This window comes from Nansenia antarctica (genome assembly GCF_963989245.1).
Source record: "Nansenia antarctica genome assembly, chromosome: 4".
Lineage (NCBI taxonomy): Eukaryota > Metazoa > Chordata > Actinopteri > Argentiniformes > Microstomatidae > Nansenia > Nansenia antarctica.
In genome coordinates this window covers 15,183,661-15,255,749 of record NC_137689.1, presented here as the reverse complement: position 1 = coordinate 15,255,749, position 72,089 = coordinate 15,183,661, and the positions used below count along the sequence as shown (strand labels likewise).

Here is a 72,089-nt window from a genome sequence, read left to right as displayed (position 1 = left end):
AGATGTAACACAGGTACAGATGATGCAACCTCAGCCATGGTGCACTTCATATCTAAGCACTTAGAGGACCCTACCTCCTATGTCCAACTCCTATTTGTTGATTTCAGTTCTGCTTTTAACACGATACAGCCGCACCTTTTAATTGAGAAGTTAAATGGGCTTAATGTCCCCCCCCTCATTATAAAATGGTATCACTCCTTTTTAACTAACCGCACACAGCGGGTCAGTGTTAACGGCACTCTTTCGGAACCCAGAACCATAAGCACTGGTGCTCCACAGGGTATAATCAGTTCCCCTGTGCTCTTTACGTTATACACAAACGAGTGCAGAAGCACCTACCCTAGCAATCGCATCATAAAATTCTCGGATGACACTGCCATCCTTGCTTTAATTAAAAAGGACAGTGACTTAATTGACTATTATTCTGAAATCCAGAGGTTTGTTAAATGGTGTGATGTTAACTGCCTGGTTTTAAATGTTAAGAAGACTGAGGAGATGGTGTTCGACCCCAGAGGTGTTGGGGACCACAGGCCTGTGGTCATCCACAAACAATCCATCTCTCAGGTCGCCTCTTACAAGTATCTTGGGGTTTTCATTGACAACTCACTCACCTGGAGCACTCATGTAGACAGCCTTTGTAGCAGATTACAACAACGACTACACTTCCTACGCCGTCTTAGAGTTCATGGTGTTGACCAAAAATGTATGCTACTCTTCTACCAGTCTGTCTTAGAGAGTCTCATCAGATACGGCATTACATCTTGGTTTGGTAACCTATCTGTACAACTAAGGTCCAAACTGGTCCGACTGATACAGACTGCATGGAAGATCATAGGGGTGAAAGACCACTCATCCCTGCAGTCTATTTTCGAACAGGCTACTCTCAGACAGGCTAATAGAATTCTCATGAATCCCTCCCATGTCCTACATGCAGAGTATGAACTGCTGCCCTCTGGGAGGAGGTTCAGAGTCCCCCGCGCTAGACTAAATAGATTTAAAAATGATTTTATTCCTGTTTCTGTTAAACTTTTAAACTGCACCAGATGAATGTGAACATATCTTGCTCGTTTTATTTCCACTCTTGTTTTAATCAAGGCTGCCTTCTGTTTGTGTGTTATTATTCTGTATTGCTCTTTGTTGGCTGCTGTGGGTGCAAGCCCAATACAAATTTCCCAGTGATGGGACAATAAAGTGACTTTTGACTTTTGACTTTTGACTTTGAGCACCTAACCCTAACCGTAGTTTTCCCACATGTACCGTCTTCCCACATGTACCGTAACAGAGAAGCGGAGAGCATTCACATGCAGGGAGGGCTGTCGGCACAACGGTCCGTCGGCATATTGATGCGGCACCGGCCTATGGATGGCATTGTACAGTATATACTGGATAGTTTTGTTCATAAATCCCCCACCCCAGTTTACAAATGCAAATGTTATGGGTACACTGTGGGAGAAAAGTGGAGTTGAGAAGTGCAACTCTCAAATATTGGAGGTAACTGGTAGGGATTCCCGATCCCACTTTTTCACTACCGATACGATACCGATACTGATACCTGGGCTTCAGGTATCTGCGATACCAATATCAATCCGATATTTGTATTTCTTTTTTTACTCCTGACTAATACCAAATACTTCCCCAGTATATAGTCCACAACAACAGTTGCCTATTAAAAACTGCCAGCCTTTATTCAAGCAACAATAACAGTACTCTGCAGTACTCAGTGACCAACTGGTTTAACATTACAATTATTTAAACAGCAGCATTCAGCATTGTAGAAAAAAGAAAAGTTACGGTCTGACTTCTAGTTTTAGTGACTGCCTTCAGGTTTTCATTCTATGTATTTTTTCTTACAAATGGAAAATCAATTATAGGACCCTTTTTTAGTGTGTGTAGAATAGCCTAGTGACGCCCGCAGGTGAGACCATAAACCAGTCGCAGAATCGAAGGGGTCGACAAGTGAAGCTTCTTGTCAACAATATCTGGTTTTCGGTTTTTTTCATAACAGGTTTAAAGTACCCACTCGATAATATACAACAGTTTAACGATCACTAAATACTTATAATTTGTGGATTGGATTCACTGTTCTTGTTTGCCGTAGGCTGCCGGTAAGTGATAATGACTTGTAAACATACTTTCGTTTTAGGACGTGTTCAAAAGCAAGGACTGTGTGCTCATCTAATTATGTGTAGTTATGTGTTTTTAGCATGTCAATGTTCTCTCAGCATGTTGTGATGTTATAACAATCGCACAGATATCGATACTGTAGTGAGGCGGCTGTGTCGCAGGAGGTAGAGCTGGCATCTAATGATTGCAAGGTTGGCAGATCGGCGGTTCAAGCCCCAGCTGGCCACATGTCGAAGAGTCCTTGGGCAAGACACTTAACCCCAAATTGCTCCCAATGAGCGGGATGGCGCCTTGCATGGTAGCTTGTCGCCATTGGTGTGTGAATGTGTGTGTGAATGGGTGAATGAGAGGCCATTGTAAAGCGCTTTGGAATAAGGCACTATATAAGTCAGTCCATTTACCATTATTTACCATTTACCACAGTAGGTGTACTGTCGTCACCTGCAATAGGCCTATCCGACACAATAAACATTCTATCCATAACTTCAATGCACATGGAAACAGCCTTTCCTACTGCAATACCCTATTCTTACCATGAAAATGTTTAAACAATGACACTCTTATGGCTTTAGTACTTATACCATAGATAGCTGGATTAAGAATGGGAGGGAATATCAAAAAGTAAAGAGACAAAAACACACGAGTTCTGTAAGTTAAATGGCTTGTGTTGAATCGGCTTTGCAATACTTCAAAAAGGCACCCTATAGAGTAGTTGATAACTGCAAACAAGTGTGGAGTGCAAGTTTGCAGTGCTTTGATCTTGGATTCTTTTGAAGATAATGCACAGATTCTTAAGATATGTACATATGAATAAAGGATCATTACGATCTGTGGAAAAGTATATACAACCACAGAGAGTAATCCCACGATGCTCACAATAGACGTACCTGTACAGGAGACCTTCACAAGTGAGTAATTTATGCAGTATAATTTGTCTATATCGTTTTCACAGAATCGCAGTTGAAGAGGGAGAATGAAAAACATGAGAAATGCCACCAATGGATAAAGCCAGGTGAATGCAATGAGTTTATAAACCTTTGACAGTGACATCATCATGTGATACTGCAGTGGATAGCATATGGCAACATACCTATCATAACTCATCACTGCTAAAACTGTGAATTCAACAATAGCATATGTGTGTAAACAATAGATCTGTGTTTGACATAAAGCTAGAGACACGTCATGAGTGTGGGAGGATAAATTACTCAGTAGTGCTGGCAGTAGAGCAGTGCTCCCATAGAGGCCATTTGCTGCCAAATTACACACAAGGAAATACATTGGCTCATGTAATGTTTTCTCAGTGTAGATCACTCCAATGAGAATGACATTTTCAGCAACAATGACAATGTACAAAATAAGGAAAATGCTGAAGTACATGTACTTAAGATGTTCCATTCCGTAGTATGCAGACAATATGATGGATGTCACTGCTGATGAATTTTCCATAGCCGGGGCGTATTTCTTCAGATACTGTAAGAGAACAATACAATTAATGGGTGTAAGTCCCCTAGCATTTGGTTTACCCTCTATCAGAAATGTATCACCACAAACCTAGAGATTTGTAGTTTGTTTTGTAATTGCCATGCTGGGTGACGACAAAACATAAATGTCCTTACAGATTAAATAAATGTCAGTACTTACACTATAGGTCTAATATGTAAAGTATGCCATTTATTATTTGATTGATACCACTTCTACCATGCAGCATGATATTATGGACACACATTGTAATTAGAAAATGCCTTTACCTTTGTGTGATGTCTCCTCATCGATGACATGACCTGGACTGCAGGGTTTATGAACTCTTTATCTCTGATCTCCTCTGAAATGAAGTCATGTGGTCTTCATGACACTCCAATGATGTGGCATTATTTTAATCTCTTGAGGGCACTCACGTCAGTGAAATGACTGTCAGTTCTATGTCATGTTTCACAGTCTCTGTCTGGGGACCAATTACATGTATATAGATCAGTGGTCACACATATCTTAAATTTTAGAACCTTTCAACCTGTTTTAATACTTCCCTGGACACAAACAAAATTCCTCCCATATGGAAATCGGCGTTTGTTCTTCCCCTGCTGAAAGGGGGTGATCCTACTGTCCTAAACAACTACCGGCCAAGTTGTCTGTCCTGGCTAAGGTTCTGGAACACCTCGTGAATGAACAACTGAAGGAGTATTTATCTATTAATAATATTTTATCAGTCTCAATCAGGTTTTAGAAAAAAAACACAGCACTGCAACAGCAGCTTTAAAAGCCTTTTCATTGACTTATCTAAGGCTTTTGATACTGTGGATCATGCAATACTGATGCAAAGACTTACAGTACCAGTGCAGGATTGTCAGAACAAACTGTTTATTGGTTTAAACATTACATCTCAGGCAGATCTCAGTGTGTGCAGGCAGAAGGTGTCACTTCCAGCTCCCTTGGTATATCCAAGGGTGTGCCACAGAGATCGGTCCTGGGACCATTACTTTTCATTATATATATCAACAGTCTCGCTCAGAATGTCTGAAATGCTAATTTCCATTTTTATGCTGATGACACTGTGATATACTGCTATGCGTCCACACCAAATCAGGCTCTGTGTCAGCTACAACTTGCTTTTAATACTGTACGACAAACCCTGTGTGATCTAAAACTTGTTTTGAATGCTGACAAAACCAAACTTATGATGTTTTCGAATGCTACATCCAAGCCTCTGAACCTCCCTTCTATCACCACTGTTCAGGGCTCCAAGATTGAATCTGTCTCACATTACAAGTACCTAGGATTTAGAATTGATGATTCTCTCTCTTAAGTAGCGCAACCCTGGCAAAACCCAGTTTTCTCACGTTCTATGACCAGTGGGTGGACACCCTAGTCACAGAATGAAATGCATTTGTGATGTCTAATTCACATTTGTCAAACTTGTCTTTTCACATGTCTAAATAAACCGTTTGAAAACCCCACATTGAACCATGAGTTAGTTTTTCACTGTCTCACATGCCCAGACATGTCACCTAATGTGTTAACAACGCAGCTGGCAATAGCCGTCATCATCTCAATTCTATTACACTCATGTTAAGTGTAAAATAGGCCGGTCATGAGGCTAAAGCTAGCTATCTAAAACTGGCTAGCTTTCTTTCTTTTTTTTTTTTTACTGTTTTTATTTGGGGTTTTCAATTTTATATAGAGGGCACAAACAAAACAATACAACGACAAGGACAATATTAAACATACACAGCAAGAACCCCAGAGCTGAATGAAACCCCCACAGAACCCAGACAGGACCACTGGAACTGTGAAGGCTCTGTGGAAGCCCATCCAAGCCCATCCAACTCCACCCCCCCCCCCCCCCCCCCCCCGCTGCACATACAGTAAACAGTCACAGTACATACACTAGGGGTTTAGAGAAAATAATAATAAATAATAATAATAAATTAAAAAACATTTAAAAAACATGTCGCTCAGATATATTTGTAATAGAATTGAGGTATGGACGTAGATATCATTACATTGCATTACATTATTGTCATCTAGCATAGGCCTTCATCCAAAGCGACCCACACAAAACCCCACCAAACAAGTACCCTGGAGTCAGATAATGCTTACATTTACCAAGCAAGAATCCTTAGGGGAAACCTTGCAGTAAGGAAGATGACAGGGCAGGTCCAATATATTTTAAGTAGGGGTCCCAAGTTTGGTAGAAACTGTCCGTCTTGGAGTGTAACATGCAAGTGATATATTCATTGGAAATGCAGTCCATTATGATATTATGCCAAGATTTTTTGGAGGGGGAGCTTCCTTTATCCAGTATAGCAGAATGTTTTTCCTTGCGGAAAATGTTAAGAGGTTGAACAACCTTTGGTGTTTGGCATTCGAGATCTGGCGATCCGGAGTGCCAAGGATGAGACACCTAGGGTCCAATCCCACTGAGACATTGAACATAATTGAGAGTTCATTAACAACGTTAGTCCAGTAGCTTTGGATTTTTGGACAAGACCAGAAATAATTAAAGATATTACCAACATTGGATTTACATTTGCAGCAGAGTGGTGAGGAGTTGCTGTCCATTTTATTTTTAAGTGCAGGTGTTACATGAATACGGTGTAAGATTTTATATTGTGTGGACTTAGTACGATTACAGAGAGATCTTTTTGGCGTAGGTACAAACTTCTTTCCACTCCGCCTCATTAAAAGTGACCCCTAGATCTTTTCCCCAAGCCAGTTTAATGGCCTAGCTAAAACTGGGAGCGTACCTATGTTCCCTGGGTGCTATGTTCCCCAGTACCTTAGCTCCCTCCCGAAAAAGGGTCCTATGTTCCCCGCTCCGAAAAAGGGTCCTATGTTCCCCGCTCCCGAAAAAGGGTTCGATCGGGCAGGGCAGTCTCACCAGCAGCGAGTGGAGGTGCCCATATAGTTGTTCTATATGGATGATTGGTGACATTATTCTCTCGTCTGACTTCGGAAGCTAAGCAGGGTTGGGCCAGGTTAGTACTTGGATAGGAGACCACCTGGGAATCCCCGGAGCCGTAAGCTTTTACCCAGTAGAGAGACTGGGGTAGTGGTGGTCTAGTGGATAGTGAGTTGGAGTTGTGATCGGAAGGCTGTGAGTTCAAATCCCGCCTGAAGCCACACCACTACTAGTGTGCCCTTGGGTAAGGCACTTAGCCCTCAGTTACTCCAGGGGGAATGTCCCTGTAATTCGTAATTGTAAGTCGCTTTGGATAAAAGCGTCTGCTAAATGGCAAAATTATAAAATTATTTATTTATTATTATTATTATAAATTAGACACACAACGGCCGGGGGAGAGGTGCGCCTGTTGCGGGCAGAGACACCTACTACCTGGGGGGGGGGAGTGCGCGCTTCGGTGCGAACTTAGCCTCACTTCCCGGGATGCTATCGCTGACAGCGTCTAAACATGTAAACATCATAAGTGGTCAGGAATGTAACCAACGACTGTCGTCATTATTACAATCCAGTATACAAGTCAGTCTGTCTTGAAACCCCTCTACAGCCACACATGTCAGTAGAACTTATGAATACGGTGAACTTATGAATACTTATGGTAACATGATTCATTTGTTAATAAAATAAAATAAAAATACGTGTTATGATTACTGATATGATGCATTTTTGTGTGCCTATCAAATATTGCAATACTCATTGTTTAATCTTAAACATACTTTAAACTGACCACTCTCAGGCAAGATGCTTTCCTCTGTAACTGGACCTGGGACAGATTTAGAGACCACGGGTAACTATGTATGGGTTAGCAATGGTCAGCAGAGTAAAACAGCATGGACACAGAATAGAGCCATGTATGGGAACCAATGTCAGTATTGTAAGTAACGATGAACAGATGTAAAGCTCTCTCTATGGGAACAAGTATATAAGGTGTAACTTCCATCAGTACTTTGCTCGGCATCCCCTATAACGCAGCCATGCTTGAAGCTTGGGACCTAACAGAGCATGCTGCCTTGGAAACATCTGTACAAGAGAATGTAACCCAGATCTGCCTAATACAATGATTACGATTCAACCTTCTCTCTGAGGGATCAATGTTATTTCCGGCCACCTGACTAAGAAGGAGGATCTCCATATAGGCTAACAGTTATCAAATTAATCATGAGCGTTAACGCGTTAACATTGACAGCCCTACTTTCAACACTTTAAGTTAAACCTATCCAACATAACATCTGCTTATAGACAACAATACTCAATACGATAAAAGTGTTTTGTTTTGCGGATCACCTTTTAATGTGATAATGTCACAATGTGACCTGCATCAAACTTATTAGAGTTTTAAAAAATCAATACAAAATGCCACAAGCCTAAAAAACAGTTTACAAGTGAGATAATAGCTACTGTGTAATGTCATTTTCTTTTACATTTCCAAATGGTGGAATCAATCTGAACAGAAACAACATTGATGGGATGCAAATTGAGATATAGAAATATAGAGCCAAAAGAAGAAAGAATTGTTATTTTTCCCAATACGTAGGCCTATGGGGGGCCCACCCGCTGTGCCGACGGACCACGATGCCGACGGACCACGATGCCGACCGTTTATTAGCGGATTTTTGCGAGAGCTGACAAGACGGTACATGTGGGAAAACTAGGGTTAGGGTTAGGTGCTAGGGTGCTACGGTTAAGGTTAGGGTTGGGGTTAGGGATAGGGATAGGATTAGGGTTAGGGTTAGACATGCCAGCATGTACCAAGTCGACGTAGCACCTAACCCTAACCGTAGTTTTCCCACATGTACCGTCTTCCCACATGTACCGTAACAGAGAAGCGGAGAGCATTCACATGCAGGGAGGGCTGTCGGCACAACGGTCCGTCGGCATATTGATGCGGCACCGGCCTATGGATGGCATTGTACAGTATATACTGGATAGTTTTGTTCATAAATCCCCCACCCCAGTTTACAAATGCAAATGTTATGGGTACACTGTGGGAGAAAAGTGGAGTTGAGAAGTGCAACTCTCAAATATTGGAGGTAACTGGTAGGGATTCCCGATCCCACTTTTTCACTACCGATACGTTACCGATACTGATACCTGGGCTTCAGGTATCTGCGATACCAATATCAATCCGATATTTGTATTTCTTTTTTTACTCCTGACTAATACCAAATACTTCCCCAGTATATAGTCCACAACAACAGTTGCCTATTAAAAACTGCGAGCCTTTATTCAAGCAACAATAACAGTACTCTGCAGTACTCAGTGACCAACTGGTTTAACATTAAAACTATTTAAACAGCAGCATTCAGCATTGTAGAAAAAAGAAAAGTTACGGTCTGACTTCTAGTTTTAGTGCCTTCAGGTTTTCATTCTATGTATTTTTTCTTACAAATGGAAAATCAATTATAGGACCCTTTTTTAGTGTGTGTAGAATAGCCTAGTGACGCCCGCAGGTGAGACCATAAACCAGTCGCAGAATCGAAGGGGTCGACAAGTGAAGCTTCTTGTCAACAATATCTGGTTTTCGGTTTTTTTCATAACAGTTTTAAAGTACCCACTCGATAATATACAACAGTTTAACGATCACTAAATACTTATAATTTGTGGATTGGATTCACTGTTCTTGTTTGCCGTAGGCTGCCGGTAAGTGATAATGACTTGTAAACATACTTTCGTTTTAGGACGTGTTCAAAAGCAAGGACTGTGTGCTCATCTAATTATGTGTAGTTATGTGTTTTTAGCATGTCAATGTTCTCTCAGCATGTTGTGATGTTATAACAATCGCACAGATATCGATACTGTAGTGAGGCGGCTGTGTCGCAGGAGGTAGAGCTGGCATCTAATGATTGCAAGGTTGGCAGATCGGCGGTTCAAGCCCCAGCTGGCCACATGTCGAATGTGTGTGTGAATGGGTGAATGAGAGGCCATTGTAAAGCGTTTTGGAATAAGGCGCTATATAAGTCAGTCCATTTACCATTATTTACCATTTACCACAGTAGGTGTACTGTCGTCACCTGCAATAGGCCTATCCGACACAATAAACATTCTATCCATAACTTCAATGCACATGGAAACAGCCTTTCCTACTGCAATACCCTATTCTTACCATGAAAATGTTTAAACAATGACACTCTTATGGCTTTAATACTTATACCATAGATAGCTGGATTAAGAATGGGAGGGAATATCAAAAAGTAAAGGGACAAAAACACATGAGTGCTGTAAGGTAAATGGCTTGTGTTGAATCGGCTTTGCAATACTTCAAAAAGGCACCCTATAGAGTAGTTGATAACTGCAAACAAGTGTGGAGTGCAAGTTTGCAGTGCTTTGATCTTGGATTCTTTTGAAGATAATGCACAGATTCTTAAGATATGTACATATGAATAAAGGATCATTCCGATCTGTGGAAAAGTATATACAACCGCAGAGAGTAATCCCACGATGCTCACAATAGACGTACCTGTACAGGAGAGGTTCACAAGTGAGTAATTCATGCAGTATAATTTGTCTATATCGTTTTCACAGAATCGCAGTTGAAGAGGGAGAATGAAAAACAGGAGAAATGCCACCAATGGATAAAGCCAGGTGAATGCAATGAGTTTATAAACCTTTGTCAGTGGCATCATCATGTGATACTGCAGTGGATAGCATATGGCAACATACCTATCATAACTCATCACTGCTAAAATTGTGAATTCAACAATAGCATATGTGTGTAAACAATAGATCTGTGTTTGACATAAAGCTAGAGACACGTCATGAGTATGGGAGGATAAATTACTCAGTAGTGCTGGCAGTAGAGCAGTGCTCCCATAGAGGCCATTTGCTGCCAAATTACACACAAGGAAATACATTGGCTCATGTAATGTTTTCTCAGTGTAGATCACTCCAATGAGAATTACATTTTCAGCAACAATGACAATGTACAAAATAAGGAAAATGCTGAAGTACATGTACTTAAGATGTTCCATTCCGTAGTATGCAGACAATATGATGGATGTCACTGCTGATGAATTTTCCATAGCCGGGGCGTATTTCTTCAGATACTGTAAGAGAACAATACAATGAATGGGTGTAAGTCCCCTAGCATTTGGTTTACCCTCTATCAGAAATGTATCACCACAAACCTAGAGATTTGTAGTTTGTTTTGTAATTGCCATGCTGGGTGACGACAAAACATAAATGTCCTTACAGATTAAATAAATGTCCGTACTTACACTATAGGTCTAATATGTAAAGTATGCCATTTATTATTTGATTGATACCACTTCTACCATGCAGCATGATATTATGGACACACATTGTAATTAGAAAATGCCTTTACCTTTGTGTGATGTCTCCCCATCGATGACATGACCTGGACTGCAGGGTTTATGAACTCTTTATCGCTGATCTCCTCTGAAATGAAGTCATGTGGTCTTCATGACACTCCAATGATGTGGCATTATTTTAATCTCTTGAGGGCACTCACGTCAGTGAAATGACTGTCAGTTCTATGTCATGTTTCACAGTCTCTGTCTGGGGACCAATTACATGTATATAGATCAGTGGTCACACATATCTTACATTTTAGAACCTTCCAACCTGTTTTAATACTTCCCTGGACACAAACAAAATTCCTCCCATATGGAAATCGGCGTTTGTTCTTCCCCTGCAGAAAGGGGGTGATCCTACTGTCCTAAACAACTACCGGCCAAGTTGTCTGTCCTGGCTAAGGTTCTGGAACACCTCGTGAATGAACAACTGAAGGAGTATTTATCTATTAATAATATTTTATCAGTCTCAATCAGGTTTTAGAAAAAAACACAGCACTGCAACAGCAGCTTTAAAAGCCTTTTCATTGACTTATCTAAGGCTTTTGATACTGTGGATCATGCAATACTGATGCAAAGACTTACAGTACCAGTGCAGGATTGTCAGAACAAACTGTTTATTGGTTTAAACATTACATCTCAGGCAGATCTCAGTGTGTGCAGGCAGAAGGTGTCACTTCCAGCTCCCTTGGTATATCCAAGGGTGTGCCACAGGGATCGGTCCTGGGACCATTACTTTTCATTATATATATCAACAGTCTCGCTCAGAATGTCTGAAATGCTCATTTCCATTTTTATGCTGATGACACTGTGATATACTGCTATGTGTCCACACCAAATCAGGCTCTGTGTCAGCTACAACTTACTTTTAATACTGTACGACAAACCCTGTGTGATCTAAAACTTGTTTTGAATGCTGACAAAACCAAACTTATGATGTTTTCGAATGCTACATCCAAGCCTCTGAACCTCCCTTCTATCACCACTGTTCAGGGCTCCAAGATTGAATCTGTCTCACATTACAAGTACCTAGGATTTAGAATTGATGATTCTCTCTCTTAAGTAGCGCAACCCTGGCAAAACCCAGTTTTCTCACGTTCTATGACCAGTGGGTGGACACCCTAGTCACAGAATGAAATGCATTTGTGATGTCTAATTCACATTTGTCAAACTTGTCTTTTCACATGTCTAAATAAACCGGTTGAAAACCCCACATTGAACCATGAGTTCGTTTTTCACTGTCTCACATGCCCAGACATGTCACCTAATGTGTTAACAACGCAGCTGGCAATAGCCGTCATCATCTCAATTCTATTACACTCATGTTAAGTGTAAAATAGGCCGGTCCTGAGGCTAAAGCTAGCTATCTAAAACTGGCTAGCTTTTTTGGGGGGGGGGGGAAACTGTTTTTATTTGGGGTTTTCAATTTTATATAGAGGGCACAAACAAAACAATACAACGACAAGGACAATATTAAACATACACAGCAAGAACCCCAGAGCTGAATGAAACCCCCACAGAACCCAGACAGGACCCCCCCCCCCCCCCCCCCCGCTGCACATACAGTAAACAGTCACAGTACATACACTAGGGGTTTAGAGAAAATAATAATAAATAATAATAATACATTTAAAAAAAATTAAAAAACATGTCGCTCAGATATATTTATAATAGAATTGAGGTATGGACGTAGATATCATTACATTGCATTACATTATTGTCATCTAGCATAGGCCTTCATCCAAAGCGACCCACACAAAACCCCACCAAACAAGTACCCTGGAGTCAGATAATGCTTACATTTACCAAGCAAGAATCCTTAGGGGAAACCTTGCAGTAAGGAAGATGACAGGGCAGGTCCAATATATTTTAAGTAGGGGTCCCAAGTTTGGTAGAAACTGTCCGTCTTGGAGTGTAACATGCAAGTGATATATTCATTGGAAATGCAGTCCATTATGATATTATGCCAAGATTTTTTGGAGGGGGAGCTTCCTTTATCCAGTATAGCAGAATGTTTTTCCTTGCGGAAAATGTTAAGAGGTTGAACAACCTTTGGTGTTTGGCATTCGAGATCTGGCGATCCGGAGTGCCAAGGATGAGACACCTAGGGTCCAATCCCACCGAGACATTGAACATAATTGAGAGTTCATTAACAACGTTAGTCCAGTAGCTTTGGATTTTTGGACAAGACCAGAAATAATGAAAGATATTACCAACATTGGATTTACATTTGCAGCAGAGTGGTGAGGAGTTGCTGTCCATTGTATTTTTAAGTGCAGGTGTTACATGAATACGGTGTAAGATTTTATATTTATATTGTATCCCTTCTAGTACGATTACAGAGAGATCTTTTTGGCGTAGGTCCAAACTTCTTTCCACTCCGCCTCATTAAAAGTGACCCCTAGATCTTTTTCCCAAGCCAGTTTAATGGCCTAGCTAAAACTGGGAGCGTACCTATGTTCCCTGGGTGCTATGTTCCCCAGTACCTTAGCTCCCTCCCGAAAAAGGGTCCTATGTTCCCCGCTCCGAAAAAGGGTCCTATGTCCACCTGGGAATCCCCGGAGCCGTAAGCTTTTACCCAGTAGAGAGACACACAACGGCCGGGGGAGAGGTGCGCCTGTTGCGGGCAGAGACACCTGCTACCTGGGGGGGGGGGGGGGAGGAGTGCGCGCTTCGGTACGAACTTAGCCTCACTTCCCGGGATGCTATCGCTGACAGCGTCTAAACATGTAAACATCATAAGTGGTCAGGAATGTAACCAACGACTGTCGTCATTATTACAATCCAGTATACAAGTCAGCCTGTCTTGAAACCCCTCTACAGCCACACATGTCAGTAGAACTTATGAATACGGTGAACTTATGAATACTTATGGTAACATGATTCATTTGTAAATAAAAAAAAATATATATACGTGTTATGATTACTGATATGATGCATTTTTGTGTGCCTATCAAATATTGCAATACTCATTGTTTAATCTTAAACATACTTTAAACTGACCACTCTCAGGCAAGATGCTTTCCTCTGTAACTGGACCTGGGACAGATTTAGAGACCACGGGTAACTATGTATGGGTTAGCAATGGTCAGCAGAGTAGAACAGCATGGACACAGAATAGAGCCATGTATGGGAACCAATGTCAGTATTGTAAGTAACGATGAACAGATGTAAAGCTCTCTCTATGGGAACAAGTATATAAGGTGTAACTTCCATCAGTACTTTGCTCGGCATCCCCTATGCCGCAGCCATGCTTGAAGCTTGGGACCTAACAGAGCATGCTGCCTTGGAAACATCTGTACAAGAGAATGTAACCCAGATCTGCCTAATACAATGATTACGATTCAACCTTCTCTCTGAGGGATCAATGTTATTTCCGGCCACCTGACTAAGAAGGAGGATCTCCATATAGGCTAACAGTTATCAAATTAATCATGAGCGTTAACGCGTTAACATTGACAGCCCTACTTTCAACACTTTAAGTTAAACCTATCCAACATAACATCTGCTTATAGACAACAATACTCAATACGATAAAAGTGTTTTGTTTTGCGGATCACCTTTTAATGTGATAATGTTACAATGTGACCTGCATCAAACTTATTAGAGTTTTAAAAAATCAATACAAAATGCCACAAGCCTAAAAAACAGTTTACAAGTGAGATAAATAGCTACTGTGTAATGTCATTTTCTTTTACATTTCCAAATGGTGGAATCAATCTGAACAGAAACAACATTGATGGGATGCAAATTGAGATATAGAAATATAGAGCCAAAAGAAGAAAGAATTGTTATTTTTCCCAATACGTAGGCCTATGGGGGGCCCACCCGCTGTGCCGACGGACCACGATGCCGACGGACCACGATGCCGACAGTTTATTAGCGGATTTTTGCGAGAGCTGACAAGACGGTATATGTGGGAAAACTAGGGTTAGGGTTAGGTGCTAGGGTGCTACGGTTAAGGTTAGGGTTGGGGTTAGGGGTAGGGTTAGGGATAGGGATAGGATTAGGGTTAGGGTTAGACATGCCAGCATGTACCAAGTCGACGTAGCACCTAACCCTAACCGTAGTTTTCCCACATGTACCGTCTTCCCACATGTACCGTAACAGAGAAGCCGAGCATTCACATGCAGGGAGGGCTGTCGGCACAACGGTCCGTCGGCATATTGATGCGGCACCGGCCTATGGATGGCATTGTACAGTATATACTGGATAGTTTTGTTCATAAATCCCCCACCCCAGTTTACAAATGCAAATGTTATGGGTACACTGTGGGAGAAAAGTGGAGTTGAGAAGTGCAACTCTCAAATATTGGAGGTAACTGGTAGGGATTCCCGATCCCACTTTTTCACTACCGATACGATACCGATACTGATACCTGGGCTTCAGGTATCTGCGATACCAATATCAATCCGATATTTGTATTTCTTTTTTTACTCCTGACTAATACCAAATACTTCCCCAGTATATAGTCCACAACAACAGTTGGCTATTAAAAACTGCCAGCCTTTATTCAAGCAACAATAACAGTACTCTGCAGTACTCAGTGACCAACTGGTTTAACATTAAAACTATTTAAACAGCAGCATTCAGCATTGTAGAAAAAAGAAAAGTTACGGTCTGACTTCTAGTTTTAGTGCCTTCAGGTTTTCATTCTATGTATTTTTTCTTACAAATGGAAAATCAATTATAGGACCCTTTTTTAGTGTGTGTAGAATAGCCTAGTGACGCCCGCAGGTGAGACCATAAACCAGTCGCAGAATCGAAGGGGTCGACAAGTGAAGCTTCTTGTCAACAATATCTGGTTTTCGGGTTTTTTCATAACAGTTTTAAAGTACCCACTCGATAATATACAACAGTTTAACGATCACTAAATACTTATAATTTGTGGATTGGATTCACTGTTCTTGTTTGCCGTAGGCTGCCGGTAAGTGATAATGACTTGTAAACATACTTTCGTTTTAGGACGTGTTCAAAAGCAAGGACTGTGTGCTCATCTAATTATGTGTAGTTATGTGTTTTTAGCATGTCAATGTTCTCTCAGCATGTTGTGATGTTATAACAATCGCACAGATATCGATACTGTAGTGAGGCGGCTGTGTCGCAGGAGGTAGAGCTGGCATCTAATGATTGCAAGGTTGGCAGATCGTGGCCACATGTCGAAGAGTCCTTGGGCAAGACACTTAACCCCAAATTGCTCCCAATGAGCGGGATGGCGCCTTGCATGGTAGCTTGTCGCCATTGGTGTGTGAATGTGTGTGTGAATGGGTGAATGAGAGGCCATTGTAAAGCGCTTTGGAATAAGGCACTATATAAGTCAGTCCATTTACCATTATTTACCATTTACCACAGTAGGTGTACTGTCTTCACCTGCAATAGGCCTATCCGACACAATAAACATTCTATCCATAACTTCAATGCACATGGAAACAGCCTTTCCTACTGCAATACCCTATTCTTACCATGAAAATGTTTAAACAATGACACTCTTATGGCTTTAGTACTTATACCATAGATAGCTGGATTAAGAATGGGAGGGAATATCAAAAAGTAAAGAGACAAAAACACACGAGTTCTGTAAGTTAAATGGCTTGTGTTGAATCGGCTTTGCAATACTTCAAAAAGGCACCCTATAGAGTAGTTGATAACTGCAAACAAGTGTGGAGTGCAAGTTTGCAGTGCTTTGATCTTGGATTCTTTTGAAGATAATGCACAGATTCTTAAGATATGTACATATGAATAAAGGATCATTACGATCTGTGGAAAAGTATATACAACCACAGAGAGTAATCCCACGATGCTCACAATAGACGTACCTGTACAGGAGACCTTCACAAGTGAGTAATTTATGCAGTATAATTTGTCTATATCGTTTTCACAGAATCGCAGTTGAAGAGGGAGAATGAAAAACAGGAGAAATGCCACCAATGGATAAAGCCAGGTGAATGCAATGAGTTTATAAACCTTTGTCAGTGGCATCATCATGTGATACTGCAGTGGATAGCATATGGCAACATACCTATCATAACTCATCACTGCTAAAACTGTGAATTCAACAATAGCATATGTGTGTAAACAATAGATCTGTGTTTGACATAAAGCTAGAGACACGTCATGAGTATGGGAGGATAAATTACTCAGTAGTGCTGGCAGTAGAGCAGTGCTCCCATAGAGGCCATTTGCTGCCAAATTACACACAAGGAAATACATTGGCTCATGTAATGTTTTCTCAGTGTAGATCACTCCAATGAGAATGACATTTTCAGCAACAATGACAATGTACAAAATAAGGAAAATGCTGAAGTACATGTACTTAAGATGTTCCATTCCGTAGTATGCAGACAATATGATGGATGTCACTGCTGATGAATTTTCCATAGCCGGGGCGTATTTCTTCAGATACTGTAAGAGAACAATACAATGAATGGGTGTAAGTCCCCTAGCATTTGGTTTACCCTCTATCAGAAATGTATCACCACAAACCTAGAGATTTGTAGTTTGTTTTGTAATTGCCATGCTGGGTGACGACAAAACACAAATGTCCTTACAGATTAAATAAATGTCAGTACTTACACTATAGGTCTAATATGTAAAGTATGCCATTTATTATTTGATTGATACCACTTCTACCATGCAGCATGATATTATGGACACACATTGTAATTAGAAAATGCCTTTACCTTTGTGTGATGTCTCCCCATCGATGACATGACCTGGACTGCAGGGTTTATGAACTCTTTATCGCTGATCTCCTCTGAAATGAAGTCATGTGGTCTTCATGACACTCCAATGATGTGGCATTATTTTAATCTCTTGAGGGCACTCACGTCAGTGAAATGACTGTCAGTTCTATGTCATGTTTCACAGTCTCTGTCTGGGGACCAATTACATGTATATAGATCAGTGGTCACACATATCTTACATTTTAGAACCTTTCAACCTGTTTTAATACTTCCCTGGGCACAAACAAAAATCCTCCCATATGGAAATCGGCGTTTGTTCTTCCCCTGCAGAAAGGGGGTGATCCTACTGTCCTAAACAACTACCGGCCCTTTTCTAAGTTGTCTGTCCTGGCTAAAAGGTTCTGGAACACCTCGTGAATGAACAACTGAAGGAGTATTTATCTATTAATAATATTTTATCAGTCTCAATCAGGTTTTAGAAAAAAACACAGCACTGCAACAGCAGCTTTAAAAGCCTTTTCATTGACTTATCTAAGGCTTTTGATACTGTGGATCATGCAATACTGATGCAAAGACTTACAGTACCAGTGCAGGATTGTCAGAACAAACTGTTTATTGGTTTAAACATTACATCTCAGGCAGATCTCAGTGTGTGCAGGCAGAAGGTGTCACTTCCAGCTCCCTTGGTATATCCAAGGGTGTGCCACAGGGATCGGTCCTGGGACCATTACTTTTCATTATATATATCAACAGTCTCGCTCAGAATGTCTGAAATGCTAATTTCCATTTTTATGCTGATGACACTGTGATATACTGCTATGCGTCCACACCAAATCAGGCTCTGTGTCAGCTACAACTTGCTTTTAATACTGTACGACAAACCCTGTGTGATCTAAAACTTGTTTTGAATGCTGACAAAACCAAACTTATGATGTTTTCGAATGCTACATCCAAGCCTCTGAACCTCCCTTCTATCACCACTGTTCAGGGCTCCAAGATTGAATCTGTCTCACATTACAAGTACCTAGGATTTAGAAAAGATGATTCTCTCTCTTAAGTAGCGCAACCCTGGCAAAACCCAGTTTTCTCACGTTCTATGACCAGTGGGTGGACACCCTAGTCACAGAATGAAATGCATTTGTGATGTCTAATTCACATTTGTCAAACTTGTCTTTTCACATGTCTAAATAAACCGGTTGAAAACCCCACATTGAACCATGAGTTCGTTTTTCACTGTCTCACATGCCCAGACATGTCACCTAATGTGTTAACAACGCAGCTGGCAATAGCCGTCATCATCTCAATTCTATTACACTCATGTTAAGTGTAAAATAGGCCGGTCCTGAGGCTAAAGCTAGCTATCTAAAACTGGCTAGCTTTTTTGGGGGGGGGGGGGAAACTGTTTTTATTTGGGGTTTTCAATTTTATATAGAGGGCACAAACAAAACAATACAACGACAAGGACAATATTAAACATACACAGCAAGAACCCCAGAGCTGAATGAAACCCCCACAGAACCCAGACAGGACCACTGGAACTGTGGAAGCCCATCCAAGCCCATCCAACTCCCCCCCCCCCCCCCCCCCCCCCCCCCCGCTGCACATACAGTAAACAGTCACAGTACATACACTAGGGGTTTAGAGAAAATAATAATAAATAATAATAATACATTTAAAAAAATTAAAAAAACATGTCGCTCAGATATATTTATAATAGAATTGAGGTATGGACGTAGATATCATTACATTGCATTACATTATTGTCATCTAGCATAGGCCTTCATCCAAAGCGACCCACACAAAACCCCACCAAACAAGTACCCTGGAGTCAGATAATGCTTACATTTACCAAGCAAGAATCCTTAGGGGAAACCTTGCAGTAAGGAAGATGACAGGGCAGGTCCAATATATTTTAAGTAGGGGTCCCAAGTTTGGTAGAAACTGTCCGTCTTGGAGTGTAACATGCAAGTGATATATTCATTGGAAATGCAGTCCATTATGATATTATGCCAAGATTTTTTGGAGGGGGAGCTTCCTTTATCCAGTATAGCAGAATGTTTTTCCTTGCGGAAAATGTTAAGAGGTTGAACAACCTTTGGTGTTTGGCATTCGAGATCTGGCGATCCGGAGTGCCAAGGATGAGACACCTAGGGTCCAATCCCACCGAGACATTGAACATAATTGAGAGTTCATTAACAACGTTAGTCCAGTAGCTTTGGATTTTTGGACAAGACCAGAAATAATGAAAGATATTACCAACATTGGATTTACATTTGCAGCAGAGTGGTGAGGAGTTGCTGTCCATTGTATTTTTAAGTGCAGGTGTTACATGAATACGGTGTAAGATTTTATATTTGTATTGTATCCCTTCTAGTACGATTACAGAGAGATCTTTTTGGCGTAGGTCCAAACTTCTTTCCACTCCGCCTCATTAAAAGTGACCCCTAGATCTTTTTCCCAAGCCAGTTTAATGGCCTAGCTAAAACTGGGAGCGTACCTATGTTCCCTGGGTGCTATGTTCCCCAGTACCTTAGCTCCCTCCCGAAAAAGGGTCCTATGTTCCCCGCTCCGAAAAAGGGTCCTATGTCCCCCGCTCCCGAAAAAGGGTTCGATCGGGCAGGGCAGTCTCACCAGCAGCGAGTGGAGGTGCCCACGGTTGTTCTATATGGATGATTGGTGACATTATTCTCTCGTCTGACTTCGGAAGCTAAGCAGGGTTGGGCCAGGTTAGTACTTGGATAGGAGACCACCTGGGAATCCCCGGAGCCGTAAGCTTTTACCCAGTAGAGAGACACACAACGGCCGGGGGAGAGGTGCGCCTGTTGCGGGCAGAGACACCTGCTACCTGGGGGGGGGGGGAGGAGTGCGCACTTCGGTACGAACTTAGCCTCACTTCCCGGGATGCTATCGCTGACAGCGTCTAAACATGTAAACATCATAAGTGGTCAGGAATGTAACCAACGACTGTCGTCATTATTACAATACAGTATACAAGTCAGCCTGTCTTGAAACCCCTCTACAGCCACACATGTCAGTAGAACTTATGAATACGGTGAACTTATGAATACTTATGGTAACATGATTCATTTGTTAATATTTTTTTTTTTTTACGTGTTATGATTACTGATATGATGCATTTTTGTGTGCCTATCAAATATTGCAATACTCATTGTTTAATCTTAAACATACTTTAAACTGACCACTCTCAGGCAAGATGCTTTCCTCTGTAACTGGACCTGGGACAGATTTAGAGACCACGGGTAACTATGTATGGGTTAGCAATGGTCAGCAGAGTAGAACAGCATGGACACAGAATAGAGCCATGTATGGGAACCAATGTCAGTATTGTAAGTAACGATGAACAGATGTAAAGCTCTCTCTATGGGAACAAGTATATAAGGTGTAACTTCCATCAGTACTTTGCTCGGCATCCCCTATGCCGCAGCCATGCTTGAAGCTTGGGACCTAACAGAGCATGCTGCCTTGGAAACATCTGTACAAGAGAATGTAACCCAGATCTGCCTAATACAATGATTACGATTCAACCTTCTCTCTGAGGGATCAATGTTATTTCCGGCCACCTGACTAAGAAGGAGGATCTCCATATAGGCTAACAGTTATCAAATTAATCATGAGCGTTAACGCGTTAACATTGACAGCCCTACTTTCAACACTTTAAGTTAAACCTATCCAACATAACATCTGCTTATAGACAACAATACTCAATACGATAAAAGTGTTTTGTTTTGCGGATCACCTTTTAATGTGATAATGTTACAATGTGACCTGCATCAAACTTATTAGAGTTTTAAAAAATCAATACAAAATGCCACAAGCCTAAAAAACAGTTTACAAGTGAGATAATAGCTACTGTGTAATGTCATTTTCTTTTACATTTCCAAATGGTGGAATCAATCTGAACAGAAACAACATTGATGGGATGCAAATTGAGATATAGAAATATAGAGCCAAAAGAAGAAAGAATTGTTATTTTTCCCAATACGTAGGCCTATGGGGGGCCCACCCGCTGTGCCGACGGACCACGATGCCGACGGACCACGATGCCGACAGTTTATTAGCGGATTTTTGCGAGAGCTGACAAGACGGTACATGTGGGAAAACTAGGGTTAGGGTTAGGTGCTAGGGTGCTACGGTTAAGGTTAGGGTTGGGGTTAGGGGTAGGGTTAGGGATAGGATTAGGGTTAGGGTTAGACATGCCAGCATGTACCAAGTCGACGTAGCACCTAACCCTAACCGTAGTTTTCCCACATGTACCGTCTTCCCACATGTACCGTAACAGAGAAGCCGAGCATTCACATGCAGGGAGGGCTGTCGGCACAACCGTCCGTCGGCATATTGATGCGGCACCGGCCTATGGATGGCATTGTACAGTATATACTGGATAGTTTTGTTCATAAATCCCCCACCCCAGTTTACAAATGCAAATGTTATGGGTACACTGTGGGAGAAAAGTGGAGTTGAGAAGTGCAACTCTCAAATATTGGAGGTAACTGGTAGGGATTCCCGATCCCACTTTTTCACTACCGATACGATACCGATACTGATACCTGGGCTTCAGGTATCTGCGATACCAATATCAATCCGATATTTGTATTTATTTTTTTACTCCTGACTAATACCAAATACTTCCCCAGTATATAGTCCACAACAACAGTTGGCTATTAAAAACTGCCAGCCTTTATTCAAGCAACAATAACAGTACTCTGCAGTACTCAGTGACCAACTGGTTTAACATTAAAACTATTTAAACAGCAGCATTCAGCATTGTAGAAAAAAGAAAAGTTACGGTCTGACTTCTAGTTTTAGTGCCTTCAGGTTTTCATTCTATGTATTTTTTCTTACAAATGGAAAATCAATTATAGGACCCTTTTTTAGTGTGTGTAGAATAGCCTAGTGACGCCCGCAGGTGAGACCATAAACCAGTCGCAGAATCGAAGGGGTCGACAAGTGAAGCTTCTTGTCAACAATATCTGGTTTTCGTTTTTTTTCATAACAGTTTTAAAGTACCCACTCGATAATATACAACAGTTTAACGATCACTAAATACTTATAATTTGTGGATTGGATTCACTGTTCTTGTTTGCCGTAGGCTGCCGGTAAGTGATAATGACTTGTAAACATACTTTCGTTTTAGGACGTGTTCAAAAGCAAGGACTGTGTGCTCATCTAATTATGTGTAGTTATGTGTTTTTAGCATGTCAATGTTCTCTCAGCATGTTGTGATGTTATAACAATCGCACAGATATCGATACTGTAGTGAGGCGGCTGTGTCGCAGGAGGTAGAGCTGGCATCTAATGATTGCAAGGTTGGCAGATCGTGGCCACATGTCGAAGAGTCCTTGGGCAAGACACTTAACCCCAAATTGCTCCCAATGAGCGGGATGGCGCCTTGCATGGTAGCTTGTCGCCATTGGTGTGTGAATGTGTGTGTGAATGGGTGAATGAGAGGCCATTGTAAAGCGCTTTGGAATAAGGTGCTATATAAGTCAGTCCATTTACCATTATTTACCATTTACCACAGTAGGTGTACTGTCTTCACCTGCAATAGGCCTATCCGACACAATAAACATTCTATCCATAACTTCAATGCACATGGAAACAGCCTTTCCTACTGCAATACCCTATTCTTACCATGAAAATGTTGATTGATTGATTGATTGATTGAAAACCTTTATTGTCCCCAATGGGGAAATTTTGTTGTCAAACAGCTCAGTTAGGGCAGAAAACATTCAGTACAGAAAACAGAAAAACATTCAATAAAAAACATAAAACAGTGCAGGCTCAATAAGTAAAAAGTTCCAAAAGTTCCATCTCCAGGTCTCCCCCACCCTGCAGGGCCTGGTTGTAGAGTCGGAGTGCAGCTGGAATAAAGGACTGTCCAAATCTTTTTGTACTTTGACGGGGGAGAACAAATCTGTGGCTGAACTTGCTCCTCATCCCTGCCAGCTCGCAGTACATCGGGTGGGAGGGATTGGCCAGCATGGCCGCCAGTTTTTTCCCCATCCTCTGTTCTGCCACCACCTCTAGGCTGTCCAGCCCGGTCCCCACCACAGAGCTGGCCTTCTTCACCAGTTTGTTTAGCTTCGCAGCATCCCTGGCACAGATGTTTCCACCCCAGCAGGCCACGGCGAAGAACAGAACGCTGGCAACCACCGACTGATAAAACATTTGCAGCAGCTTGTTGCAGACACCGAAAGACCTCAGCCTTCTCAGGAAAAACAGTCTGCTCTGCCCTTTCCTGAGAAGAGCCTCGGTGTTGTCAGTCCAGTCCAGTTTGTTATTAATTTGTACTCCCAGGTACCTGTAGGAGTCCACCCTCTCGACTTCCACCCCCTTGATGGTGATGGGGGCTGGGGTCCTTCTCTTCCTCCTAAAATCCACCACCAACTCCTTTGTTTTGCTGGTGTTAAGCAAAAGGTAGTTGGTGTCGCACCACTGCACGTTTAAACAATGACACTCTTATGGCTTTAGTACTTATACCATAGATAGCTGGATTAAGAATGGGAGGGAATATCAAAAAGTAAAGAGACAAAAACACACGAGTTCTGTAAGTTAAATGGCTTGTGTTGAATCGGCTTTGCAATACTTCAAAAAGGCACCCTATAGAGTAGTTGATAACTGCAAACAAGTGTGGAGTGCAAGTTTGCAGTGCTTTGATCTTGGATTCTTTTGAAGATAATGCACAGATTCTTAAGATATGTACATATGAATAAAGGATCATTACGATCTGTGGAAAAGTATATACAACCACAGAGAGTAATCCCACGATGCTCACAATAGACGTACCTGTACAGGAGACCTTCACAAGTGAGTAATTTATGCAGTATAATTTGTCTATATCGTTTTCACAGAATCGCAGTTGAAGAGGGAGAATGAAAAACATGAGAAATGCTACCAATGGATAAAGCCAGGTGAATGCAATGAGTTTATAAACCTTTGACAGTGACATCATCATGTGATACTGCAGTGGATAGCATATGGCAACATACCTATCATAACTCATCACTGCTAAAACTGTGAATTCAACAATAGCATATGTGTGTAAACAATAGATCTGTGTTTGACATAAAGCTAGAGACACGTCATGAGTGTGGGAGGATAAATTACTCAGTAGTGCTGGCAGTAGAGCAGTGCTCCCATAGAGGCCATTTGCTGCCAAATTACACACAAGGAAATACATTGGCTCATGTAATGTTTTCTCAGTGTAGATCACTCCAATGAGAATGACATTTTCAGCAACAATGACAATGTACAAAATAAGGAAAATGCTGAAGTACATGTACTTAAGATGTTCCATTCCGTAGTATGCAGACAATATGATGGATGTCACTGCTGATGAATTTTCCATAGCCGGGGCGTATTTCTTCAGATACTGTAAGAGAACAATACAATGAATGGGTGTAAGTCCCCTAGCATTTGGTTTACCCTCTATCAGAAATGTATCACCACAAACCTAGAGATTTGTAGTTTGTTTTGTAATTGCCATGCTGGGTGACGACAAAACATAAATGTCCTTACAGATTAAATAAATGTCAGTACTTACACTATAGGTCTAATATGTAAAGTATGCCATTTATTATTTGATTGATACCACTTCTACCATGCAGCATGATATTATGGACACACATTGTAATTAGAAAATGCCTTTACCTTTGTGTGACGTCTCCCCATCGATGACATGACCTGGACTGCAGGGTTTATGAACTCTTTATCGCTGATCTCCTCTGAAATGAAGTCATGTGGTCTTCATGACACTCCAATGATGTGACATTATTTTAATCTCTTGAGGGCACTCACGTCAGTGAAATGACTGTCAGTTCTATGTCATGTTTCACAGTCTCTGTCTGGGGACCAATTAAATGTATATAGATCAGTGGTCACACATATCTTACATTTTAGAACCTTTCAACCTGTTTTAATACTTCCCTGGACACAAACAAAATTCCTCCCATATGGAAATCAGCGTTTGTTCTTCCCCTGCAGAAAGGGGGTGATCCTACTGTCCTAAACAACTACCGGCCAAGTTGTCTGTCCTGGCTAAGGTTCTGGAACACCTTGTGAGTGAACAACTGAAGGAGTGTTTATCTATTAATAATATTTTATCAGTCTCAATCAGGTTTTAGAAAAAAACACAGCACTGCAACAGCAGCTTTAAAAGCCTTTTCATTGACTTATCTAAGGCTTTTGATACTGTGGATCATGCAATACTGATGCAAAGACTTACCAGTGTAGGATTGTCAGAACAAACTGTTTATTGGTTTAAACATTACATCTCAGGCAGATCTCAGTGTGTGCAGGCAGAAGGTGTCACTTCCAGCTCCCTTGGTATATCCAAGGGTGTGCCACAGGGATCGGTCCTGGGACCATTACTTTTCATTATATATATCAACAGTCTCGCTCAGAATGTCTGAAATGCTAATTTCCATTTTTATGCTGATGACACTGTGATATACTGCTATGCGTCCACACCAAATCAGGCTCTGTGTCAGCTACAACTTGCTTTTAATACTGTACGACAAACCCTGTGTGATCTAAAACTTGTTTTGAATGCTGACAAAACCAAACTTATGATGTTTTCGAATGCTACATCCAAGCCTCTGAACCTCCCTTCTATCACCACTGTTCAGGGCTCCAAGATTGAATCTGTCTCACATTACAAGTACCTAGGATTTAGAATTGATGATTCTCTCTCTTAAGTAGCGCAACCCTGGCAAAACCCAGTTTTCTCACGTTCTATGACCAGTGGGTGGACACCCTAGTCACAGAATGAAATGCATTTGTGATGTCTAATTCACATTTGTCAAACTTGTCTTTTCACATGTCTAAATAAACCGTTTGAAAACCCCACATTGAACCATGAGTTAGTTTTTCACTGTCTCACATGCCCAGACATGTCACCTAATGTGTTAACAACGCAGCTGGCAATAGCCGTCATCATCTCAATTCTATTACACTCATGTTAAGTGTAAAATAGGCCGGTCATGAGGCTAAAGCTAGCTATCTAAAACTGGCTAGCTTTCTTTCTTTTTTTTTTTTTACTGTTTTTATTTGGGGTTTTCAATTTTATATAGAGGGCACAAACAAAACAATACAACGACAAGGACAATATTAAACATACACAGCAAGAACCCCAGAGCTGAATGAAACCCCCACAGAACCCAGACAGGACCACTGGAACTGTGAAGGCTCTGTGGAAGCCCATCCAAGCCCATCCAACTCCACCCCCCCCCCCGCTGCACATACAGTAAACAGTCACAGTACATACACTAGGGGTTTAGAGAAAATAATAATAAATAATAATAATAAATAAATAAAAATTTTAAAAACATGTCGCTCAGATATATTTGTAATAGAATTGAGGTATGGACGTAGATATCATTACATTGCATTACATTATTATTGTCATCTAGCATAGGCCTTCATCGAAAGCGACCCACACAAAACCCCACCAAACAAGTACCCTGGAGTCAGATAATGCTTACATTTACCAAGCAAGAATCCTTAGGGGAAACCTTGCAGTAAGGAAGATGACAGGGCAGGTCCAATATATTTTAAGTAGGGGTCCCAAGTTTGGTAGAAACTGTCCGTCTTGGAGTGTAACATGCAAGTGATATATTCATTGGAAATGCAGTCCATTATGATATTATGCCAAGATTTTTTGGAGGGGGAGCTTCCTTTATCCAGTATAGCAGAATGTTTTTCCTTGCGGAAAATGTTAAGAGGTTGAACAACCTTTGGTGTTTGGCATTCGAGATCTGGCGATCCGGAGTGCCAAGGATGAGACACCTAGGGTCCAATCCCACTGAGACATTGAACATAATTGAGAGTTCATTAACAACGTTAGTCCAGTAGCTTTGGATTTTTGGACAAGACCAGAAATAATTAAAGATATTACCAACATTGGATTTACATTTGCAGCAGAGTGGTGAGGAGTTGCTGTCCATTTTATTTTTAAGTGCAGGTGTTACATGAATACGGTGTAAGATTTTATATTGTGTGGACTTAGTACGATTACAGAGAGATCTTTTTGGCGTAGGTACAAACTTCTTTCCACTCCGCCTCATTAAAAGTGACCCCTAGATCTTTTCCCCAAGCCAGTTTAATGGCCTAGCTAAAACTGGGAGCGTACCTATGTTCCCTGGGTGCTATGTTCCCCAGTACCTTAGCTCCCTCCCGAAAAAGGGTCCTATGTTCCCCGCTCCGAAAAAGGGTCCTATGTTCCCCGCTCCCGAAAAAGGGTTCGATCGGGCAGGGCAGTCTCACCAGCAGCGAGTGGAGGTGCCCATATAGTTGTTCTATATGGATGATTGGTGACATTATTCTCTCGTCTGACTTCGGAAGCTAAGCAGGGTTGGGCCAGGTTAGTACTTGGATAGGAGACCACCTGGGAATCCCCGGAGCCGTAAGCTTTTACCCAGTAGAGAGACAGGGGTAGTGGTGGTCTAGTGGATAGTGAGTTGGACTTGTGATCGGAAGGCTGTGAGTTCAAATCCCGCCTGAAGCCACACCACTACTAGTGTGCCCTTGGGTAAGGCACTTAGCCCTCAGTTACTCCAGGGGGAATGTCCCTGTAATTCGTAATTGTAAGTCGCTTTGGATAAAAGCGTCTGCTAAATGGCAAAATTATAAATTTATTTATTTATTATTATTATAATAAATTAGACACACAACGGCCGGGGGAGAGGTGCGCCTGTTGTGGGCAGAGACACCTACTACCTGGGGGGGGGAGTGCGCGCTTCGGTGCGAACTTAGCCTCACTTCCCGGGATGCTATCGCTGACAGCGTCTAAACATGTAAACATCATAAGTGGTCAGGAATGTAACCAACGACTGTCGTCATTATTACAATCCAGTATACAAGTCAGTCTGTCTTGAAACCCCTCTACAGCCACACATGTCAGTAGAACCTATGAATACGGTGAACTTATGAATACTTATGGTAACATGATTCATTTGTTAATAAAATAAAATAAAAATACGTGTTATGATTACTGATATGATGCATTTTTGTGTGCCTATCAAATATTGCAATACTCATTGTTTAATCTTAAACATACTTTAAACTGACCACTCTCAGGCAAGATGCTTTCCTCTGTAACTGGACCTGGGACAGATTTAGAGACCACGGGTAACTATGTATGGGTTAGCAATGGTCAGCAGAGTAAAACAGCATGGACACAGAATAGAGCCATGTATGGGAACCAATGTCAGTATTGTAAGTAACGATGAACAGATGTAAAGCTCTCTCTATGGGAACAAGTATATAAGGTGTAACTTCCATCAGTACTTTGCTCGGCATCCCCTATGCCGCAGCCATGCTTGAAGCTTGGGACCTAACAGAGCATGCTGCCTTGGAAACATCTGTACAAGAGAATGTAACCCAGATCTGCCTAATACAATGATTACGATTCAACCTTCTCTCTGAGGGATCAATGTTATTTCCGGCCACCTGACTAAGAAGGAGGATCTCCATATAGGCTAACAGTTATCAAATTAATCATGAGCGTTAACGCGTTAACATTGACAGCCCTACTTTCAACACTTTAAGTTAAACCTATCCAACATAACATCTGCTTATAGACAACAATACTCAATACGATAAAAGTGTTTTGTTTTGCGGATAACCTTTTAATGTGATAATGTCACAATGTGACCTGCATCAAACTTATTAGAGTTTTAAAAAATCAATACAAAATGCCACAAGCCTAAAAAACAGTTTACAAGTGAGATAATAGCTACTGTGTAATGTCATTTTCTTTTACATTTCCAAATGGTGGAATCAATCTGAACAGAAACAACATTGATGGGATGCAAATTGAGATATAGAAATATAGAGCCAAAAGAAGAAAGAATTGTTATTTTTCCCAATACGTAGGCCTATGGGGGGCCCACCCGCTGTGCCGACGGACCACGATGCCGACGGACCACGATGCCGACCGTTTATTAGCGGATTTTTGCGAGAGCTGACAAGACGGTACATGTGGGAAAACTAGGGTTAGGGTTAGGTGCTAGGGTGCTACGGTTAAGGTTAGGGTTGGGGTTAGGGATAGGGATAGGATTAGGGTTAGGGTTAGACATGCCAGCATGTACCAAGTCGACGTAGCACCTAACCCTAACCGTAGTTTTCCCACATGTACCGTCTTCCCACATGTACCGTAACAGAGAAGCGGAGAGCATTCACATGCAGGGAGGGCTGTCGGCACAACGGTCCGTCGGCATATTGATGTGGCACCGGCCTATGGATGGCATTGTACAGTATATACTGGATAGTTTTGTTCATAAATCCCCCACCCCAGTTTACAAATGCAAATGTTATGGGTACACTGTGGGAGAAAAGTGGAGTTGAGAAGTGCAACTCTCAAATATTGGAGGTAACTGGTAGGGATTCCCGATCCCACTTTTTCACTACCGATACGATACCGATACTGATACCTGGGCTTCAGGTATCTGCGATACCAATATCAATCCGATATTTGTATTTCTTTTTTTACTCCTGACTAATACCAAATACTTTCCCAGTATATAGTCCACAACAACAGTTGCCTATTAAAAACTGCGAGCCTTTATTCAAGCAACAATAACAGTACTCTGCAGTACTCAGTGACCAACTGGTTTAACATTAAAACTATTTAAACAGCAGCATTCAGCATTGTAGAAAAAAGAAAAGTTACGGTCTGACTTCTAGTTTTAGTGCCTTCAGGTTTTCATTCTATGTATTTTTTCTTACAAATGGAAAATCAATTATAGGACCCTTTTTTAGTGTGTGTAGAATAGCCTAGTGACGCCCGCAGGTGAGACCATAAACCAGTCGCAGAATCGAAGGGGTCGACAAGTGAAGCTTCTTGTCAACAATATCTGGTTTTCGGTTTTTTTCATAACAGTTTTAAAGTACCCACTCGATAATATACAACAGTTTAACGATCACTAAATACTTATAATTTGTGGATTGGATTCACTGTTCTTGTTTGCCGTAGGCTGCCGGTAAGTGATAATGACTTGTAAACATACTTTCGTTTTAGGACGTGTTCAAAAGCAAGGACTGTGTGCTCATCTAATTATGTGTAGTTATGTGTTTTTAGCATGTCAATGTTCTCTCAGCATGTTGTGATGTTATAACAATCGCACAGATATTGTAGTGAGGCGGCTGTGTCGCAGGAGGTAGAGCTGGCATCTAATGATTGCAAGTTTGGCAGATCGGCGGTTCAAGCCCCAGCTGGCCACATGTCGAAGAGTCCTTGGGCAAGACACTTAACCCCAAATTGCTCCCAATGAGCGGGATGGCGCCTTGCATGGTAGCTTGTCGCCATTGGTGTGTGAATGTGTGTGTGAATGGGTGAATGAGAGGCCATTGTAAAGCGCTTTGGAATAAGGCGCTATATAAGTCAGTCCATTTACCATTATTTACCATTTACCACAGTAGGTGTACTGTCTTCACCTGCAATAGGCCTATCCGACACAATAAACATTCTATCCATAACTTCAATGCACATGGAAACAGCCTTTCCTACTGCAATACCCTATTCTTACCATGAAAATGTTTAAACAATGACACTCTTATGGCTTTAGTACTTATACCATAGATAGCTGGATTAAGAATGGGAGGGAATATCAAAAAGTAAAGAGACAAAAACACACGAGTTCTGTAAGTTAAATGGCTTGTGTTGAATCGGCTTTGCAATACTTCAAAAAGGCACCCTATAGAGTAGTTGATAACTGCAAACAAGTGTGGAGTGCAAGTTTGCAGTGCTTTGATCTTGGATTCTTTTGAAGATAATGCACAGATTCTTAAGATATGTACATATGAATAAAGGATCATTACGATCTGTGGAAAAGTATATACAACCACAGAGAGTAATCCCACGATGCTCACAATAGACGTACCTGTACAGGAGACCTTCACAAGTGAGTAATTTATGCAGTATAATTTGTCTATATCGTTTTCACAGAATCGCAGTTGAAGAGGGAGAATGAAAAACATGAGAAATGCCACCAATGGATAAAGCCAGGTGAATGCAATGAGTTTATAAACCTTTGTCAGTGACATCCTCATGTGATACTGCAGTGGATAGCATATGGCAACATACCTATCATAACTCATCACTGCTAAAATTGTGAATTCAACCATAGCATATGTGTGTAAACAATAGATCTGTGTTTGACATAAAGCTAGAGACACGTCATGAGTGTGGGAGGATAAATTACTCAGTAGTGCTGGCAGTAGAGCAGTGCTCCCATAGAGGCCATTTGCTGCCAAATTACACACAAGGAAATACATTGGCTCATGTAATGTTTTCTCAGTGTAGATCACTCCAATGAGAATGACATTTTCAGCAACAATGACAATGTACAAAATAAGGAAAATGCTGAAGTACATGTACTTAAGATGTTCCATTCCGTAGTATGCAGACAATATGATGGATGTCACTGCTGATGAATTTTCCATAGCCGGGGCGTATTTCTTCAGATACTGTAAGAGAACAATACAATGAATGGCTGTAAGTCCCCTAGCATTTGGTTTACCCTCTATCAGAAATGTATCACCACAAACCTAGAGATTTGTAGTTTGTTTTGTAATTGCCATGCTGGGTGACGACAAAACATAAATGTCCTTACAGATTAAATAAATGTCAGTACTTACACTATAGGTCTAATATGTAATGTATGCCATTTATTATTTGATTGATACCACTTCTACCATGCAGCATGATATTATGGACACACATTGTAATTAGAAAATGCCTTTACCTTTGTGTGATGTCTCCCCATCGATGACATGACCTGGACTACAGGGTTTATGAACTCTTTATCGCTGATCTCCTCTGAAATGAAGTCATGTGGTCTTCATGACACTCCAATGATGTGGCATTATTTTAATCTCTTGAGGGCACTCACGTCAGTGAAATGACTGTCAGTTCTATGTCATGTTTCACAGTCTCTGTCTGGGGACCAATTACATGTATATAGATCAGTGGTCACACATCTCTTACATTTTAGAACCTTTTTAACCTTTTTTAATACTTCCCTGGACACAAACAAAGGTCCTCCCATATGGAAATCGGCGTTTGTTCTTCCCCTGCTGAAAGGGGGTGATCCTACTGTCCTAAACAACTACCGGCCAAGTTGTCTGTCCTGGCTAAGGTTCTGGAACACCTCGTGAATGAACAACTGAAGGAGTATTTATCTATTAATAATGTTTTATCAGTCTCAATCAGGTTTTAGAAAAAAAACACAGCACTGCAACAGCAGCTTTAAAAGCCTTTTCATTGACTTATCTAAGGCTTTTGATACTGTGGATCATGCAATACTGATGCAAAGACTTACAGTACCAGTGCAGGATTGTCAGAACAAACTGTTTATTGGTTTAAACATTACATCTCAGGCAGATCTCAGTGTGTGCAGGCAGAAGGTGTCACTTCCAGCTCCCTTGGTATATCCAAGGGTGTGCCACAGGGATCGGTCCTGGGACCATTACTTTTCATTATATATATCAACAGTCTCGCTCAGAATGTCTGAAATGCAAATTTCCATTTTTATGCTGATGACACTGTGATATACTGCTATGCGTCCACACCAAATCAGGCTCTGTGTCAGCTACAACTTGCTTTTAATACTGTACGACAAACCCTGTGTGATCTAAAACTTGTTTTGAATGCTGACAAAACCAAACTTATGATGTTTTCGAATGCTACATCCAAGCCTCTGAACCTCCCTTCTATCACCACTGTTCAGGGCTCCAAGATTGAATCTGTCTCACATTACAAGTACCTAGGATTTAGAATTGATGATTCTCTCTCTTAAGTAGCGCAACCCTGGCAAAACCCAGTTTTCTCACGTTCTATGACCAGTGGGTGGACACCCTAGTCACAGAATGAAATGCATTTGTGATGTCTAATTCACATTTGTCAAACTTGTCTTTTCACATGTCTAAATAAACCGTTTGAAAACCCCACATTGAACCATGAGTTAGTTTTTCACTGTCTCACATGCCCAGACATGTCACCTAATGTGTTAACAACGCAGCTGGCAATAGCCGTCATCATCTCAATTCTATTACACTCATGTTAAGTGTAAAATAGGCCGGTCATGAGGCTAAAGCTAGCTATCTAAAACTGGCTAGCTTTCTTTCTTTTTTTTTTTTTACTGTTTTTATTTGGGGTTTTCAATTTTATATAGAGGGCACAAACAAAACAATACAACGACAAGGACAATATTAAACATACACAGCAAGAACCCCAGAGCTGAATGAAACCCCCACAGAACCCAGACAGGACCACTGGAACTGTGAAGGCTCTGTGGAAGCCCATCCAAGCCCATCCAACTCCACCCCCCCCCCCCCCCCCCGCTGCACATACAGTAAACAGTCACAGTACATACACTAGGGGTTTAGAGAAAATAATAATAAATAATAATAATAAATAAATAAAAATAAAAAAAACATGTCGCTCAGATATATTTGTAATAGAATTGAGGTATGGACGTAGATATCATTACATTGCATTACATTATTGTCATCTAGCATAGGCCTTCATCCAAAGCGACCCACACAAAACCCCACCAAACAAGTACCCTGGAGTCAGATAATGCTTACATTTACCAAGCAAGAATCCTTAGGGGAAACCTTGCAGTAAGGAAGATGACAGGGCAGGTCCAATATATTTTAAGTAGGGGTCCCAAGTTTGGTAGAAACTGTCCGTCTTGGAGTGTAACATGCAAGTGATATATTCATTGGAAATGCAGTCCATTATGATATTATGCCAAGATTTTTTGGAGGGGGAGCTTCCTTTATCCAGTATAGCAGAATGTTTTTCCTTGCGGAAAATGTTAAGAGGTTGAACAACCTTTGGTGTTTGGCATTCGAGATCTGGCGATCCGGAGTGCCAAGGATGAGACACCTAGGTTCCAATCCCACCGAGACATTGAACATAATTGAGAGTTCATTAACAACGTTAGTCCAGTAGCTTTGGATTTTTGGACAAGACCAGAAATAATTAAAGATATTACCAACATTGGATTTACATTTGCAGCAGAGTGGTGAGGAGTTGCTGTCCATTTTATTTTTAAGTGCAGGTGTTACATGAATACGGTGTAAGATTTTATATTGTGTGGACTTAGTACGATTACAGAGAGATCTTTTTGGCGTAGGTACAAACTTCTTTCCACTCCGCCTCATTAAAAGTGACCCCTAGATCTTTTCCCCAAGCCAGTTTAATGGCCTAGCTAAAACTGGGAGCGTACCTATGTTCCCTGGGTGCTATGTTCCCCAGTACCTTAGCTCCCTCCCGAAAAAGGGTCCTATGTTCCCCGCTCCGAAAAAGGGTCCTATGTTCCCCGCTCCCGAAAAAGGGTTCGATCGGGCAGGGCAGTCTCACCAGCAGCGAGTGGAGGTGCCCATATAGTTGTTCTATATGGATGATTGGTGACATTATTCTCTCGTCTGACTTCGGAAGCTAAGCAGGGTTGGGCCAGGTTAGTACTTGGATAGGAGACCACCTGGGAATCCCCGGAGCCGTAAGCTTTTACCCAGTAGAGAGACAGGGGTAGTGGTGGTCTAGACTCTAGTGGATAGTGAGTTGGACTTGTGATCGGAAGGCTGTGAGTTCAAATCCCGCCTGAAGCCACACCACTACTAGTGTGCCCTTGGGTAAGGCACTTAGCCCTCAGTTACTCCAGGGGGAATGTCCCTGTAATTCGTAATTGTAAGTCGCTTTGGATAAAAGCGTCTGCTAAATGGCAAAATTATAAAATTATTTATTTATTATTATTATTATAAATTAGACACACAACGGCCGGGGGAGAGGTGCGCCTGTTGCGGGCAGAGACACCTACTACCTGGGGGGGGGGGGGGGGGGAGTGCGCGCTTCGGTGCGAACTTAGCCTCACTTCCCGGGATGCTATCGCTGACAGCGTCTAAACATGTAAACATCATAAGTGGTCAGGAATGTAACCAACGACTGTCGTCATTATTACAATCCAGTATACAAGTCAGTCTGTCTTGAAACCCCTCTACAGCCACACATGTCAGTAGAACTTATGAATACGGTGAACTTATGAATACTTATGGTAACATGATTCATTTGTTAATAAAAAATAAAAAAAACGTGTTATGATTACTGATATGATGCATTTTTGTGTGCCTATCAAATATTGCAATACTCATTGTTTAATCTTAAACATACTTTAAACTGACCACTCTCAGGCAAGATGCTTTCCTCTGTAACTGGACCTGGGACAGATTTAGAGACCACGGGTAACTATGTATGGGTTAACAATGGTCAGCAGAGTAGAACAGCATGGACACAGAATAGAGCCATGTATGGGAACCAATGTCAGTATTGTAAGTAACGATGAACAGATGTAAAGCTCTCTCTATGGGAACAAGTATATAAGGTGTAACTTCCATCAGTACTTTGCTCGGCATCCCCTATGCCGCAGCCATGCTTGAAGCTTGGGACCTAACAGAGCATGCTGCCTTGGAAACATCTGTACAAGAGAATGTAACCCAGATCTGCCTAATACAATGATTACGATTCAACCTTCTCTCTGAGGGATCAATGTTATTTCCGGCCACCTGACTAAGAAGGAGGATCTCCATATAGGCTAACAGTTATCAAATTAATCATGAGCGTTAACGCGTTAACATTGACAGCCCTACTTTCAACACTTTAAGTTAAACCTATCCAACATAACATCTGCTTATAGACAACAATACTCAATACGATAAAAGTGTTTTGTTTTGCGGATCACCTTTTAATGTGATAATGTCACAATGTGACCTGCATCAAACTTATTAGAGTTTTAAAAAATCAATACAAAATGCCACAAGCCTAAAAAACAGTTTACAAGTGAGATAATAGCTACTGTGTAATGTCATTTTCTTTTACATTTCCAAATGGTGGAATCAATCTGAACAGAAACAACATTGATGGGATGCAAATTGAGATATAGAAATATAGAGCCAAAAGAAGAAAGAATTGTTATTTTTCCCAATACGTAGGCCTATGGGGGGCCCACCCGCTGTGCCGACGGACCACGATGCCGACCGTTTATTAGCGGATTTTTGCTGACAAGACGGTACATGTGGGAAAACTAGGGTTAGGGTTAGGTGCTAGGGTGCTACGGTTAAGGTTAGGGTTGGGGTTAGGGATAGGGATAGGATTAGGGTTAGGGTTAGACATGCCAGCATGTACCAAGTCGACGTAGCACCTAACCCTAACCGTAGTTTTCCCACATGTACCGTCTTCCCACATGTACCGTAACAGAGAAGCGGAGAGCATTCACATGCAGGGAGGGCTGTCGGCACAACGGTCCGTCGGCATATTGATGCGGCACCGGCCTATGGATGGCATTGTACAGTATATACTGGATAGTTTTGTTCATAAATCCCCCACCCCAGTTTACAAATGCAAATGTTATGGGTACACTGTGGGAGAAAAGTGGAGTTGAGAAGTGCAACTCTCAAATATTGGAGGTAACTGGTAGGGATTCCCGATCCCACTTTTTCACTACCGATACGTTACCGATACTGATACCTGGGCTTCAGGTATCTGCGATACCAATATCAATCCGATATTTGTATTTCTTTTTTTACTCCTGACTAATACCAAATACTTCCCCAGTATATAGTCCACAACAACAGTTGCCTATTAAAAACTGCGAGCCTTTATTCAAGCAACAATAACAGTACTCTGCAGTACTCAGTGACCAACTGGTTTAACATTAAAACTATTTAAACAGCAGCATTCAGCATTGTAGAAAAAAGAAAAGTTACGGTCTGACTTCTAGTTTTAGTGCCTTCAGGTTTTCATTCTATGTATTTTTTCTTACAAATGGAAAATCAATTATAGGACCCTTTTTTAGTGTGTGTAGAATAGCCTAGTGACGCCCGCAGGTGAGACCATAAACCAGTCGCAGAATCGAAGGGGTCGACAAGTGAAGCTTCTTGTCAACAATATCTGGTTTTCGTTTTTTTTCATAACAGTTTTAAAGTACCCACTCGATAATATACAACAGTTTAACGATCACTAAATACTTATAATTTGTGGATTGGATTCACTGTTCTTGTTTGCCGTAGGCTGCCGGTAAGTGATAATGACTTGTAAACATACTTTCGTTTTAGGACGTGTTCAAAAGCAAGGACTGTGTGCTCATCTAATTATGTGTAGTTATGTGTTTTTAGCATGTCAATGTTCTCTCAGCATGTTGTGATGTTATAACAATCGCACAGATATCGATACTGTAGTGAGGCGGCTGTGTCGCAGGAGGTAGAGCTGGCATCTAATGATTGCAAGGTTGGCAGATCGGCGGTTCAAGCCCCAGCTGGCCACATGTCGAATGTGTGTGTGAATGAGAGGCCATTGTAAAGCGCTTTGGAATAAGGCGCTATATAAGTCAGTCCATTTACCATTATTTACCATTTACCACAGTAGGTGTACTGTCGTCACCTGCAATAGGCCTATCCGACACAATAAACATTCTATCCATAACTTCAATGCACATGGAAACAGCCTTTCCTACTGCAATACCCTATTCTTACCATGAAAATGTTTAAACAATGACACTCTTATGGCTTTAATACTTATACCATAGATAGCTGGATTAAGAATGGGAGGGAATATCAAAAAGTAAAGGGACAAAAACACATGAGTGCTGTAAGGTAAATGGCTTGTGTTGAATCGGCTTTGCAATACTTCAAAAAGGCACCCTATAGAGTAGTTGATAACTGCAAACAAGTGTGGAGTGCAAGTTTGCAGTGCTTTGATCTTGGATTCTTTTGAAGATAATGCACAGATTCTTAAGATATGTACATATGAATAAAGGATCATTCCGATCTGTGGAAAAGTATATACAACCGCAGAGAGTAATCCCACGATGCTCACAATAGACGTACCTGTACAGGAGAGGTTCACAAGTGAGTAATTCATGCAGTATAATTTGTCTATATCGTTTTCACAGAATCGCAGTTGAAGAGGGAGAATGAAAAACATGAGAAATGCCACCAATGGATAAAGCCAGGTGAATGCAATGAGTTTATAAACCTTTGACAGTGACATCATCATGTGATACTGCAGTGGATAGCATATGGCAACATACCTATCATAACTCATCACTGCTAAAATTGTGAATTCAACAATAGCATATGTGTGTAAACAATAGATCTGTGTTTGACATAAAGCTAGAGACACGTCATGAGTGTGGGAGGATAAATTACTCAGTAGTGCTGGCAGTAGAGCAGTGCTCCCATAGAGGCCATTTGCTGCCAAATTACACACAAGGAAATACATTGGCTCATGTAATGTTTTCTCAGTGTAGATCACTCCAATGAGAATGACATTTTCAGCAACAATGACAATGTACAAAATAAGGAAAATGCTGAAGTACATGTACTTAAGATGTTCCATTCCGTAGTATGCAGACAATATGATGGATGTCACTGCTGATGAATTTTCCATAACTGGGGCATATTTCTTCAGATACTGTAAGAGAACAACACAATTAATGGGTTTACCCTCTATCAGAAATGTATCACCACAAACCTAGAGATTTGTAGTTTGTTTTGTAATTGCCATGCTGGGTGACGACAAAACAATGTCCTTACAGATTAAATAAATGTCATAATTTACAGTACTTACACTATAGGTCTAATATGTAATGTATGCCATTTATTATTTGATTGATACCACTTCTACCATGCAGCATGATATTATGGACACACATTGTAATTAGAAAATGCCTTTACCTTTGTGTGATGTCTACCCATCGATGACATGACCTGGACTGCAGGGTTTATGAACTCTTTATCGCTGATCTCCTCTGACATTAAGTCATGTGGTCTTTATGACACTCCAATGATGTGGCATTATTTTAATCTTTTGAGGGCACTCAAGTCAGTGAAAGGACAGTCAGTCCTATGTCATGTTTCACAGTCTCTGTCTGGGGAGCAATTAAATGTATATAAATCAGAGGGGACAACTTAATTGTTGTGTACACATCTCTTACATTTTAGAACCTTTTTAACCTTTTTTAATACTTCCCTGGACACAAACGAAATTCCTCCCATATGGAAATCGGCGTTTGTTGTTCCCCTGCAGAAAGGGGGTGACCCTACTGTCCTAAAAACTACCGGCCCTTTTCTAAGATGTCTGTCCTGGCTAAAAGGTTCTGGAATCCCTTGTGAGTGAACAACTGAAGGAGTATTTATCTATTAATAATATATATTTTTTTTTTTAGTCTCAATCAGGTTTTAGAAAAGAACACAGCACTGCAACAGCAGCTTTACAAGTAGTAAATGGTTTTATTGAATCTCTAGATAACAAGCAACATTGTGCAGCCCTTTTCATTGACTTATCCAAGGCTTTTGATACTGTGGATTTCCAAGGGCGTGCCACAGGGGTCAGTCCTGGGACCATTACTTTTGATTAACAGTCTCGCTCAGAATGTCTGAAATACTAATTGAAATGTTTATGCTGATGACACTGTGATATACTGCATCCACACCAAATCAGACTCTGTGTCAGATACAACTTACTTTTAATACTGTACAACAAACCCTGTGTGATCTAAAACTTGAATGCTGACTAAATCAAACTTGATGTTTTGGAATGCTACATCCAAGCCTCTGAACCTCCCTTCTACCCCCACTGTTCAGGGCTCCAAGATTGAGTCTGTCTCACATTACAAGTACCTAGGATTTACAATTGATGATTCTCTCTCTTTTACGCCTCACATTAAAAACACGAAGGTGAAATTGGGTTTTTACTTCAGGAATTAGGCTTGTTTTTCATTCGAGGCCAAAAAGAGACTTGTTGCTGCCACCTTTATGTGCTGGACTAATGGCGATGTGTTATACATGAATGCATCCTTGCATTGCCTACACTCGCTGAATACTCTTTACCATGGAGCACTGAGATTCATCACTAACTTTAAAGCCCTTACTCACCATTGTACTTTGTATACTGGAGTTGGATGGTCTGTCTTGTCTGTCCGCAGACTCAATCACTGGCACATCCTTATAAGGCTATACCAACTTATCTGCCGAACTACATCCTCCAAAAAAGTGTGGGCAACTATGGACTTCGCTCACAGGACCTATTCCTACTGACTGTCCCTCGAGTCCGTGCTGAACTGGGAAAAAGGGCTTTTAGGTATGCTGCTCCCTCAGCCTGGAATCAGCTACAAAACGACCTGAACCTTCGGGAGGTGGTTTCTCTGGATGCTCTTAAGTGACATGGATTCAAGCACATCTGGCTGCAAATGTTTTGAATGATGACGGTTCTGTAATTTGTCCTTGTCTTTATTTTAAACTGCTTTATGTTTGTTTCATGTATGTAACCCCATAGTTGTGCTGTTGCCTGTCTTGGCCAGGGTGCTCTTGTAAAATAAATGTTTAATCTCAATGAGTTTTATTCCTGGTTAAATAAAGGTTAAATTAATAAAAATAAAAATAAACGCGATATCACTATTATACAGTATATATATATATATATATAAAATATTAGACTAAACTTCTGTGGTCATGTATTTAAGCATCTGAAGCTTAACCCTATAGTAGGTGTCATTGGCTTCATTTCAAAAAACGTCCAGGCTTCCAATCGATTTACGGGTGGCGTTTATTCTCAAGTAAAGAGAAACTTTATTTTACACCCGTTCCATCTCCGTTACTCTGGGTCCAACACACCTTTTTCATATAGAAACCTAAGAGAAACGTAACAGAATGACTGACCATCATGGAGCCAGCAGAGGCAGCTCAGATCCGCTCCGTACTGGCCACCCAAGGTACCATGATCACCCAGTACGACCGCGTACTGGAGGAGATGAGCGACTCCCTCCGCCAGATGTCCATCGCCATCCAGGGTGTGGTGGATACCCACGACAACGCTGCTCTGACCACCGGTGCAGCCAACACAGCGGCAGCCCCACCTCCACTACCAGCTCCTACTCTTGCTCCTACACCTCGAGAGCCTCGCTTTCCACCTGGCTGCAGGGAGTTTGTCGTCCAGTGCACCCTAGTCTTCAGTCTGCAACCGGCATCCTTCCCCACCGAGCAGTCCCGGGTAGCGTTTATGACCACATTGCTGATGGGGCGCGCTCTGTCGTGGGCTACGGCAGAGTGGGAGAGACAGTTGCCGCTATGTTCCGACTCCCAGCTCTTCATCAGGGAAGGTCTTTGACACTACCCGGGAAGGTCTTTGACACTACTGAGGCAGGCAGGCGAGGCAGCGCGTTGTGGTCGTCCTGTATGCCCAGGGGCTCTTGGAGGTCATGAAGGACAAGTTATTCTTCCGAGAGCTGCCTGAACAGCTGGATGACTTAGTTGACCTCTCTCTGCGGGTGGACAATAGATGCTGAGGGGCCGGCTTATGACGAGCCCATGCAACCGGGAGCGGCTCGCCTTTCCCAGGCGGAGAGACATCGCCGTAGGGGTGGTTCTGTCACAGCGTTGTTCCAACGACAATAAGTCTCACCCTTGTGCTTTTTTCTCCCGTTGGCTGTCCGCGGCGGAGCACATTCATGATGCTGGCCATTAAACTCGCGCTGGAGGAGTGGAGGCACTGGTTGGAGGGGTCCATGTACCCATTCCTCCTGTGGATGGACCACAAGAACCTGGCCTACATCCAGGGGGCTAAACGCTTCAATTCTCGGCAGGCCAGATGGGCGTTATTCTTCACCAGGTTCCAGTTCACCATCTCCTATCGACCGGGCTCCAAAAACATCAAGCCCGATGTACTGTGTGTCTAGGCAGTTCGATCCTGTGGACCTGGTGGAGAGTACGGATTCTATCATTCCCACTGGCCTGGTTGTCGCTCCAGTTTCCTGGGGGATCGGCAGGGTGGTGAGGACGGTGCTGAGGCGGGAACCTGCCCCGGGCGAGGGTCCGCCGGGGAGGCTTTATGTTTATGTTATGTTCCTTTATGTTCCTAAGGCTGCTGCAGTGGGTGCACATGTCCTCCCTCACCAGCCACCCGGGTGCCACCAGAACATTGGACTTCATACGGAGGAGGTTCTGGTGGCCCACAGCTGAGGGGGACACGCGGGCCTTTGTGGCTCCTGCGCCCCCTGCCCTTTCCCAAACGCCCCTGGTCCCACATATCCCTCGATTTATCATAATTTTATTAATAATATTTTGTTCTTTTATTTACTGAGTACCAACAGTTGTTAATAACATCTATGGGTTCATTGTTATATTTGTGTTCATGGCACATGGTGCTTGCATTATGTTTTTATCAGAAAATGCATGTAGAAAATCCAAAGAAGTCAAGATGAAATTCATGCAAACTTGTCTGCCACATTTGTTTTCCTTGATCAACTTTACAATAGGTATACTTTTTGACACAATGTTTAGTCGATTTGGTTCTGTGGATTTTCCAAGGAATCTTCAGAATGTTCTTGAAGTTCAACTTCTTGTTATCCCACCTATATGCAACCCCCTTATACATGGATTAAAGCTTACAGAGGTCCGTCGAAGATTGTTTAGAAAATGTAAGAAACTTAAAGTGACAGATTTAGATTTTGCACAGAGAGAGAGGTAGTGTTGTAAGAGGCAGTCAGGCATGGACAAGATTCACAACAAGGATGCCATTTAATTATTTAATACATTTAAGATTTTTTTTTAAATCATTGTGAGCAATGAAAGTGATTTTTCCTTAAATACCAGGTATAACATGTTTGCTTTGTTGGAGTGGGGGGGAATAGCTATTATACAATGAAATGTGGTAATGAAATCAAAATACTTTTTGGAGCTGGTAATGTATTAGTCATGAACCACAATTGAGTTATTGTTAACTTACTCTCTTTATTACAACTTTGAAGAATAATACATATTAACTATGGAGAGTTCAGTCAGGATACTTACGTTGGTTTAATCATATTTAATGAAAATGGTAATGCATTTATGTTTTGGCATAATTGAATGGCCCCGCTAAGTGTAGCTCCCTGCTTTAAGTTTAAACAACATAAACTTATAACATAAACTGCTAATAACTTTCAAACACCCTGTAGGCTGGTAAATACAGAGCCACTGAATGGGTGGAGGCTGGGGCAGTGGGTTGACAACCAACAAGTGAACTCTCATGGCCAGTGGCGTTACATTGTTTAACCATGGTGGAGTGTTGCATACTCGGCTCTTTTAAGCCTTGTCCATGAGGCATGCATGATAACAGGATGATGTTTTGCATACGTGTGAATTAGCTGCATCATTTGACGTCGCTGTGATACACCTTTCCATGTATCACAGCAACCTCTCTGTTGCCCTTCTCATCTGTATTATAGGGCAGGGTCTTCTAAATGCAACAGCCATTTAGACATTCTTAACTCTAAGCTCATCAGCACCCATACAAGGCCAGATGTTCTCCTACATCATCTAGGTACATGGGAATATTCTGCCTTGTGAATGTATACAGTGAAACTAAGTGAAATATCACCACTTTCCTACACATGTTTCAGGTTTGACCTGAGGTTTGAAGGGATGTCAAGAATGTGCTAGTTTCTAGTTCACAGAACACTCTGCGACCCACCATGGATGATTATCAAGATCAGCCTGGTCATTCAACTTTACTACAGTACACAATCAGTACCCAGCCACCACCTGCTAAAAGCATAGATATTGGTATAATAATGGTAAAGTAAATGTGAGAACAGTGTTCTTCAGAGTTTAAATTAAAGATATATTATCTTGTCTCTTATCAAGTGGTGCCCACCTTCATAATTACTGAATGATTTGAATAGAAGCAAATGAATTGTGAATAATTTGAATATTAATAATTAATAATTATTTTTAGGATCATATGCAGAGCCATTTCTCCTCCAAACATGGCGCTTCGTATTGTTGCCAAAAAGATTTTGGTCTTTCTCCCAGTAAGAAAATGGATACCGTTGTGTAAAATAAATCGAAATATTACCTCTCACGCATTATATATGAATGTATATATATGTATCCTAACTGTACATATTGTATTGATATCCATTGCCCGTGTCATATTATATGGCCATTCATGCACATATATTGACTTTTTATATTCATTGCATGTATACTGACTTTATACTAATTTACATATACTCACTATAATACTGTACACCATGCTCTGTCCATACATTCATGGCTTTTGCACTACGCACTATTTACATCTGGCTTTGTTGTCTCTGTACTTGTACTCTGTCAATGACAATAAAGTTGAATCCAATCTAATCTAATGAAGAGTTCCCTGGAGTGCACATATAAAATACAAACGGAGATATCTGTTTTTACAAAACAACCCCTTAAATATATTGTAAAGTTTAATCAGGAATCATATTTGATTGGATCTGTAATTATTAAACAATACTGTAATTATTAAACAGCACCCTCAGCACCCCGCTGCCCACGCCACTGCATGTTTGTCCCCAAAAGCAGCTACAGGATAGTAGTTTCTGTTTCTGACAGTTAAGTTTCTGACAGTACAGTAGTGTTCTAGACTTTTGTCATTGTTATCACTATGTCTGTGTACAGGGTGTTAGAATCTATGTGTAGTTCATGAGCTTACCGTGTTGGCGTCACTCTGTGCAATCAGTGGTGACTTGAAAGGGGGATCCTTCTGAATAAAACCAACAATGCCACTGTATTGGAAGCTTCCCACAACCTGGATGCATATAACAGTGATGGAGTTGTGGTACACGCTTTTGTTTCATAGCTAGCACTGATTCTTACAATGTTGTGACCCAATAAGCTGCCAAACAATCCATTCTTTATACGGCTAAAGCGCAGTTTAAAAATAGTGTCCTTAAAACACAGATGTGAAAGAACAGAAGTTATTATAGATTTTATTTCTTACATTTATTTCATGATAAAAAATAAAAAATGGCATAATTCAACAATTCATAATTAATTCAATAATTAGCATGAATTATACCAAACTGAATAAAACTGGGGCATATACTACAATGCTGCTTGAAAGGATGTGAAGCCCTTGTGCAATTATAGATTATTTTAGTTTTTACCATGAAATATTTATTTAATTAGAACCAGTCTTTTTTATCTGACATAACATCTGACATAACAGGTTTTATTTTGGACACCCTTCCAAAATATTCCCAAGAGCCACAAGAAAAATAACAAATCAGGTAAAACCAAACATAATATTTAGAGATTTCCACTCTTGCTGCATCTCACTTAACTGTGCATGCTTCAACAATAAGAAGAACACTGAATCAAAATGGCAGAAACCTGAAGGTTTCTGTAAGTCCATTCTCTGGACAGATGACTCCAAAATGTGACCTTTTTGGTCACAATCAAATGCATTATGTTTGGCGAAAACCCAGCTCTGCCTACCACCAAAAGAACCTTATCCCAACAGTCAAGCATGGTATTGGGATATGGGATTTGGGGCTGCTTTTCCTCCTCTGGACCTGGCCGACTCCACATCATTAAGGGAACCATGAATTTTGAGGTATACCAGGAGATTTTTTTACAGAACTTCAAGCCATCAGTCAAGGAGCTAAAGCTGGGCTGAAAATGGGTCTTTCAACAAGACAACGACCCAAAGCATTCAAACAAATCTACTAAAGAATGGCACAAGATAAAGAAGATTTGTGTTTTGGATTGGCCAAGTCAAATTCTGACCTAAATCCAATTGAGATGCTGTGGCAGGACCTGAAGCAGGCAGTTCATGCCAGACACCCCTCAAACCTCACTCAATTGGCTCACTTATATAAGGAGGAGTGGGCAAAAATATCTCAAAACAGATGTCAGAGACTGATTAGTGGCTATACGAGACGTTCACTCCAAGTTATCGCTGCTAATGGAGGTGCCACAAGCTATTGACTGAAGAGGTTCACTTATTTTTGCACATGCACTAATTTCTTTATAATGTAGTTTTTCTACTACACGCATGATTCCCTCTAAACCAACATATGGAATTGGTCAATATAAACCTGTTATGTCAGATAAAAAAGACTGGTTCTGATTAAATAAATATTTCATAGTAAAACTAAACAAATCTATAATTGCACAAGGGGTTCACATACTTTCAAGCAGCACTCTATATGATTATACTAATAACAAAAAGATCAGAGTATACAATGTATCTATGTTGACAGTGAAACAGTGTTAAATGCAAATGTTATTGCTTTGGTGCCAACCTGTTACGTGGACAGAATATTTTAAAAAAGTGTACTCTAATGGCTCGAGTGCCCATTCCATAAATTGCAGGGTTTAGGAGTGGTGTACTCACTGGAAAGTGTAGAGACATGAAGAGCCGAGCTTCATAAGGAGTGTGACTCATGTCAAATCTACTTTGAAGAATCTCAAAAAAACTACCTAAAGAGTAGTTCACTACTGACATTAAATGAGGGATGCACGTTTTAAGAGCTTTTACCTGAGACTCTTTCGATAATTGCAGACAGACTTTGAATATTTGTGCATATGAGAAAATAATCATGAGTAGCTGAGGAAGTATCAGGAAAGCAATTAACACAAGACCCACAATACTAATGTGAGATGTATTAGAACAGGAATTCTTAACTAGTTCAAAATTGACACAAAACAACTTGTGTATGTCCCTTTCACAAAATGTCAGTTGCAAAGTTAAGGAGAAGAAAGTGCCAAAAACGATATATGGGTATATCCATGAAAATGCAACAAGTTTGTAAACTCTTGAAACAGACATGATACTACGGTAATGTAGTGGATAACAGATGGCAATATATCTGTCATATCCCATGACGGCCAAACTAGTCAATTCAACAGATGCATATGTATGTAAGAAAAATATTTGTGTTTGACACCATGACAAAGATATCTCATGTGTCTCAGATACAAGCAGACTCATAGTTGCAGGCAATAATACACTACTGCCATATAGTCCATTAACAGTTAAATTACATAGAAACATGTACATAGGTTCATGCAGAGCTTTCTGATTGTATATGATTGCAATCAGCAGCAAACTCAAAGATATTGTGGTAATATACAGTAGAAGAAATATTGTGAACGGCAGAGCTGTATTATTTTCCATTAAAGTATATGCAGTCATTCTGAATGATGTTACAGATGTATTGTCCATGTCTGAGTTTAATCGTGATCTGAAAATACAAAAACACAAAGGTTATGAGTGTAGACATGCAAAGCACATGGTCATGGAAGGACAATTGTGTGCAGGCATTACATGCAGCAACAATGGCAAATGTCACTCTGTTGAACAGCTTGCTTGGTTAATGTTGTTAAACTGGACAAATTGAGAGCATACATCTCAGCTGCTTTCAAGTAATTGTAGCCTACTTCAAAATGACCAGACATGCTTAATGACTTTAACAAGCCAAATGATGTAACCACTTTAGTGTCTGGATTGCAATTGTCAATGATCTGATACAAGGTTTTCTCTTCATAGACATTAACCATTTGGTATTCATTGGTGCGTGTTGTTATAAACAACATAACTGAAACTAAAATATCATTGTGTAGATTTCAGTGCAGTCTGTAACAGTGCAACCCTAACTTAGTATGTGTCTAGTTTGAACTGACTTAAATCGATTTAAAGAATTATGAACATTGAAAAAGTAATCAAATTACCTTGAGTCATGTGAGAATGAAAGACTTTTAAACAACTACCAGTACAGCCTTAATTCCATTGTTGTGGTAAAATAGCACAAGCACAAAATACATATAATAGAGTCAACTTAGAGTAAAATAATTTGATTTTACCTGTTTGTGAGAGTCCTTCTAAAATCGTCACCTAGACAGTGGTGCTTACCTCGTTCAGACAGATCATCAAGTGCCTTTTTGTAAACATTGGACATGGTGTGGTGATAACAAATGTGACGTCAGTAATACAGATAGGCCTATCCATTTGTTGCTGTTGAGTGTTTAAATCTCACAGGACCCTGTACTCTGTCTGTTTACAAATCATTCACAATTATTCAATTATTGTCTGCACAAAACATTGCAAATCCCTGAAAGTGTTGTCTCTGTAATGTGAGTGACTCACATTACAAAACTCTGATTTGTGAGTGAGCAAAAGTTGACCACCAGCATAGCATTTTATATATAGCTTATCAAAGATGGGGGGCGGCTGTGGCTCAGGAGGTAGAGCCGGCGTCTAATTATCTCAAGGTCGGCAGATTGGCGGTTTGATCCCCATGAGCGGGCCGGCGCCTTGCATGGTAGCTTACCGCCATTGGTGTATGAATGTGTGTGTGAATGGGTGAATGAGAGGCTGTTGTAAAGCACTTTGGAATAAGGCGCTATATAAGTCAGTCCGTTTATGTACACTGCACAGCGTCACAAAATGCCAAGACAGACAAGGCCAGTTCCTGGTAAATTGAAATCTCTGCCCATAAGTGGTTATGGTGAACTATAAAACCTTTCTAAGTGGTTATGGTGAACTATAAAACATTTCTAAGTGGTTATGGCGAACTATAAAACCTTTCTAAGCGGTTATGGTGAACTATAAAACCTTTCGTTGTAAATTCTGTCATTTACTGGCACCACAAGTTAAATACAGAACACAATATTGTGAGAAACTAGAAAAAGAAGTTCATTCAACCTTTATTTAAACTCGAAAGTCCACTGAGGTTCCCCTCATTTACAGAGACGACGAGTGACAAGATAAAATAACATAGTTGTTTTTTTTAAAACAAGTAAAACATAATCACATGCTGCACAGAATAAAATCAAGAATAAAAAACAAGCAGATAAGAGAATAAAAACGAAGAAATATAACCGTGTTCCTATAGATATGCCCCCATAACCATAAATGGGGTGAGATTGACAGACAGAGGGTAGACCTACAGACAGGTTGTAGATTGACAGATAGGGGGTAGACCTATAGACAGGGGGGTAGACCACTCACCTAATATGGGCCAAGTTGAAGTCATGATATACTACGCTATGATATTATTAACAGGAGTGATACCATTTTATAATGAGGGGGTGTGGACATTAATCCCATTTAACTTCTCAATTAAAAGGTGCGGCTGTATCGTGTTAAATGCAGAACTAAAATCTACAAATAAGAGTCGGACATAAGAGGTAGGGTCCTCTAAGTGCTTAGATATGAAGTGCACCATGGCTGAGATCGCACCATCTGTACCTGTATTACATCTATAAGCGAACTGAAAATGATCCAGAGAACAACTGACTACATTTTTCACTTTGTTGATAATGAATTTCTCAAAACATTTCATAACATCAGAAGTTAAAGTGACTGGTCGCAGGTCATTATTTTCCTTGCAGCTTGCCTTCTTAGGAACAGGAATAATGATAGCGTCTTTCCAGATGGAAGGAACAGAGTGAGAGTTCAGAGACTTCTGGAAGATAGGACACCAGGCCTCAGCCAGCTCCTCACTGCAGGACTTTAAGCATGCGTAAGTTGCGGAGGGGGTACAGTAGATGCCTGTACCGAAGAAGTTCAGCTGTCTCAGGAACATTGCACTGGCTTTGCTGACAGTCTTCGGATCAACTTATCTGTGTGAGCAGATATTCTCCGAAGCTTGTGTGCAACTTAAAGTGACCAAGTACCACCCCCAGATAATGGAGCTGAGCAAAAGAAAACAGAGCCAGGGAGTACATTGACTGTTAGGCCTGTTTATTTAGCATACATTTCTTTGCATACATAACTCTGTGCTGTAAAATGTTTGTTTATGTTGTGGTTGGAATAAAATTGCAGGGGGGTATTCCATCAACATCGCGAAAGGAACATTTTATTTTATTATTTTTGGTAACTTTATCAAAATAACTAAGATTTATCAAAATAAGCCTGGACTTTCCTTTAGCAATGTTGATGGAATACCCCCCCAGATCTGTTGGTCTGTTTGGTTTGGTTTGATGTCGAGTCATAATTAATGTTGATATTGTGGTTGGCACACTGATTAACAAGACATTTTTTAAATGGCACTTCATATCAAAAAGGTTGCCTACCCCTGAAGTAGATAGAGGGCATGACTCGTGCACAACTTTCATCAGAGTTTCATTAGTGTTGTCTGATGGGAGGTCATTACTGCTCTGCCCTCATCTGCTCACCGAATCCTCTAGATACTGTTAACCAAGGGCTCAATTTGGTGTGAGTGTCCTTTAGGTCTCATCAGTGTGTGGTAATTGCTTTCTTGGGGATGGAAATACAGAGTGGACTAATGACCTCTGATAAACATGTTTATTCATGCACTAGTAAATCAGTGTAATCCCATAAGGTACATCATCCAGAATATCCACACAGTCAGAATTAGAATAACAATAACTAGTTTTAAAGTATATTACACCATGTTAAAGTATATCTCTAAAGTTACATACTCTCATATCATCTCAAACCTGTGAAATTACTTTCAATAAGATATATAATATAAACATGCTTTCAATAAAAAAAGATATAGTGCTGTGTGTATGTGCCGTTTACTAATACGAAGCAGCACTTGAAACATGAAACCAGCCCATTATTGAAAATGTTTTTCAGTCTAGGAAACCAGCCCTAATTGTTTGAACTGCATCATGGTAGAAAGAAAAACAACCCAAACATACCTCAAAAATATATTTGTAATCCTTTAAAATACAGATATTCACATTAAAATGTTTAACATGTATACATTGATATTAACAATTAAAAACAATAACCATTTTCTAGCATATTTCTCATCAGTCCTACATTACTGTCGTCTCAATGTTTTAAATCTTATACAAGCCTCATTATAGCAAGATAACACTGACTTCCTTGACACAAACCACATCATCATGAGACTATTTCAGGAAATATATTTAGGCTTATATTATTATTATATTAATAATATATTATATTATTTAGGCTCTGAATATCTACAGTATGCTACAGTAGGCTTCAATGCACAAAGTACTGATATTTTGGGACCATAACATACTGTATCAGTGGTGTACTGATAAGAATGTGTCATTTCATAACTATTGATAGGAGTGTTTTTTTTGTTCATGTTCATCCAAGGAAATCTGGGAAAGAGCTTATAATGGTTAACTTGTTAGGCGTAGCTGTCCAGTCTTAGAGAGGGACCAGAAGACATGTGAAGAATCTCTAAAGGAGATTTAGGAGCATTTTCTGTTTTATTGTACTTTGGTGAACTTCCCTCAAGAAAAGTCCTCAATGTGTTTTGTGCTTGCATTATCTCACACTTTTTATTAGGCCAGACAACCCTACTTCTATGTTCTATATGTTTTTTACAGGCCTTCTTTCACGTCATAAAAAATGTTTTGCTGACATCCTGAGGCTGCACAATGTTATTGCACAATGATTAATGTCCTGAAATTGACATTTAGGTCAAAGTATGTTCATTTTAGCCTTACCCCTCCAGACCCCCCCCCCTTCCACCCCCAAACAGGATGAACTTTGCACACCTCATCCAGTCCCCCCCAGCCCCAGTCCACTTCACTCCCGCCAACAGGATGAACATTGCTATTTTTGCACATAGTAATAATAATAATAATAGGGTTAGGGTTGGATTTATATAGCGCTTTTCCGAGGCTCAAAGACGCTGACAATATAGGAGATATGGAAAACACAAAAACAACAAGTAACATGGAACACAGAGTCAGCGAACGGGGAGGGGGGGGGGGGGGTGACTCTTGACTCTTGACTTGACTTGAGGGGGGGGGGGGGGGGTGGTAGGGACAGGGGAGGCTGTATGCATATCAGGGGGGTGGCAGGGTTAGGGGAGATGGGTAGGGGTAGGGGAGGTTGTATGCGTGTCCAGGGGGGGGGGGGCGGGGGGGGCCAGGATGGGGGAGATGGCTAGGGGTAGGGGAGGCTGTAGGCATGGGAGAACAGGTAGGTTTTGAGGTGGGATTTAAAAGTGAGGAGTGAGGGTGAGTCTCTGAGTGGTTGAGGGAGAGAGTTCCAGAGGCGGGGTGCAGCTCGTGAAAAGGCACGGTGACCGAAGCCTTTGAGTTTTGAGGGTGGGACAGTGAGGGGAACAATGGATGAGGATCGGAGGGTACGGGTAGGGCGGTGGGGGAGAAGGAGGTCAGTCAGGTAAGGGGGGGCCAGGCTATGGAGGGCTTTGTATGTGAGGATGAGGACTTTGAATTGGATGCGTTCTTTGATGGGGAGCCAGTGGAGAGAGTGGAGGACAGGAGTGATGTGGTCACGGGAGCGGGTGTTTGAAAGGAGGCGTGCAGCAGAGTTTTGGACCATCTGGAGTCTATCGAGGGAGCGGGAGGTGATGCCGGTGAGTAGGGAGTTGCAGTAGTCAAGGCGGGAGGAGATGAAGGCGTGGATGAGGGATTCAGCAGCGGGCGGGGAGAGGCAGTGTCTGATTTTTCCAATGTTGCGGAGGTGGAAGTAGGAGGTCTTGACAATAGAGCTGACGTGGGGATCAAATGAGAGGGTGGGGTCCAGAATGAAGCCGAGGTTGCGAGCCAGGGGGGAGGGGGTGATGGTAGTGTCGTCAATGGTGAGTGTGATGGGTCCGGTTTTATTGAGGGTGGATTTGGTGCCGATGAGGATGACTTCGGTCTTTTCACTGTTGAGTTTGAGGAAGTTGTGTGTGAGCCAGGTTTTTATTGCTGAAATGCAGTTTTCGATGTGAGTGAGGGGTGGGTTCTGGGTGGAGTTTGTGGTGATGTAAATCTGGGTGTCATCGGCGTAGCAGTGGAAGTCCAGGTTGAATTGGCGGATGATGTGACCGAGGGGGAGTGTGTAGCAGAGGAAGAGCAGGGGGCCGAGGACTGAGCCTTGTGGGACCCCCTGTGTGACAGAGGAGGAGGAGGAGGTGTGACCGGAGAGGGAGATGAACTGTTGTCTGTTGGTGAGGTAGGAGGTGAGCCAGTCCAGGGCGGTGCACTCAACACCCAGTTGGCGCAGCCTTTGAAGGAGGATGGAGTGGGACACTGTGTCGAAGGCTGCGCTCAGGTCTAGTAGAACTAGGATGTTGAGGGCACCTGAGTCTGCGGAGGTGAGGAGATCGTTGATAACTTTGACCAGGGCTGTTTCAGTGCTGTGATGTGGGCGGAAGCCAGATTGAAGGGGTTCATATAGTTTGTTGGATTGGAGGTGGGAGTGAAGTTGGGCAGCGACAGCGTGCTCTAGGGTTTTGGAAAAGAATGGTAGGTTGGAGATGGGGCGGTAGTTGGAGAGGTTGGCTGGGTCAAGAGTGGGCTTTTTGAGAATGGGGGTGACAGCGGCAAGTTTGTAGCTTGAGGGAACGTGGCCTTGGGATAGTGACTGATTGAAGAGGGCAGTGAGGTGGGGGATGAGGGCAGGGAGGCAGGCCTTGGTCAGGGTGGTAGGGAGGGGGTCGAGGGAGCAGGTGGTTGTTTTGGAGGCGGTGATGATAGTAGTGATGAGGGAGGAGTCAACAGGGGAGAAAGTAGTGAGAGGAGTAGGGGGAGGGTAATCAGGAGGGGGGAAGGTGACAGCAGGGGGGGCGGGGGTGGTGGAGTTGGAGATGGAGGCAGTCAGTGAGCTGTTGATGTGGGAGATCTTGCTGTAGTACATATACTGTACATTAGGGGTGTAACGGATCACGGATAATCCGTGATCCGTTCGGATCGCCCTCCACGGTTCGGAACGCATGTGTACCGCGGATCAATAGCAAAATCGTTTTTTTTTTTTTCTTTTTTTTTTTCTAACACCAGGGGAGCCACCCCTCCTAAATTTCGTTGTTTGGTACCTGTACTGTAGCAATGACAATAAAGACCATTCATTCATTCAAATGTAACCGGTAGAAAAACAATCATGTGCGCTTTATTCTCACTCTCTGCATGTGTACTGAGTTGACAACAACATTCATTCACTCATCTCTGTCCCAATTATATCACGTCATATCACCCGCTAAGCAGCCTGGGTGATTGTGTAAACACACAAAAAAAGTACTCTGTTACTTTGCAGCAGTGATGTTATATATATGTTGTTATATATATATGTTGTTATATATAGATGTTATATATATGTGATATATATATCAGTTTTGACATCTTGAATGTTGTTTTTTTGTTTCACACATTAAAAGTGGTGTTTTTACAGAATTCAAGGAAAATTTTGTTTTTATTAAAAAATATATATGTTTTGTGTTGATCCGAAAAATGATCCGATCCGTGACTCAAAATCCGTGACACGATCCGATCCGTGAGTTAGGTGATCCGTTACACCCCTACTGTACATATGTTGGGAGGGTGTTGGCCTGTCTGATGTGGTTGGGGAGGGCGTTCCAGGACGGGACGGGCTGCGGGCGTTCCAGGACGGGACGGGCTGCGGCTGAAAAGGCCCTATCACCCTAGGTCCGGAGCTTGATCCTGGTGGTCTTGAGGGTGGTTTGGTCTTCAGACCTGAGGCAACGGGAGTGGGTGTGGAGGGGGGCGAGGTCGGCAAGGTAGGATTGTTGATGGCTTTGTAAGCGTTTTAAATAAAAGGGTGAACTTAAACAAAGGTGACCATTAATAAAATAGAGATGAACTGAAATACCCCTCCTAAATTTCGTTGTTTGGTACCTGTACTGTAGCAATGACAATAAAGTCCATTCATTCATTCATTTTCAAATAGCTGTCTTTATAATGGTTCCGCACAGTTCTTCCATCCATGGGTTCAAAGGCTAGTGCAACGTCTTCCCATTACTCCTCCGGCAACATTGGGGGAAGTCTCTCACGGCGTATGGTGGCAATGTTGTGCAAGACTGCACAGGCTACTGTAATGTCACAGGCCCTGGCAGGAGTAACCCTGGGGCTTTTCAGGAAATTAAGACTTCAGTTGCCCAAAGAACATCTCAATTCTTGACCTGGTTTTGGTGTGGGCATGGTTGAAGGCCATCTCTGCTTGGGTTGTTGGTTCTGGGTAGGGTGTCAGCAAGTGTGGCATACAGGGATAGCCTCTGTCCCCAAGCAGAATTCCATTAAACTGCCCTATAGAATAGAAATATTGTTTACATATACATACATACATACATAGTAATAACATTCTCTTGCCTTGTGCAAACCTATGTGTAGCGAACGGGAACTGGTAGTGTAACTCGCCCCATGCGGGGGGCCGAACCCCGATCTCCCGCATAACCGCGCTAACCACAACACCAAGAGAGTTAACTCCCTTGGTGTTGTGGTTAGCGCGGCCGGCGGTTATGCGGGAGATCGGGGTTCGACCCCCGCATGGAAGGAAGGAATTCTTCTACCAGTTCTACCAGTACCACTTCTACCAGTTCCATTTACACACAACGAGCCAAAACCTTTGGCTCGACACTCCAGGAACCAACAGCACCTCTCTCCATCAGAAGCGAGTTGGGCTGAAGAATGGGTTCTGGTAGAATCACACACTCCCAGTATACAGGAAGACAAAAGAAGGAGACGAAGACCTGGCCTTGTACCCACAAAGCCAGAAAAACCATCACTACACTGTTTACATATAATATAAAATAACCACAGCACCATTGTTTTATATGAACATAAGAACAATTAATATAACACCTTGAATCCTATTTAACTGTAATCTCTGTTAACTCAAATAAGATTGCCACTACTCCTTTAACCACTTGTCATGTATACAGTCTGTGCCAATGACAATGTTGCATAGACTTACTTTAGCTCACTCTAGATTAAACTACAACTAGGCAAACTATCACAGCATGGCCAACAGAGCATATTAACATCAACTCACGTATACATTAAGTTCTGCAAACTCTCATTACACCAACCCATAAGCTGCATTACCGCTGGTGCGCTTCAAGCCTCAACAATATTGTTAGAGGTCATTAGTTGTGCAAGTCATGCTAGCGCGGCTAATGCTAACGAGCTAACGGTTGATAATGCTAACGTTTAGGACGTTATCACATCATTTCAGTCAGTCTAACTTGATAACTAAGTTGATAGTCTCTTTTTATCAGCACAGCACGTTTCATACACCTTAGCATCTCAGTAGAACTCACCGAGACTTTGCCTTCCGCAAATAGCAGCAGAATTGTAACTTTCTTTCAAGGTTCGGTGGTGTTACGGCTGGGCCTCCACACACACCCTTCCCCCGCCCCCACAGCTCGAGCACAGCGTGCTCTCCGCCGCAGGCGAGGCTTGTCCCCGCTAATTGGATGATCAGCCAAACCAGCACACCTGTCTCCACTCCCAATCAACCCTCTGCCTACTTCTACTCTGGACTTCCCTTCACTCATCGTCAGTTCTTCCCTAAGAATGGCCTGGCAAGTATTATCTGATTCCAGTCGTGTACTTTGCTCGTGATACTATTTTTGCAATTTGTATTCTTCCCGTATACAAATTCCCTTGTGCCTTTTTATTGTGCACTTACCTTTGTCCTAGCCTACCATTGAGACTTACCCTCTTTCTCTGTTCCTCTACAGCCCACGCCAGCCACTACCCCCAGCCCGCCAGGCTGAAACCCCCGGACTCATCATCCCCCCCCCCCCCCCCTACACTGTAAATAAATACCCTACGGGGCTTCACAGTATCCTGCCTCCGTTGTCGTATCCTTGAGCCCCCTCGCCCCCATGTCATAACAGAAGAACTGACCATGCAATTGGGCTCAGACGACACGAAGGACCGGGCACCATCTCCCACCCCTGGATCCGGGCCGACGGCTATCCAAGCCCAGGGGAGGGTCCTCGCTGAACACGCTAACCTCCTCCACGAGGCCGCTACAGCGTGCCAGGCCCTGAACACTCTCATTGCAGCTCAGGAGGCTAACCAGGAGCACCACGCCACCCAGATGCAGCACCTCATCACCACAACCCAAGCGCTTACGGCACAGGTGGCTGCGCTCGCAGCCTCTGCCCCCCCCCCCCCCCCCTGCTCTCCTCGGTCCTGCCCAGCTACCGGCACCACCTACTGGACAGCCACGGGAGCCCCACCTAGCCTCTCCCGGGAGCGCCGGAGAGAGAGAGGGCGCCACCAGACCAGCTCGCCACGCCCCCAAAACCCCATCCTCACAGACAACCCCTCCTCCGCACGGGAGTCGACCTACACCCCATCCACTGGCGAGGAGCCCATGCAGCTTGGTCGAGCCCGCCTCACCACGGCGGAGAAGGAGAGGAGAAGGGTCCAGGGGTTGTGCCTCTACTGTGGGGAGAAGGGACACCTCCGCGACACCTGCCCGTCCCTATCAAAAGGGTAGGCTCACCCGAAGGGGGGAATCCGAGCGAACCGTGTCTCTCACTCCCCACCAACCACCAGCCCAGCCAGGTTCTCTGTCACCCTCTCCTGGCAGGGGCATAACCTCACGATTGAGGCCATCATCGATTCGGGGGCAGACGAGAACTTCATGGACGCCCAGCTGGCCCGCTCAGCTGCCATTCCCCTCGTTGCCCTAGAAACCCCCCTCTCCGTCTCAGCCCTAGATGGACACAACCTGGGGCTTCTCACCCACCGCACTACACCCCTCTCCTTGACCGTCTCCGGGAACCATGTGGAGGAGATACGGTTTTATATCCTCAAGACACCCCAGTCCCCGCTCATCCTGGGACGACCGTGGCTCGAGCTCCACATCCCCCATGTCAGCTATGGTGAGGGACGTATCCTGAGCTGGAGTACCTCCTGTTACGCCCGGTGCCTCCGTGCCGCCCATACCCCCTCATCGCCTCTGCGACCGCTTCCGGCTTCCCCTGATCTCTCCTCCATCCCAGAGGTCTACCACGACCTAGGAGAGGCCTTCAGTAAGGAGCGTGCTCGCACCCTACCCCCTCACCGGCCCTACGACTGTGCCGTCGAGCTCCGTCCTGGCAACAAACTCCCAGTCAGTCGCCTCTACAACCTTGCCCCCCGGAGAAGGCAGCCATGGACACCTACATCTCCGACTGTCTGGCTGAGGGGCTCATCCGTCCATCACACTCCCCGGTGGCAGCTGGGTTTTTCTTCGTAAAGAAGAAGGATGGAACCCTCAGGCCATGCATCGACTACCGTGAGCTCAATGCCATCACCATCCGGAACTAGGGCTGCAACGATTAGTCGACATAATCGACGACGTCGATTATAAAAACTCGTCGACGTGGAATTTTAGTGTCGACTAATCGTATTATTTTTTTTTTTAAATAACGTTTTTTTATTATTATTTTTATTTTTATTTTTTAACGGGAGCCATGCAAGAATCAGCTGGGTAAGTTTTAGCTAACGTTGTTAGTATTGTTAGGGTCGTAATGTTTATGTTAGCTTTACTGTTACATGTTGGAAAACAACGTCTCATGGACAGGGCTGTACATGCTATGAGCGTTTGTGCTATTAATTTATTTGCCCTGTGGCACGCGTGTGACAGACAGAGGCGCTTGTATGTAACGTTACGTAGCAGGGGTTTTCCATGTTGAAGCCAGGAGAACGCGAGATGAAATGAAGTGAGGGGTGGTCGCTATTAAAATACCAGGTAGTCATGGTGGATGATCATGAATGATGCTTGATAAGTGAATGCTATTTCAATTATGTTGAGTCCACCAGCAAGCTGTCTGTAAGATAAACAGCGCCAAGCGTAGCCTACTAACGTGAGCTGTCTGTAGTCTAGCCAGCAATGCTAGCTAGCCAATCAACTAGCTCTGTGAGCAGCTGTAGCTTGGCGTAACGTTAGGTTAGATAGCTAGTTAAGCCGGATTTATGCTTCTGCGTCGCCATTTACGCGCAGCGAAAAGCCACACGACTAATCGCGACTAATCGGAAAAATAATCGACAGATTAGTCGACTACCAAAATAATCGTTAGTTGCAGCCCTATCCGGAACACCTATTCTCTTCCCCTCATGAGCTCCAACTTTGAGCCCCTCCTTGGGGCCACCATCTTCACAAAGCTGGACCTCCGGAACGCCTACCATCTGGTCCGGATTCGTGAGGGCGACGAGTGAAAGACGGCGTTCAAAACCCCCCGTGGCCACTATGAGTACCTCGTCATGCCCTTTGGTCTCACTAACGCCCCCTCCGTCTTTCAGGCCCTCATGAACTACGTCCTCAGGGACATGCTGGACATCTTTGTCGTCCTCTACCTGGATGACATCCTAGTATTCTCCAGGAACCCTGAGGAGCACGTCCAACATGTCCGCCTGGGTTTCCGTTAACCGGCAATTGCCGGTCTTTGTCCGGTAAAATTTGGTGAAGTCCGACAAATTGAAAAGTCGTCGGACATATTGTCCGGTGAAAATAATTCCCTTTGAATACAATTCGCTAAAGCTGGCTGGGTGCGTTCGTAAACACGCTCTGGAAATCCGATCAGCACTCGCGGAACGCCTCTCGTCCAATCGAACGACTCGGTCGCTCTGTGACATCGAAGCCAGCGTGCGCTCCGGCGCTCTCAGAGCGTGTTTACGAACGCACCCCTAGAAGTTTCCAGCCAGCTAGCTGAAGCTGCTACACACACCAGAGCCATGGCGACCGAACGGCAAGTTAAACAACATACTATAAAAGTGACATTGTTTTACTCATTACTCATACGTTTGTTGTCATTCGGCGGTGCTAATAGTCGCTTTCTTTTTTAATTTATTTAATTTATTTTATTTTAGCAGTTTCCCCGAAAGTTAAGTGTTTGTTTTTATATCACTATTTGCACTTCTGGTTAGATGCTAAACTGCATTTTGTTGTCTGGTACTTGTACTCTGCAATGACAATAAAGTTGAATCTCACCTAATCTAATCTAATCTAATCAAAAATAATCTAAAATAATCCCATCACTATTACTCCCTATTTTCATCAGTGTTTCAATCCTTGAATCTGTGATGGAAATCAAGCAAAGCCACTTCAAGTCTCCCCACCACTGACAGCGCTGGGTGTGCCTTTCCTTACACTCTCGGTTATTCCCTGTGGATTTAAAAAAACGGTGTTTTGGTTTCTATAATGTGGTCTATTCTCAGTGTTGACGAGCAACTCAGGGGGCTTTGAGATGGCTAACAGCTAATTAAAGGAGTAATTCCACTCAAAAGGGTAGAAGTAAGCTGACTGTCTGTCTGTCTGTCTGTCTGTCTATCTGTCTGTCTGCCTGTCTGTCTGTCTGTCTGTCTGTCTGTCTCTCTGTCAGTGTGCTGGACTACCTATGACTTCCATGGTACCTGGGAACGCGTTGTCGGAGAGAAACGCCCTCTGTACAAAGGACCTACTGACCAAAATCCCTGTTCCCCGTAGCCTACATGCTTGCACTGTTACTGTTCAATAAAATGTTATACATCTAGACATTGTGGTATTTCTTTATATACGTATCCCAGACTGCCTATCAATTGTTTCTCAATAAACAGTTATGTTCTTCCCATTGTCATACTCCCGAGCTAAACGAAATGCCTTCCCAACCAGCGAGACTTATAGAAATGACGTTGTTTTATTGATTTAAAAAAAAAAAAGGGTAAAACTGTAAAGAGAAAATAGAAAACTCACATTAATCCCAAACAATTTAACAAACTTCAGTTAACGTAATGTGGAGTCCGTTCATTGATCGATGCTGTCTGTTCAGTTCCCAGTGAGGCGCCCGTTCAGCGCTGGACCCGTTCAGCGCTGGATTTGACGCATGGCATAGCGCGCATGCGTCAAATCATGTTATATTATTATATATTATATAGCTCGCATCTAATCGTATCGGATGAGAAATAGACATTAAATGGCATATATAGGCCGCTACACAACAGTAATCACCGCGACAAACATTAGATTTGGAGGAAAAAAATATATGATTTTGGGAAAAAAAAATTTTTTTATATTTTAATATGATGACCGGAATATATCACGTTTGTCCGGTAAATCGAATTCTTCCCGGACACGATGTCCGACGGCAAATTTTTCTAACGGAAACCCTGATGTCCGCCTAGTCCTCCAGCGCCTACTGGAGAATCACCTTTTTATTAAGGCTGAGAAGTGCTCTTTCCACACTCACTCTGTGGAATTCCTGGGGCTCACGTTCCGTCCGGGCTCCCTGAACGCCAAGGCTGACTCCTTTTCTCGGCTCCATGCCGCAGAGGAGGAACCCACCACTCCTGACACCATCGTTCCATCCCCCCGGGTCGTTGGAGTGGTCACCCTGGAGATCGAGGCGGTGGTCAGAGCTGCCCAGCGCACCCAGCCAGATCCCCGACCTGGTTCCCCCGGTCGCCTCTTCGTCCCGGACGCCGTCAGGACCAAGGTGATGCAGTGGGGCCACGCCAGCCGCTTCGCCTGCCACCCTGGGGCCCTACGCACACTGTCCTTCCTGCGCCGGCGGTTCTGGTGGCCCACCATGGCCGCGAACGTCAGGGAGTTCGTCTCGGCCTGCCCTACCTGCGCTCGCAGCAAGGCATCCCACCGGCCGCCATCGGGACTGCTGCAGCCTCTACCCGTGCCCGGTCGACCGTGGTCCCACCTCGCCATGGACTTGTGACCGGCCTTCCCCCGTCTCTGGGCAACACGGTCATCCTCACCATCGTAGACCGCTTCTCCAAATCTGTGCGATTGGTGGCTCTGGCAAAGCTACCGACCTCGGCGGAGACGGCGGAGCTACTCACCACCCACGTCTTCCGCCTTTACGGGCTTCCCCAGGATGTGGTTTCCGACCGTGGTCCCCAGTTCACGTCCAAGGTGTGGCAGGCCTTCTGTTCGGGGATTGGGGCCACGACCAGCCTCTCCTCCGGCTACCATCCCCAGACCAATGGGCAGGCGGAGAGAGCCAACCAGAGCCTCGAGTCGGCACTCCGCTGCATGTCCTCCCTCCATCCATCCTCCTGGAGCAAGGACCTACCCTGGGTGGAGTACTCATTAAACGCCATGGTCAATGAAGCCACCGGCCGGTCCCCCTTCGAGTGCTCCTTGGGGTACCAGCCACCCCTACTTTCTACACAGGAAGGCGAAGCATCAGTACCATCGGTCCAGGCACACCTCCTTCGCTGTCGTCGGGTCTGGACCTCCGTACGCTCGGCCTTGCTTCGGGCCACCGCCCGAACCACCCGGAGCGCCAACCGTCGTCGCACTCCAGCTCCTGAGTACCAGGTTGGCCAGAGGGTCTGGCTCTCCACGGCTGATCTCCCCCTCAATGTCCCCTCCCGGAAGTTGGCTTCGAGGTACATCGGCCCCTACGCCATCGACCGGGTCATTAACCCCGCTGCCATCCGGCTGGTCCTCCCTCACTCCCTCCTTCGGATCCACCCGGTGTTCCACGTCTCCCGGGTAAAGCCCTATGTTGCCAGCGACCTGATGCCACCAGCCCCTGCACCGCCCCCTCCGCAGTTGGTGGATGGCCACCCCCAGTGGGCCGTGAGGATTCTCCTGAGGGCTCGTCGCTGTGGCCAGGGTTTCCAGTACCTGGTTGACTGGGAGGGTTATGGCCCAGAGGAGCGGAGCTGTATTCCCCGGTCCCAGATCATGTCCCCAGTCCTCCTCAGGGACTTCTATCGGGCCCACCCGGATGCTCCGGGCCGGTCGCCAGGAGGCTCCCGCTCGGAGGGGGGTCCTGTTACGGCTGGGCCTCCACACACACCCTCCCCCGCCCCCACAGCTCGAGCACAGCGTGCTCTCCGCCGCAGGTGAGGCTTGTCCCCGCTAATTGGATTGTCAGCCAAACCAGCACACCTGTCTCCACTCCCAATCAACCCTCTGCCTACTTCTACTCTGGACTTCCCTTCACTCATCGTCAGTTCTTCCCTAAGAATGGCCTGGCAAGTATTATCTGATTCCAGTCGTGTACTTTGCTCGTGATACTATTTTTGCAATTTGTATTCTTCCCGTATACAAATTCCCTTTGTAAGTGCCTTTTTATTGTGGTCCTAGCCTACCATTGAGACTTACCCTCTTTCTCTGTTCCTCTACAGCCCACGCCAGCCACTACCCCCAGCCCGCCAGGCTGAAACCCCCGGACTCATCCCCTTCCCCCCCCCCCCTACACTGTAAATAAATACCCTACGGGGCTTCACAGTATCCTGCCTCCGTTGTCGTATCCTTGAGCCCCCTCGCCGCCGTGTCATAACAGGTGGATCTGGTTGGGGAAGATATTTCCTTTACTGAATATTTTAGGAAGCTATAATAGATTTACCGATAGTAACCACACACATATATTATACATACACGTGTTACTCCGTTCTCTGCCTCAACATGCACCTGCTTCATAGCCACGCAAATAGCAAAAGGAAGTGCTATTTTCCAGTACCGTCTCTTGACCTAAACGGGCGCGCTCTCTCTCTTTTTCTTCTTCTAGTGTAGACACGTCACTGACTGTAAAATACGTTTCAAAATAAGAGTCCTCCAACCATAAATTCACCTTGCAGGTTTTTTAAAATATTATTTAACCCACAAGCAATTTAGCTTATTGTCAGACATATATTCACAGTTGTTTTCTACTATCTTATGTTAGACAGCTATTGTGCATTTACAGTGTTCTGGTAACCTGGGTTACATATGTGCCATTGTTGATGCTCGAAAAATTCATGAGTCATGGACAGAGCCAGGCCATTTGGCTTCGATGTTGGAAATCAGGCAATTTGCTTTGCAGATCATTTGACTGCATAGAGGGTGGCCTTCAATGATGTGGCACACTTTGCTTGGCAGATAAATTGTTACGCATAACTGAGTGTTGACATCAAAACTAATTCATCTTCATCTATTAGCACAGATGTGCACATTTTATCCAAAACCAGTTATTACTATTCTGCCTGACAGTGTATGGACATACCTGTATATTTAGACTATGGAAAGATTTTCCGATTTACATAGTCTGCCTCCACAGGTCCGGATGGAGCCTTAATACGCACATGGGTACAGTCTATTGCGCCTAGAACATTGGGGAAGCCTGAAGGAGAGGATCAAGTTAATACAGATGCTTGTCCTGTAGGCCACTTTACATTTATTTTAACGCACATCACATACCTGCAATTGAATAAAACTCCTGCTTGATTCTTTGCATTTCAAGGTGACCAGGGAAAGATTATGAACATAGTGAGGTAACGTTTAAGAGCAAGGTACACCCTTCTTATTTCCCAGTATAATACAGTTGCCTTCGCAAGGCCTTCTGCATCTCCAACACTGTACAAGAATGCCCCACATGGAAAGACACGCAGAGCTATGCAGACAGACTGAACAGTGGTCAGAGCGTGGCTACGGTGAGTGTGTTTCCTTATGTGTGGTTCCAGAAGACTACATAGGTAAACTACGCTGGGCCTACTGAACCTGTACCTCTCCCACAGATACTCACCAGAGAAGCCCAGTGGATTCGTTCTGTCTCTTAATATCCTTGGAGCTGGTGGAAAAAACTCCCTGCGTATAATCTGAGCTTCTATAACCATAGGGTTGTTGAGGAATTGACATGCCATAGTAGTTGATTGTGACTAGCCTATAGGAATATCGAACTGACAAAACATACACGGATCCTATAGGTATATAAGCAGGCTCTTATCGCTACCAGGTTTGTTCTGAAGGATCTGCATAGCAACCGAACGGAACTCTTCATAGAGATCAATAAGTAGGAGCGCTGCGCTGTCACTTTCCAGTCTAGTATCTTCTTTTCGACAATCGCCTCTTCTGGGCTCATTCTACCTGTGGGCACACGCCCAAATCGAGAATTTCCAATTCGGCCTTGTGTGAACATTGATGACACAAGCCTGACGCTCATTCGAGGAATCACTTGAGGCTTGAATCCCAATCAAGAGTTGCCTGAACTAGGCTTTCCTTTTAATCGCGAATATACTAATCAATGTACATGGAATACCCCCCCGGAGTGCACACAAAAAAAACATGATTTAGGACAATAAATACAAATTGAGATCAGTTTTTTGCAAAAGAACCCCTCAAATATGTTGTACAATTTAATCAGGAATCATATTTAATTGGATCTGTAATTATTAAACAATACTTGGGGTTTCCCATGAACATGAGGCACACAGGCACACATTGGATGTAGGCCAGTCTGCCTGCTTTAGGTTGTATTCCATAATTTGTTTTGCTCACAATCTGATTATAAGCACATGTGAACAGAGTTTATCTCCTTAATGTGATTATAAGTCACAAAAATCTAGGTCAGGGGGTACATTATATATAACTATTTGAAATTACTGAAAAGATTACACACTTTCAGTTTAAGCCATGCTGGAGCAAACTTTATTATTTTCTTGATTGCTTAAACCCATTTCTTGAAACAGGATGACATTTTTCAGGTAACACATTCCCCTAAACCAGGGTAAGTTGGTGGAGGTAGAAATTTGATATGATATTGTTTTGCATGAAAAGGATTAAGGAATGGTATCACATTTTGTGAAAATGCTCTACATGCAAATAACCTCTCCTTAGAGGCAGTGCTAGTGTCTCAAATAACCCTTGTTCCTAAGTACATACTGTATTTATGTTCTCTAATTGAGTGGTGTTTATTAGAGGATGGCAATCATTTATGCTGGTTGATAATGTGATTATGGGGCACATGATGCACATTGCAGTCATGTAACTGTAATACAAAACTTTTTGCTATAGCTATGGTACCGGTGTTAATGCCTCATTCACAATCCTACTCTATCGCCTTCCTCTCCATACTTACCTCCCCCTTTATCTCTTTCCTGTTCCCTAATTGACACTCCTTGAGAGCAGAATGGATCTCTCCTGTCAGATGATAGTTACTCCAATAACACTACCACAACAAGTAATTTGTTTTTAGAAAAGTATTTTTCAACAGCCTGATTAGTAGACATTGGCCACTCCGGAGTCCTGAGTTCAGCCTACCCTGTCTAATCTTTAATGCATACACTTTTACCGTGAAAAAGGGGATTAGCAATCTCATAACAATATTGTTTACGTCCTCTTAACCTACCCCACATTCCCATTCACCAAATTCACCTAGGTGGAGGGAAGAAAGGTTAATTATTTTTTATTTTTTTATTTTCCAAAGTCCAATATTCAATCTTTAGTCTTTCGAAGAGAGGTGGATCTCCCCCTTCTCCTGGGCCGCGTCTCCCCCCTCTCCCTGTAGACTCGTCTCAGCTCTCCCCAATCAAGTCCTTATCTGCTGGGCCGTGTGAGAACAGGAGGCATGGTTGTTCTTCCCCCCTCGGTCTCATCAGCACGCACTCCTCTGGTGGATATCTGATTGTTGTCTGTAACACAGGACACAAAACAACCAAGCAGTATCTTCGAAAATCTAAACACTGTATTCCTTCTCAAAACGTGTTTTTGTTCAACACTGCTATTTTTCTTTATTTTACTTTTTTACCCGCTTCCCATTGAAGCCTAATCATTTACATTTAAACCTAACTTTCAGGCTAAACCTTTATAACCTCCACGCTTTCTGTTATAACCTCCCCCCTGGTTTCAACACTCATATCTTTCCCTGTAGACACACCTGTAGATATGGTACAGTGTGGACATATTTGAGACATCTCCTGTGATTCCCCAAAATGCCATCTTCACCCCGAATAGGCCCCCACACTCTAAACAGTGTAGATCTGTAGTTCGAAGGCTCTGCACCAGTGACCCATGCCCTTATCGTCCCTATTTTGGAGTGTTGAACCATACTTTAAAATTTCCCCAGAAGCAATTGTCAGATTGAGATACTGAGATGCAATGATCAAATTTGTAAGACAATGCCGTCAAAAATTCTACTTTTTAGTTCCATTTAACTTAAATTACACCAGATCTACATTTTAGTCACACTCTCTGATTACGATTATTCCTGCAGGACCTGTGTGTGTGTCCTTGCAAGATACAGCCAAACTCTCCCCCCCCTCTGCCCTGACGCAATCTATAGCTTGTGTGCTCAGATGTCTGTGTTTTCTGTTTGTTTTTGTTTTTTCAAAACCAATGGGACCACTGTCAATTCTGCTCCCATATCTATTAAGATGACATATCTATTGAGGTGACACAGATCATACTCTTACTGACACACGACAGAGGGGTCTCCTACAAAGATTGTTGGCCTGTGTCATAGTTCTTTCATCTACATGCTTCCAGCCAGTGTTCTAACATGTCCCATTCTGGGACATAACGGTATGCCACATTGTAAACACACCACACGTGGTCCCATGCTCCCTCCTTCACTGAGGATGAGTTCTGCATGTTAGCTTGTGCTAATTTCTCCTCTGCCTTAATCACTTCATGATGATAGACACGGCCAGTCCAGCTCATTTCTGAAACAGCTTGTAGTGACATTCTAAGACTAGACTAGCCCGTGTAGAGAGGAAAGCGAGGGAGAGGGACAGAGTGAACTGTGTGTGTGTGTGAGTGAGTGTGTCTGGCCAAGGTCACTAGACACAGAAACATTTTTTCCTCTGAGAATAACTCAACTCTTAAACTTGGTTGGGTCACTGAATCAATGTGTGACACACAACGTCTATATCAACGACCCCCAAATATCCCTTATTATTCTTAATCCCCAATTGTATTGACAAAGAAAGCACCAAGCTTGTTTTATTTTCTTGTTATGTAGACTGTTTGTTCTACAAGATCCCAATATCACAGTAAGACAGTAGCCTATCCTGTCCACTTTATCCCCAATTGTATTGACACAGAAAATTCCCCACAAGCTTGTTATGATTAGTTTTTAGATTTCTCCCATACTAGACAAAGCCACCACCTGTATTATGCATTTGTCGTCACTGTATCCCATCTCCTGTTTAGCTTAATTCCCAATTGTGTTTACGATGAAAACACATTACCCATGTTTTGAACGATAGACCAATAGACCAATGGACTTATCCCACTATAACTTGGCATACAAAGCACCAATTATCCATAAGTTTGTTATTTATGATTATTCTTAATCACCAATTGTTTTTACAAGGAAATTACTCACAAGCTATCCTAGCTTGTCTTGCTGGATCTTTGTGGCTAGTACCATTTGTTCTTACAAGATGCACCACAAACACGATATCACAGTCATCCCAGGCACAGGTTCACTGTTAGCCTATCATGTTCAGCTTTCGTTTGTATTGACAAATAGCTACCGCCAGATCCCAGCACTGTACCCACGGTTAAATGACCATGTAAAAGTTAGCTCTAGAATACAGTATCCTAATGTATCTCAAATCTCAATTCTTGACAATACATATAGGATTAGCATTTAGCCATAAACTCTGCTCAATTTTACTGTGCATTTTACGTGTTGAATATTCTATCTCAGAGGTTCTTTATTTGATCTGAGCGACTTTTTAGAACTCACTTTTTAGTTGCTCTTTGGGGTAATCACGGACTGGAGCCACTTGTCACCACAAGTTGATCTTTGTTTTGCTGTCAGCCGGCTCAATGTTACCACGATGTACCAGTTCAAAAGTTCAGTTGCCAGATCCGGGTCACGGCACCAATTGTAGAATCTTCTTGTCCGTAAAACGATGGAATGGATCAATCTATTGAGGATTCGTGATCTTAAATGCGTTGTGTCATCTCAGGATAGATTAGGTGTGCAGCATACACGATTTGACAAGGAAATATAACTATTCAACACGGGTCAGAATCTGTACTATAAGATTTATTAAGACAACAGCAAACCAGCTTCGTCAGCACAGTACCAGCATTCGACATCCGACCTCATTGTGAAATACAGACAGGTTTAAATACTTTTCATGTAATCTCAGATGTTACGTTGTGGATGAGCTCACCCTCCCTGGCGCCTAACTTAGCCAAGGTCTTAAGATAACAACCCCGAATCTGTCTATTGTGGCGTCATTGCTAACCGTGAAGATCATCAGGCTGACCTGGAAGAAGCAGAATGTGTGTGTGTATGTGAGTGGGTATGTGTTATGTGTGTGTCTGAGTGACCTGATAATAGAGTGTGTGTGTGTGTATGTGTTATGTGTGTGTCTGAGTGACATAAGCATATATGTTTCTAGAAAACCCCAAATCAGATTTCTGTAGATGATTCGCAATGCATCCTGGGGGTAGGGCCATGGCTCCGAATGTAGTCTGGTCGTGAAATATCTCCAAACGAAGCCGTAGATAGACCTCCCCCTTCCCCTAGCCCTTGATGAAATATGAATTGGGACACCCCTACCCTAAACGTGAACGCGCAAAACGAAGCCGTAGGGGTGAAAACGAAGCCGTAGGGGTGAATTGGGATTGGGCCCAAGTCTAAAATTAGATTTAGATCAACAATTTTGTTGTTGCCAAGACTCATATTAAAGACACTCCTTTCAGGGAAATTGTTAACATACGGAGCAACATTAGTTTGAGATCAGGTGGAAACAATTGTTGCTCTGACTATTTGCAGAGGCTCATATCCCATGATGCCACTTCATCATGAGTTCAGCAGTGAAGCAGTTCACTAAATGTGATTAGGAACAACATGTCTATTCACATAATTCCATTGGTAGCTTTTCTCAGTGACCATGGAATTCCTTATTAAAGTCACTCCTCCCTTGAGACCCACATAAGGAACTGACCTTGGCAAAAGCTCCAGTTTTGGTCAACATCCTTGGTGTAGCAACATCAGAAGCAAGAATGCCTTGTCAACGTGTGCTGGTCTTGGTACTCCTGGTTTTCTTATCCATTAATTGTAAGTCTTGCTAACATTTTTGTCCACATGTTTTATGGAAATGTCTCAGGTGGTGATATCCGAGCATTAGCGTTACAATACTATATGCATGTACAGTTTGAATAATATATTGTTTTTTGTTATTGTTTCAGACTTTAAAACATAATATAGAAAATACAATGACTTTCTCCCCTTTGTTACAGTTGCGGAAAATGAGGCTGCAGTATTTCCCTGGTCTTGCCCCAGCCTAAAAGGAGTGTGTCGAAAAGTTTGCATGCCAACTGAGCTTTTCTTTGGACCACTGGGCTGTGGAAAAGGATTTCTGTAAGTGTATCTACTGTATATAAACATTTTCATATGAGATTACTTAATTTCATATATGAACTTGATACGTAACTGGACAGTAATGCATTTATTTTTCGTCTTTTCAGGTGCTGTGTTTCTCATTTCTTATGACAACTTCACAATTCCTATGTGTCTTTTTGTTTTACTGTGGAGCATATCATGTGAATGAAGACATCACAGTTTTTTTGTCATTTCATCCAATATTCCTCTGCTCGACCATTACAGATTACCTGCAAAGTTCTTACTGTCTTTAACTATTGTAAAACCTTTGGATTTTCAACACCTGTCCTTGTTGTGCCTTATGGTTTGTATGTGTTTGGAGGCCTAAATATATGTATATGTCTACTGCAGTAACTAGTAAATGCTTTATGTAAAGATGTTTATTCAGGTTGTACCAAGAGTTGTGCTAACAATGAGAGAGGAAATTGAAATGATTGATTTAGATACAGCATATTAAAGGAATACCTCATTCAACAACACAACAAAATGCAGGTTATAACAGTTGTCTAAAGTTTGTCATATCTCTTTACGTAAAAGACAGATACAGTCTTCTTATTTGTTCAATGTTTATATATTTTTTCTGTGTGATCATCCATGTAGAAGATTCTCATGGCCCCCTTCAGATTCAACCCCCATGTCACTGGTGGTGCTTCTGCTGAAGCAGATGGCGTGTGATCCTCGTGGATAAGACAATCAACACTGCGGGGTAGTTAAATAACCATTGCAGATGTGTGTTATGGCAAGGCCGGCGGTAACTATGGGCATGGGAGGGCTCAGCCCACCCAAACGTGCATCTTGCCCACCCAATCAATTGGCACCCTATAAAAAAATGACCCAGCTGGTCGGATGATTTCTTTAGTGAATCTGAATCCTCTGTCCCTGGACCTAATCTTCATTCAGGGTGTGACTCAGATGTCCAGGAGATTTTTTTTAAATCTCTTATATGGTTTAGGGCAGGGGTCCAACCTGTTTGCAACCTTTACTATCAAAAGAGCCATTTTTGGCCAAAAATAAATAAATCAATCCTCGAGCCACAAAACATATTTGAACCTTGTAATGGAGGTAACACAGCCTAGTAAGTCTAAATTAGCCTATCAACATTACTAATAGGCCTAGGTCTAAATGAGCATTAATTGAAATGTTTTCGGCAAGGCACATTTATTTGTATAGCACATATTCATACAACCAGAAAGAAAACTCATAGTGCTTTACAGAGCGATAAATACATAAAAACATTTAAAAAGTGCAATAAAATAACAATTAAAAAGTTCACATTCTAAATAAGACTTAAACTGTGCATTTCCATTACAATAATACCATGTTTTGTTGCATTTATGATATTAGAACTACAATAAAGAAAACTGTTTACATTTTTGGTTATTTATATTGGGGGATGCTATTACCAACCAAAATCAACAATTGTGAAGTGGAGAAAGAGTTAGGGTAAGATAAACTCACAGATCAATTGTATTTGTTTGGATCGAGACCTATTTAAAGTTAAACACACTTACACATATTTTCCTCGCATGAACAGAGAGAACTTACCAAATAACTCACCAATATTAGTGGGAGCCCTGGGGCTGTTTGCCGGCTACCAGACGGTCCCATCGGGGGGGGGGGGGGGGGGGGGGGGGGTGATTTGAGATAGTGATACTCGCAGCGTGTTTTTTATGACTTATTACATGAAAAATAACTGTGAAATGAACGATTATTTTGGTATAAAAATAGGGTTTAAAAAAACTATGTAGCGACAGTGCTAGTCAACACTTCTAGACCCATTTTAGACACAAATGTCAGCGAGAATGCTTCTCTCGAAATTACAACCTGTCTGCCTCCCAGTTTATTTTTTTTAAAGCTTGTTCGTTAGCGGTTTTCGGATACTTGT

General features: G+C 42.5%; 7 protein-coding genes across 7 annotated transcripts; all 7 read right to left on the bottom strand.

The window, feature by feature from the left end:
• Positions 1-2,634: 2,634 nt before the first annotated feature.
• Positions 2,635-3,573, bottom strand: LOC308155718 (olfactory receptor 51L1-like; the record flags this gene model as incomplete). The annotated part of the gene is made up of 1 exon (XM_080529092.1): positions 2,635-3,573. One exon carries the CDS (start codon positions 3,571-3,573, stop codon positions 2,635-2,637), a length of 939 nt encoding a protein of 312 aa, XP_080385218.1.
• A 6,087-nt stretch (positions 3,574-9,660) lies between these two features.
• LOC308155716 (olfactory receptor 51L1-like) lies at positions 9,661-10,599 on the bottom strand (the record flags this gene model as incomplete). Its single annotated transcript, XM_080529090.1, has 1 exon — positions 9,661-10,599. One exon carries the CDS (start codon positions 10,597-10,599, stop codon positions 9,661-9,663), a length of 939 nt encoding a protein of 312 aa, XP_080385216.1.
• Positions 10,600-16,329: 5,730 nt separating this feature from the next.
• On the bottom strand, positions 16,330-17,268 carry LOC308155715 (olfactory receptor 51L1-like; the record flags this gene model as incomplete). Its single annotated transcript, XM_080529089.1, has 1 exon — positions 16,330-17,268. The coding sequence occupies one exon, from the start codon at positions 17,266-17,268 to the stop codon at positions 16,330-16,332; it is 939 nt and encodes a 312-aa protein (XP_080385215.1).
• Positions 17,269-24,000: 6,732 nt separating this feature from the next.
• On the bottom strand, positions 24,001-24,942 carry LOC308155714 (olfactory receptor 51L1-like; the record flags this gene model as incomplete). The annotated part of the gene is made up of 1 exon (XM_080529088.1): positions 24,001-24,942. The coding sequence occupies one exon, from the start codon at positions 24,940-24,942 to the stop codon at positions 24,001-24,003; it is 942 nt and encodes a 313-aa protein (XP_080385214.1).
• A 6,155-nt stretch (positions 24,943-31,097) lies between these two features.
• Positions 31,098-32,036, bottom strand: LOC308155713 (olfactory receptor 51L1-like; the record flags this gene model as incomplete). Its single annotated transcript, XM_080529087.1, has 1 exon — positions 31,098-32,036. The coding sequence occupies one exon, from the start codon at positions 32,034-32,036 to the stop codon at positions 31,098-31,100; it is 939 nt and encodes a 312-aa protein (XP_080385213.1).
• Positions 32,037-38,103: 6,067 nt separating this feature from the next.
• LOC308155712 (olfactory receptor 52Z1P-like) lies at positions 38,104-39,042 on the bottom strand (the record flags this gene model as incomplete). The annotated part of the gene is made up of 1 exon (XM_080529086.1): positions 38,104-39,042. The coding sequence occupies one exon, from the start codon at positions 39,040-39,042 to the stop codon at positions 38,104-38,106; it is 939 nt and encodes a 312-aa protein (XP_080385212.1).
• Positions 39,043-45,096: 6,054 nt separating this feature from the next.
• Positions 45,097-49,987, bottom strand: LOC308155711 (olfactory receptor 4B13-like; the record flags this gene model as incomplete). The annotated part of the gene is made up of 3 exons (XM_080529085.1): positions 45,097-45,204; positions 46,795-47,478; positions 49,799-49,987. The coding sequence occupies 3 exons, from the start codon at positions 49,985-49,987 to the stop codon at positions 45,097-45,099; spliced, it is 981 nt and encodes a 326-aa protein (XP_080385211.1).
• Positions 49,988-72,089: the final 22,102 nt, after the last annotated feature.